This window comes from Plasmodium brasilianum (genome assembly GCF_023973825.1).
Source record: "Plasmodium brasilianum strain Bolivian I chromosome Unknown PB_00_14, whole genome shotgun sequence".
Taxonomy (NCBI): Eukaryota; Apicomplexa; class Aconoidasida; order Haemosporida; family Plasmodiidae; genus Plasmodium; species Plasmodium brasilianum.
This window is the reverse complement of record NW_027122931.1, coordinates 1-54,391: the sequence shown is the minus strand read 5'-3', so window position 1 is coordinate 54,391 and position 54,391 is coordinate 1. Positions and strand designations below refer to the sequence as shown.

Below are 54,391 nucleotides of genomic sequence, written 5' to 3'. Positions count from 1 at the left end.
TTTTATTTTATAAAAGTAAAATATTTAAACCAATAGATTAATAATATATAACTTATTTTTTGCTATTTATTCTATTAATATTTCTCCTTAAGATATAATTTATTAAAAAAAAAAATGAATTTATGCATACATAAAAATTTTCATTTAGAAATAAAAGCATAAATTATATATATTTTAAAATTATCAATTTCAAAGCATATATTATAAAAATAAAAAATCAATATTTATTTACTATTAAAATATATATTTTTTTATTAATATGTTGAAAATTTTATTTTTTTAATGTAATATAAACTATGAAAAAATTAATAGGATTGCATAGAAAATAATTCAATGAATTAAATGATATAGCACAAAAATTAGTACTTATATATTATTTTTTTTTTGTTAGTATTTTCACTATTACTATATTGTAGTAATTAGTATTTTATTAGCAATAAGCAATTTTTGCATAATATTATGTTTATAAAATTATAATTATTATATGCGAAATATTAGTAAGATATTTTATTATTATCTTTATAAATAAGGTGAAAAGTTTTATATATTGTGTATGTTCTATATTCTATATAAACTTAATATTTAGAAATATTCATATGCCATTTTTTTTTTTTTTTTTTTTAAAGGAATAAAAAATAAAATTATTTACATGTACTAATATATAGAATAATTAATTTATATATATTGGATAATTATTAATTAGTCCATAATACATTATGTTAATGAAAGTTATTGTTTTTATAAATTACATTAAGATAATTATTTTATAATAAAGTTTTTGGGGTATATTCCATTTTTTATATAGTAAAATGAATTATAGTTAAGTACATATTATTAAGTATCTATGAAAAGATATTAAAAGAGCTTATTATAATGTCTTTTGCAACTAGCAAAATACAGTTTTATTATTAATTTTTTTTTTAACTGAATATATTACACTATTAGTATTTTGTATCATGGAAGAAAACTTTAAGTTACTCATATTTACTAAAACTTTTATGTTTATGCTTTTAACTTGGATATTTCATTTTAACGATGATTTGGTATGATAATAATATAGATGCACGTATTATTAATATTATTTACATTTTATTTTTATTAAAAATTTCGTTAGTAATAAATTATTTATTCTTTTAATTTATGCATATAATATTCTTTTTTTTGTAGGGTAACTTTTATACATATTTTTATAAGAATTATTCCTTTGACGGAAAATTATGTACAATAACTTATCGTTTACTAGCAAAACATAAACAAGGGAAGTGTTCAAATACTAAATGGATAAATGAAGTTATACCAAATAATGGAAAGTACAAACAAAAAGATACATATAATAGTGAAAAAATAACTAAAAGAAAAAGTATACGAATAGATAAATGTTCACCAAAGTGTGGAGAAAACTATGAAGTACCTAAAAGAAATGAATATAATATGTATACCCGTCGAAATTCATATTTTAAAAAAAGAGCATTTGACAAAATATATTATAAAAATATAGTTAGGAATGAAGCTATTGAAGATTTTAAGTTTTTAAAAAAAAGTATTCAAGTAAAATTATTTGGGATTTTTATTTTAGGTAGCTTCCATATACTAGTTGGTATTGCATTACTTGTCTTAAGAAAATTGAAATATTTGGATGTAATTGATAGTGTTTTTCCTATATCTGGTCATAGTGTTTTATCAGCTATGCTATTCTTGATATTAACATTTGTAGTTGAAGCAGCAATTTTGTATCTGAATAAAAAAGTTCTAAAATATATAAAGACTTTAGAAAAAAAAAGTGACATTCATAATACGGCATATCCTTTATTACATAAGGTAGTTTTATATAAAAAATAAGATTTATAATTTTCATATGCATATATATAAATAACAAATATATCTATAATTGTTGAAAATAAATAAAACTTCCTGTATGTAAATCGTCTTATTAATGAGTTATGGTGTTAATATACACTTATTTTTATTTTATTTTTTTTGTTAATTTGAAAGTAATAGATTTTTCATTTATTATATTAATATATTTTCTTAACTAAACAGAGTATTATGGCTCATATATATATTTCTGTAACTAAAAAGATTTTTTAGAAAAATATATGTGAATTTTATTAAATTAATATATAAAAGTGCAATTTGTTTAATTTCTCGATGTTATGTACCAAATTATATTTGTAGTATAAAAAATAGTGCCAATTATTTTTGTTTGTGTTTTCTTATTCTTAAATAATTATCTATAGAAATGAAAAAAGTCATTATTCGTTTAAAATTAGAAATAAATATGTTTTTTTTAGTACGTTATCGAATTGAATGTATTCTGTTGTATATATTTATATCTCTCTATATATATATTTAATATAAAAGCGAATTTGCAGTTTATATTACGAAATAAGCATTATTATATATACAATATGGTATATATTTATTTTAAAAAATATTTTTGATAGACATAATATATTTTTAAATAGTATAATTGTGAAGTTAAAAATATATAGTAAAGAAATTATCCTTTTATGAAGAATGCATAATTTAGGAAATATGGTTAATATTTTAAATACACCAATGCTACTTTATTTTATAATATTGGCTACATAATTAAATATACTATTCGTTTTTAAAATGAAAAATAGAAACTTAAAAATTTTAAGAAATTGAAATATTTTTTTATGTATACACGTAAAAAAAAAGGAAAATTTAAAGGAAAAACAATATGAGTTTAAAAAATAATTTAATATTTAAAATGTTTTCTTTTTCTTTTAATATTATGCTTTAAAATATAAATAAAAGCAATTTTTTTATTGCTGAAATAATTTATTTAAAAAAAAATAAACTATTAAACATATATTTAATTTGTATTTGACTTAAAAAAATAATTACTATAGATTAATTATGATAGAAATGTTTCAAGTTAATATTATATAAATATATCTGTGACGAAATTTTTTTTAAATATTTTTATAATTTTCTTTGTCATATAACTTATTATACAGTTAGGAATGCATATACATATATATATACAATATATTACGCTTTACGTATTATTAAACAAAAAACAAATATATTTATTTATTTAATAACGTATTAGATTAAAAATAAGTTTATTAAACTTTATATTATATTATACATATTAGAAAGTGATATTCACCATATCGTGTAACTTTGTAGCATAATGTAAAAGAAAAATAGATTAAGAATATAATTATTGTTCTTTTTGAAGGTGCAATAAAAATGTTCTTATTAAAAATCATAGTAAAAATAAATTCCTCTTAATGAAAAACATTATGTTATTATGGTTATAATATTTCAGTGAGTGATAACATGAATGAAGTATAAACAAATTAAATATTTAAGAAAAACATAAAAACAATTGACAAGTAATATGTATATAATTAAACGAATTCTTTTGTAGGTTACTAATCTTCTCTATAATATTATTATTTTGGGAGACTGTTTTTCAATATTTTGTATTAATCTAATATATATATATTATAAACTAATGTGTATTTAAAATAAGATATATATTTAACATATCTTAGAATTTTACGAATAAAATTAGTTATTAATAATTCAGCCAAAAAACATTACTTGAAACTTCGTGAATTAATATTTTAATAATTAGTACAAAACAATTAATTTTTTTTTTTACATGCACTTTAAAAAATTCCCATTTTTATTAATTTAAAGATTAATATAAATTTTTTCTAGATGTTCATACAGAAATAAAAAGAAATATATATGTTATGTATATCTCCTAATATGCATATTTATTTTTATATATGACTTTTGCTTATTTTATTTATATTATTCATTACATTGCTCTTTTTTGTTCCCTTATGATATCAGAGTATTTAAGAATTATCTTTCATAGACAACGGATGTTTTATCTGAAATATCATCAGAATATATTTTGGATGCATACCTATGAATTTATAAGATGTGAGTTCCTGATATTTCAACGGTTTTGTTTAATTTCTCATCATTAACTGTGAAATTTACATTTGTATTATCTTCACTTATCCAATCATCTATCTCCTTTCTAAAATTTTCTCCCCCTATATGACCTATATTTTTTTTATTTTCCGAAACATCTCCTTTAAAATTAATTAGGTTTTTTCTATTTCTGAATTTTTCCATAAATTTGGTCCTGTTCTCATTCATTTATGAAAATATCCTAGTATTTCCCCTTATATTTTGTATTTTCCTTTTTTTTTAATTCTTGTAATACCATCACATGTAAGAGTATATATATTTTTGGTAGTAATATATACATATACGTATATATCTATATAAATATCTGTGTTATGAAATTCTTCTGTATTTATTAGAGATAATTCCCTTTTATTTTCTTCATATTCACATGAAATATCCTGTTATTTTTCTGTCAATTCCATAAAGAATCCTGTTCTAAATATTGTTCTATAAATGGTACCTTTTTTTGATATGCATTGAATCCAAGCACCTTTTTGTATTTCTATAAATGGAATATACTGATATTCGCTAGAATATTTCTTATTTAATACTTGAACTTTTTTTATGTATGCCTTTCCTTTTTTTCATTAATGCTTTAAAATGTTGAAGCGGTCTATTATAATAAATTTCTCAGGAAGTTTTATGTTTTTATATCACATAATTTCATAAAAGTTTTTGTTTTTCAATATCATTTATCCATTTAATATTTTCCATTAACTCATCATTTGTCAAATTAGGATAGATCGTATACTCCTCTTCTGTGAACATTTGTAATAATGTTGATAAAAATTCTTCTTTGTTGATTTAGCGTTCTTTACTTCTGCGTTCATTGTGTGCTTTCATATGTATTTCTACAATAGTTTTAGATCTTACATTTTTGCTATTTGACAAATTTAGATTTTTCACAATATGGGTTTCATTTATTTTTATATATTCTATAATTTTATCATGGTATAATGGATGTTATAAGTGATAGTGTTTTAAAATATCATTTTTACTCTCAGAATGTGAAGGTAATAATATTTCCAATTATTTAACTAACCTTCTTAATGTCTTTTTTGTTCCTTTTTAAGAGTTATATTAAAATGTACTTCAATATAACATAAATATATTTATGAAATAAATTACTAGAATTATCAATTCTTATTACATATTTTATTAGCTAAATTAATGAATCTTTTCCTTTTCTACTATATTTAGTGATAAAATTTATTCTTATTTATTTTTATAATTGTTTTTATATATATATATGTATATATTTTATAAATATATTTTTTGGAATAAATACTATATATACTATATATGTTAATTTTTAGTACTAACGTTAGTATTGGTTGTCTAATTAATATTAATATTTTTTTATTTTTTTACACTTTATTAAATATATACATTTTCCTAAAATACATATACTTTACTTTTTTATATTTTGTTCATTATATACTTGGGCTCAATTAAAGGCTCCTTTTTGCATGAGACTTTTGTAGTTTTCCATAGAACATACATTTATAATATTACGTTGAAATATTATAATTAAAAGAATTATTGACATTTTTTTTTGTGCATTTTTAAAATAAATTTCATTTAACTCTTTTAATATTTTATTTTATATGAACGAATATATTTATTGTTGAATATTTATAAATTATAATTTTTTACAGTATGATATATAATATAATATATACTGTTACAAGAATAGTTTTATCATCTTTAGTACTATTTATTAGTATATGATCCTTGCATTCATCAAGATATTTCAAAATATTTACTTTTTTTGTATTATATAAAGTGAAAATATACAGACAAACTAAAACATTTAAAAGAAAATTACATGTTCGTAAATGCAGTACTATAACAATGGTAAATTAGTGGCGTAAAATAGTGAATCTAGTAGATTATTAATATACTTAATTGGAATAATTTTTATTGTTAGAAAAAAAAGTAAAAATAAATATTAGAATAAATGTTAATGTAATTAATGGAAATAAGGAATCAAATTCATATGCAGTATTATTAGTAGGTATCATTTCTTAATATTATAAATTCCTAAGTGACAGTTTTACGAGATTTGGGATTAATTGAAATTGATTATATTCCTGTAGGATATTGAAAAATAGGAATGATGTTGCACGTTTGGACTAGGTAATATGATTTTTATCAGCATAATATTCATAACTATGGTTTTTTAATTGAACATGTATATAAGTTCCATTTTGTGCAAAAATTATATTTATGAAATTATTATGTAATTAGTAATATTTGTTCGCTATACATGGAAAAATTATATGTGTTTATTCAAATATGCAAAATTTTTAGAAATAGTAAAATATTAAATTTATGAGTAAATTTATAAAAAAGGAAATATTAAAAAGTATTATGTTTTTTTTAAAAAGTCGATATTCAGGTATCTGTGTAAATTATATTTAAACCATATAAATAAGATATAAGACTCCATAAAAATTGAACGTTTTAATGAATATTTTTTTTGTGGATATGGTAATATATTGATAGTGTATATATGAAAATAATATTTTTAAAATTGAAATTTATAAATATTTTACATTTCTTGTTTATTTGTAAATTTTAAACATAATTATCTTATTTTATTTTATATAAAAAAGGCATAGCATGTGAACATACAAACTTTAATAGGATATGTATATAAAAAAAAAAAAATAATAATTGGCATATTATATATATACGTAATAATAAGAAAATTGTGCATTTTCCGAAGAAATTAAACTGTGGGTTTAGGATTTATTAATTTTAGAATATCATAAATCATTTATACAATTTTTATTTATTTCTTAGAATAATATCTCATAAAATGTTTTAAAAACAGTGAATCTAACTAAATTGAAAAGGTTCAATTACAAATAAATGTTAAATAGGATTTTATTTATGCAGAGTTTATTTGCCTTAATTTATTAACTAAGTTTTATGTACAGCATAATTACACATATATTATATTGGATAAGGTATATCTCATATTGATATATTATCGGTGAGTAAAAGTTTAGATGGACAGTTTACGAAAATGCTAAAAGAAAATAAATTAGTTTTTTCATAAATGTTACTACAGTAATATATATACATTAAATCAATAAAAATTTAATAATGTAATTTTTAGATATTAAAAATTAGATATATTTTTCTTTTTTATATTCATTTACATGTAATTTTGTACTCTTTAATAAAAATAATATAAAGTTTTATTTCACATAATTACTATAATTTGTATATATATAATATTTTTTAAATTATACGCTTATTGGAAATAATATAAAATGGCCATAAAATTCTTCAAATAATATTTTATAGATATTAGAATTATATTCGTTAAAATATCTATTATTTAAATATTTAAGGAGTTCTACTACAGTCCACCTACAAAATATCTTTTCAGCTGTAGATATTTACAGCAAGATATATTAAAAATAATATACTTGTTCTAAAATAATAATTAAATAAGTTAATAAATCATATATATTAGTAGATTATGTTCTTATTCTTTCTCATTTATTATGTAAATATTATATATTGCATATAAGGAGTACATTCATTACTTTTGATATATTTTAAAAAAATGGAAATTTAATCAATATTTATATCCATTTTATCCTTAACCCCTTTTTTTTTCCCTCTTTTTTACTCTATTAATATTTCATCTAAATATATATAATTAATTAAAAAAAAATAAAAAAATTTATAAGTTGAGTTCAAATATTTGTTATTTACAAATAATGGTATAAATTAAATATTAATAAAAATGATAACAGTAAATAAATATGAAAAAAAAAAATAAAAAATCATCCCTTTTTTACTTTTAAAATAAATATTTCTCTATAGATTTTGTAATATCGTATAATGTGTACTTTCTAAGGAAAATAATACAACATAAAAAATTATATGTGTTTGTTGAGGAATTAATTCACGTTATATAAATGACACAATATAAGTTTTTGTATTCTTTTAATAATACCAAAATTATAATAATTAATTTATTATTTTGGTATTATTAAAAGAATACAAAAACTTACATTGTGTCATTTATATAACGTGAATTAATTCCTCCACAAACACATATAATTTTTTATGTTGTATTATTTTCCTTAGAAAGTACACATTATAAGATATTACAAAATCTATAAAGAAATATTTATTTTAAAAGTAAATAAGGGATGATTTATTATTTTTTTTTTTCATATTTATTTACTATTATCATTTTTATTAATATTTAATTTATACAACTATTTGTAAATAACGAATATTTGAACTCATCTTCTAAATTTGTTTATTTTTTTATAATTAATTATATATATTTAGATGAAATATTAATAGAGTAAAAAAGAGGGAAAAAAAAAGGGGTTAAGGATAAAATGGATATAAATATTGATTAAATTTCCATTTTTTTAAAATATATCAAAAGTAATGAATGTACTCCTTATATGCAATATATAATATTTACATAATAAATGAGAAAGAATAAGAACATAATCTACTAATATATATGATTTATTAACTTATTTAATTATTATTTTAGAACAAGTATATTATTTTTAATATATCTTGCTGTAAATATCTACAGCTGAAAAGATATTTTGTAGGTGGACTGTAGTAGAACTCCTTAAATATTTAAATAATAGATATTTTAACGAATATAATTCTAATATCTATAAAATATTATTTGAAGAATTTTATGGCCATTTTATATTATTTCCAATAAGCGTATAATTTAAAAAATATTATATATATACAAATTATAGTAATTATGTGAAATAAAACTTTATATTATTTTTATTAAAGAGTACAAAATTACATGTAAATGAATATAAAAAAGAAAAATATATCTAATTTTTAATATCTAAAAATTACATTATTAAATTTTTATTGATTTAATGTATATATATTACTGTAGTAACATTTATGAAAAAACTAATTTATTTTCTTTTAGCATTTTCGTAAACTGTCCATCTAAACTTTTACTCACCGATAATATATCAATATGAGATATACCTTATCCAATATAATATATGTGTAATTATGCTGTACATAAAACAACTTAGTTAATAAATTAAGGCAAATAAACTCTGCATAAATAAAATCCTATTTAACATTTATTTGTAATTGAACCTTTTCAATTTAGTTAGATTCACTGTTTTTAAAACATTTTATGAGATATTATTCTAAGAAATAAATAAAAATTGTATAAATGATTTATGATATTCTAAAATTAATAAATCCTAAACCCACAGTTTAATTTCTTCGGAAAATGCACAATTTTCTTATTATTACGTATATATATAATATGCCAATTATTATTTTTTTTTTTTTATATACATATCCTATTAAAGTTTGTATGTTCACATGCTATGCCTTTTTTATATAAAATAAAATAAGATAATTATGTTTAAAATTTACAAATAAACAAGAAATGTAAAATATTTATAAATTTCAATTTTAAAAATATTATTTTCATATATACACTATCAATATATTACCATATCCACAAAAAAAATATTCATTAAAACGTTCAATTTTTATGGAGTCTTATATCTTATTTATATGGTTTAAATATAATTTACACAGATACCTGAATATCGACTTTTTAAAAAAAACATAATACTTTTTAATATTTCCTTTTTTATAAATTTACTCATAAATTTAATATTTTACTATTTCTAAAAATTTTGCATATTTGAATAAACACATATAATTTTTCCATGTATAGCGAACAAATATTACTAATTACATAATAATTTCATAAATATAATTTTTGCACAAAATGGAACTTATATACATGTTCAATTAAAAAACCATAGTTATGAATATTATGCTGATAAAAATCATATTACCTAGTCCAAACGTGCAACATCATTCCTATTTTTCAATATCCTACAGGAATATAATCAATTTCAATTAATCCCAAATCTCGTAAAACTGTCACTTAGGAATTTATAATATTAAGAAATGATACCTACTAATAATACTGCATATGAATTTGATTCCTTATTTCCATTAATTACATTAACATTTATTCTAATATTTATTTTTACTTTTTTTTCTAACAATAAAAATTATTCCAATTAAGTATATTAATAATCTACTAGATTCACTATTTTACGCCACTAATTTACCATTGTTATAGTACTGCATTTACGAACATGTAATTTTCTTTTAAATGTTTTAGTTTGTCTGTATATTTTCACTTTATATAATACAAAAAAAGTAAATATTTTGAAATATCTTGATGAATGCAAGGATCATATACTAATAAATAGTACTAAAGATGATAAAACTATTCTTGTAACAGTATATATTATATTATATATCATACTGTAAAAAATTATAATTTATAAATATTCAACAATAAATATATTCGTTCATATAAAATAAAATATTAAAAGAGTTAAATGAAATTTATTTTAAAAATGCACAAAAAAAAATGTCAATAATTCTTTTAATTATAATATTTCAACGTAATATTATAAATGTATGTTCTATGGAAAACTACAAAAGTCTCATGCAAAAAGGAGCCTTTAATTGAGCCCAAGTATATAATGAACAAAATATAAAAAAGTAAAGTATATGTATTTTAGGAAAATGTATATATTTAATAAAGTGTAAAAAAATAAAAAAATATTAATATTAATTAGACAACCAATACTAACGTTAGTACTAAAAATTAACATATATAGTATATATAGTATTTATTCCAAAAAATATATTTATAAAATATATACATATATATATATAAAAACAATTATAAAAATAAATAAGAATAAATTTTATCACTAAATATAGTAGAAAAGGAAAAGATTCATTAATTTAGCTAATAAAATATGTAATAAGAATTGATAATTCTAGTAATTTATTTCATAAATATATTTATGTTATATTGAAGTACATTTTAATATAACTCTTAAAAAGGAACAAAAAAGACATTAAGAAGGTTAGTTAAATAATTGGAAATATTATTACCTTCACATTCTGAGAGTAAAAATGATATTTTAAAACACTATCACTTATAACATCCATTATACCATGATAAAATTATAGAATATATAAAAATAAATGAAACCCATATTGTGAAAAATCTAAATTTGTCAAATAGCAAAAATGTAAGATCTAAAACTATTGTAGAAATACATATGAAAGCACACAATGAACGCAGAAGTAAAGAACGCTAAATCAACAAAGAAGAATTTTTATCAACATTATTACAAATGTTCACAGAAGAGGAGTATACGATCTATCCTAATTTGACAAATGATGAGTTAATGGAAAATATTAAATGGATAAATGATATTGAAAAACAAAAACTTTTATGAAATTATGTGATATAAAAACATAAAACTTCCTGAGAAATTTATTATAATAGACCGCTTCAACATTTTAAAGCATTAATGAAAAAAAGGAAAGGCATACATAAAAAAAGTTCAAGTATTAAATAAGAAATATTCTAGCGAATATCAGTATATTCCATTTATAGAAATACAAAAAGGTGCTTGGATTCAATGCATATCAAAAAAAGGTACCATTTATAGAACAATATTTAGAACAGGATTCTTTATGGAATTGACAGAAAAATAACAGGATATTTCATGTGAATATGAAGAAAATAAAAGGGAATTATCTCTAATAAATACAGAAGAATTTCATAACACAGATATTTATATAGATATATACGTATATGTATATATTACTACCAAAAATATATATACTCTTACATGTGATGGTATTACAAGAATTAAAAAAAAAGGAAAATACAAAATATAAGGGGAAATACTAGGATATTTTCATAAATGAATGAGAACAGGACCAAATTTATGGAAAAATTCAGAAATAGAAAAAACCTAATTAATTTTAAAGGAGATGTTTCGGAAAATAAAAAAAATATAGGTCATATAGGGGGAGAAAATTTTAGAAAGGAGATAGATGATTGGATAAGTGAAGATAATACAAATGTAAATTTCACAGTTAATGATGAGAAATTAAACAAAACCGTTGAAATATCAGGAACTCACATCTTATAAATTCATAGGTATGCATCCAAAATATATTCTGATGATATTTCAGATAAAACATCCGTTGTCTATGAAAGATAATTCTTAAATACTCTGATATCATAAGGGAACAAAAAAGAGCAATGTAATGAATAATATAAATAAAATAAGCAAAAGTCATATATAAAAATAAATATGCATATTAGGAGATATACATAACATATATATTTCTTTTTATTTCTGTATGAACATCTAGAAAAAATTTATATTAATCTTTAAATTAATAAAAATGGGAATTTTTTAAAGTGCATGTAAAAAAAAAAATTAATTGTTTTGTACTAATTATTAAAATATTAATTCACGAAGTTTCAAGTAATGTTTTTTGGCTGAATTATTAATAACTAATTTTATTCGTAAAATTCTAAGATATGTTAAATATATATCTTATTTTAAATACACATTAGTTTATAATATATATATATTAGATTAATACAAAATATTGAAAAACAGTCTCCCAAAATAATAATATTATAGAGAAGATTAGTAACCTACAAAAGAATTCGTTTAATTATATACATATTACTTGTCAATTGTTTTTATGTTTTTCTTAAATATTTAATTTGTTTATACTTCATTCATGTTATCACTCACTGAAATATTATAACCATAATAACATAATGTTTTTCATTAAGAGGAATTTATTTTTACTATGATTTTTAATAAGAACATTTTTATTGCACCTTCAAAAAGAACAATAATTATATTCTTAATCTATTTTTCTTTTACATTATGCTACAAAGTTACACGATATGGTGAATATCACTTTCTAATATGTATAATATAATATAAAGTTTAATAAACTTATTTTTAATCTAATACGTTATTAAATAAATAAATATATTTGTTTTTTGTTTAATAATACGTAAAGCGTAATATATTGTATATATATATGTATATGCATTCCTAACTGTATAATAAGTTATATGACAAAGAAAATTATAAAAATATTTAAAAAAAATTTCGTCACAGATATATTTATATAATATTAACTTGAAACATTTCTATCATAATTAATCTATAGTAATTATTTTTTTAAGTCAAATACAAATTAAATATATGTTTAATAGTTTATTTTTTTTTAAATAAATTATTTCAGCAATAAAAAAATTGCTTTTATTTATATTTTAAAGCATAATATTAAAAGAAAAAGAAAACATTTTAAATATTAAATTATTTTTTAAACTCATATTGTTTTTCCTTTAAATTTTCCTTTTTTTTTACGTGTATACATAAAAAAATATTTCAATTTCTTAAAATTTTTAAGTTTCTATTTTTCATTTTAAAAACGAATAGTATATTTAATTATGTAGCCAATATTATAAAATAAAGTAGCATTGGTGTATTTAAAATATTAACCATATTTCCTAAATTATGCATTCTTCATAAAAGGATAATTTCTTTACTATATATTTTTAACTTCACAATTATACTATTTAAAAATATATTATGTCTATCAAAAATATTTTTTAAAATAAATATATACCATATTGTATATATAATAATGCTTATTTCGTAATATAAACTGCAAATTCGCTTTTATATTAAATATATATATAGAGAGATATAAATATATACAACAGAATACATTCAATTCGATAACGTACTAAAAAAAACATATTTATTTCTAATTTTAAACGAATAATGACTTTTTTCATTTCTATAGATAATTATTTAAGAATAAGAAAACACAAACAAAAATAATTGGCACTATTTTTTATACTACAAATATAATTTGGTACATAACATCGAGAAATTAAACAAATTGCACTTTTATATATTAATTTAATAAAATTCACATATATTTTTCTAAAAAATCTTTTTAGTTACAGAAATATATATATGAGCCATAATACTCTGTTTAGTTAAGAAAATATATTAATATAATAAATGAAAAATCTATTACTTTCAAATTAACAAAAAAAATAAAATAAAAATAAGTGTATATTAACACCATAACTCATTAATAAGACGATTTACATACAGGAAGTTTTATTTATTTTCAACAATTATAGATATATTTGTTATTTATATATATGCATATGAAAATTATAAATCTTATTTTTTATATATAACTACCTTATGTAAAGAAGGATATGCCGTATTATGAATATCACTTTTTTTTTCTAAAGTCTTTATATATTTTAGAACTTTTTTATTCAGATACAAAATTGCTGCTTCAACTACAAATGTTAATATCAAGAATAGCATAGCTGATAAAACACTATGACCAGATATAGGAAAAACACTATCAATTACATCCAAATATTTCAATTTTCTTAAGACAAGTAATGCAATACCAACTAGTATATGGAAGCTACCTAAAATAAAAATCCCAAATAATTTTACTTTTATACTTTCTTTTAAAAACTTAAAATCTTCAATCGCTTCATTCCTAACTATATTTTTATAATATATTTTGTCAAATATTCTTTTTTTACAATATAAATTTCCTCGAATGTACATAGATGATTCATTTCTTTTAGGTAGCTTATAGTTTTCTCCACACTTTGGTGAACATTTATCTATTCGTATACTTTTTCTTTTAGTTATTTTTTCACTATTATATGTATCTTTTTGTTTGTACTTTCCATTATTTGGTATAACTTCATTTATCCATTTAGTATTTGAACACTTCCCTTGTTTATGTTTTGCTAGTAAACGATAAGTTATTGTACATAATTTTCCGTCAAAGGAATAATTCTTATAAAAATATGTATAAAAGTTACCCTACAAAAAAAAGAATATTATATGCATAAATTAAAAGAATAAATAATTTATTACTAACGAAATTTTTAATAAAAATAAAATGTAAATAATATTAATAATACGTGCATCTATATTATTATCATACCAAATCATCGTTAAAATGAAATATCCAAGTTAAAAGCATAAACATAAAAGTTTTAGTAAATATGAGTAACTTAAAGTTTTCTTCCATGATACAAAATACTAATAGTGTAATATATTCAGTTAAAAAAAAAATTAATAATAAAACTGTATTTTGCTAGTTGCAAAAGACATTATAATAAGCTCTTTTAATATCTTTTCATAGATACTTAATAATATGTACTTAACTATAATTCATTTTACTATATAAAAAATGGAATATACCCCAAAAACTTTATTATAAAATAATTATCTTAATGTAATTTATAAAAACAATAACTTTCATTAACATAATGTATTATGGACTAATTAATAATTATCCAATATATATAAATTAATTATTCTATATATTAGTACATGTAAATAATTTTATTTTTTATTCCTTTAAAAAAAAAAAAAAAAAAAATGGCATATGAATATTTCTAAATATTAAGTTTATATAGAATATAGAACATACACAATATATAAAACTTTTCACCTTATTTATAAAGATAATAATAAAATATCTTACTAATATTTCGCATATAATAATTATAATTTTATAAACATAATATTATGCAAAAATTGCTTATTGCTAATAAAATACTAATTACTACAATATAGTAATAGTGAAAATACTAACAAAAAAAAAATAATATATAAGTACTAATTTTTGTGCTATATCATTTAATTCATTGAATTATTTTCTATGCAATCCTATTAATTTTTTCATAGTTTATATTACATTAAAAAAATAAAATTTTCAACATATTAATAAAAAAATATATATTTTAATAGTAAATAAATATTGATTTTTTATTTTTATAATATATGCTTTGAAATTGATAATTTTAAAATATATATAATTTATGCTTTTATTTCTAAATGAAAATTTTTATGTATGCATAAATTCATTTTTTTTTTTAATAAATTATATCTTAAGGAGAAATATTAATAGAATAAATAGCAAAAAATAAGTTATATATTATTAATCTATTGGTTTAAATATTTTACTCTTATAAAATAAAAATAAAAATTTTCTATTTTTTTTTTTTCATAACGTATTAAATATTATTCTGTATGTTGTAATTTAATTCCTATTATATAGAAAATAAATAAACTACATTTTTATTCAATTTTAACAATAAAATAAATTTATATTTATAAAGTCTTATGAATATTTAAAATTAAAAAATATTTAATTAAATTATTCTTTTTTTAAGTAGTATTTGAATTTTTTATTAGGAAAATTGTGTCAGTAATTTTTTAATTAAAATAAATTCACAAAAATAAAAATTTTACAAACAGATAAAAATCGGATGATGTAAAATATACATAAATATTTTTAAATAATTTAATAGCATATACTTATGCAAAAAGCAAAAATGATTAATCTTTATATAATTTATATATATTCTATAATGATATCAATAAGATTTCTTTTTTAAATATTGAATGTTTGAATAATAATAATGTTGTTATGTAAACACTAGCGGAACTTCAACTAAAATTTTATTTATAATTATGTCAACTAATAATAGCGATATAAAATTTTGAAATGAATCATAATTTAATTTTCGTGCATAAAACGTATTACTATATACTGTTTTTTTTTTTTTTTTTTGATGTAAATAATTGTATTAACATTTTTATTAATGACGTTTATTATTAGTTTTAGTCATCTATACTTATAATATATTCTTCTTATAATTAATATATATTATATTAATAAAACCTTTTATTAATATCTTTAATATTCAAATTTAATTATGTATATTTTAAATACAATTCTTGTCTAGTATAAAGTACAAAATATTCATTAACTACAACTTATATAGATAAAAGCTCAGTGCGTCAGATTCCATATTAGGTTACACAAAAAAATAAGATACAATAAGAATATATAAATATTATTAGGAATGTAAAGAGTTTGTACATGGATAATAATATAATATATAATCTTAATTTTCTATTTATCCTTTATTATAAAAAACAAATAATCTAAAAAATATTTTATTCTGGTTTAAAGCAAGATTACATGAGGGGGAATTCATAGGGATACTATATTATCTGCTAATTTATGTCTTCTCAATTCATTCATTATAGCTATAAATAAAAATTTATTTTTATATTATATATAACTATAACATATTTGTTATATATAAAGCTTTAATAAATCATAAAATCTATTTATTAGACCATTTTTTAGTATAAATAAAAATATTTTACAAATATTCACTCTAAATTCGTACTTTATTAGAATCCTAATTTCGTACTAATCATCAAAGTTGAATATATTATTTCACATGTAAAAAATAATAATATCATTCGCTAAAATTATAATTATTTAGAAAAAAACAAATTTAATAAAAAACAAAGTGTTATAAAAGAATTCAATTAATAATATTACTACAAAATATAAAAAAAAGTACATACAAACAAATATAAAAAGTGGAAAACAAGAATATATATATTTTAATTATGCCATTTTTTTTCTTGTTCTTTTTAATTACGGATAGTTAATAGAAATGTATATTTATTTGAATTTTGTATGCTTTTTAATATCTGTAAACTAGATCATTTGATAGTCTATATAACACTATTGATACGATGTTCATCGTTCTACATTTACTACACTGAATCTTCTCCTGTTAGAATTCCTATAAGTACGTTTTATGAATCTCTTTTGTAATCTTTCCGTATTTAATACAGTGAAGTTAGTCCTATATTTTTTTTTCCTTTTTTTGATTTTACCTAAGCATGATCCAAATGGAGTAAACTAATAAACACATCAAAATGTAAAACGTATAAAATTTAATTATTTCAAAATAATAAAATTTTAACAAAAGTGTATTATAAATGGTGACTTATAATGTATTAATGGTAATCATTTTTTTTTTTTGTCTTTACCTTAAAATAAAGAAAAAAAACAAAAATTATTCCCATTACTAAAGCAACTACAATAGAAATACGGACAAAAGTATTCCGTAATATATTAGATCCTGAATCTGCTCCGGAAAGTGTTTTGACAAGTGAACCCTTCATATCAGAATCCTGTGTCTGTTTAGTCTTTAAAACGTGTATATTTCTTAATTGTTCTAATGCTAATCTCATAACAATTTTTGATTTCCATTTTTGTTTTATTTCCGTTAATTTTCTTAATTCTTCTGAGGTCCAAGAGTTCGTCTTCTTAAATATGTGTCCATCAGAATCCTTTGTTTTTATAAAAATACCATTTTTAACCAATTCATCCATATATTCGCACAATCCGTATTTATCATCTTCTGATATGTTAGGCAAACAACGTAATCCTCCCTTTTTATATTTCCACCGAAATCCATTATCTATATTTCCATCTAATAACATTTTATTTTTTTCTTCTGACTTATGAGCAAATTCCTTACTAGTTTTTTCACCTAGAACTTCTGATAAATCTGCATTGGCTTTTCTCATACGCGTTCCTGAATATGAACTCCATGAATTTGTTTGTTGTCCATTGTGTTCAACTGCATTTTCATTTCTAGATCTCAAAGAGGATACTCGAATGAAACCACACCGTAAACGTGGACTATTATCTTTAATAGGACAATCTGTAAGAAGAATTGAGTCCAGAAAACCTTTTCCAAAATCGTCAGTATCTAATTTTTTATCAACGATTTTAGTTTCCGTAAAAAGTTCTAGTCCATTACAGCTATGACCATTTTGAGATATTAATAGAGATAATATTTTCTCTGGATTAAATTCATCACCACAGTTGAAAAAATAATGTGGACAAGCTAATATTCCTGACTTACAACATTTCTCCTTCTTTTTTTCATATAGTTTATTAATATAACTGATGTATTTTTGGTATTTAATAATCTGTATATTATTACAAATATCTTTACTTTTAATTCTTTTATAATTTGCAAAATAATCATGCAAATATTTCTCTTCTTTTTTTTCATTCAATTCATTTAAGTTTTTGTCAACAAAATGATATTTGCAATTATATATTCCGTAAGTTGTAGTAAGTAAGGATTGTAAATTTAGAAATGCCTTGATAACAGTTTTAACATCTTCATTGGGAGGATTACTTTCAAATAATTTCCCTATTTCTTCATATATCCAGTATTTATAATGTTCACAAATGTCAGTGTAGTTTTCTAATTTGCTCTTTTCATATAATTATTTAAAATTTTTTACAACATTTTTACAAAGTTTAACACAATTATCTTTGTATTCCCCTTTTACTGAATTAAATATATCACAATTAATTTTGTTATCTTCTTTATTTATTTCAGATTTAAATTCTTTATATATCTCATTTGAAGGTAGTTTTTTTAAAATTTCCTCCTGAAAATTGAATAAATAAAATGAAGTATATAAATAATTATACATTTCTTATAAAGAATAAATTTACTTATATTTTTCTATATGAAAAATGGTATGTAAATGAGAGAAAATAAATTATATATTCTATGAAAAATAAAAACATACATAATCTTTTTCTTCCATTTCTAAAATTTCCTTTAAACTTTAATATGTATCTACAAGCTGATATAATTAAAACTATACATATAAAAGTTTTTCTATATAAAAAATGACATAATATTTCCATATAGTAAATTTTGTGCTTTTTCTATATGAATATTTATATCCATTAATATATTTCTTATAGGACAATAATTACTAATTTCTTTCTTACTATAAATTGAAATTGTATGATTTTTATTACGTTTACATTTTTAATAAAACGCAAGTTTAACATTCAAAAAATATAACAGTAAATAATAACAAATGGAGATACAGTATGAAGAAGCTTTACTATATATATACAGCCAATAATTATTATCATATTTACATTATTAGAAAATATCATGGTAATTATACAAAGATAAAATTGTAATGCATAATGACATATATCTTTTAAGCACTTTTGTACTTTTATATATATATATAAGGCTTATTATGGATACACAATAAAATTATGAAATTTTATTATTATTGAGATGATTATTCAAACAATATGACTAAAGTAATTCATCTACAGAAATAACCTTTTCCATATTGTTAAATATATAATAATAAATATAAGTATTAGCATACTTAAAAAATTCATATTACAAAGGTCAAAAATAGATAAATGATAGATAATTTTAACAAAAAATACTAATATGTCATGGCAAATACATCATTTTAAATGTTCCCACAAATATTCCTAATGATCTATTTATATTAGTTATAATACTAATACTATTTATGAATATTATATAATAGTATTAAAAATGATTGGTTTCATCTGACGCCACATAAATTATATAAGTCAAAATTTAATTTTTTTTTTTTTGCATGACACAATTTCCATATTATAATTTTCTCTATACATCCATGCAATTACATATAAATAAACAAAGAAATTAATTATTTTTAATAAAATATTTTTTTATGAAAGGCTCAAAAATGTTAACTTCTTAAAAAGATAAATAAAATTATATTCTTATACCTACTATAATGAACATATTTCTAATTTCAATGAAAAGGAATTTATATAACTCAATATTATATATTAAATTTGGAAAATAAATTCATAATATTTATTTAATTTTTCATATATAAGAAAATATTGTTAAAAAATAATATTATTATGTTGCTTGCTTTATAGTTCTTCTTTAATATATACTAGGCTTTTTCTTATTACTAATAGTAAATTAATTACAATATAAGTTAATGCATAAATAATTTAATAAAATATTATAGAATATTATCTCATCTTTCTTGATATATGTGTTTGATATAATAAATTTTAAAAATATTGATGTACCAAATATTTTAGTTTAAGCAAAAATCGGTTATCATGCTATTACAAACATATTACATATCAAAAATAATTAAAAATCATAAATATATATATATGTATAAGATTTTTCTTTTAATTCTGTATTATAAATAACAGAAAAAAAATATTTTGTATCTTCTTTTTATTACTGTATTTTTTATTTATTCTCATTCGTTTTGTTTTTTCTCAATAATATAATGTTTTATTTTGTTCATATTTTTATCATTTATCCGTAACAAATTATAAATACGTATAAATTCATATTTTCTTAATAAAAATACTTTGAATAAATAAATAAATATTTAATATATAATTATTACGTGATTAAAAAAATATAATATATACTTATTTAAAGGATTTTATGATATAATTTTCATTTATATTATGTATTATATTTAAACGGAGGCGTTAGCCATTGTATCAAGTAAGAGTATTATTTTTTTTATTTATGATAATGTTCAGAAATAACTAATAACATTACAGTGAAAAACACGTAATGTTAATAATATATTTTGATTATTTTGTGAGTTACTTATTTTCATTAAACAAATATTTATTATTTTTTTCATATTATATAAGATTATCTATTTTTTCTCACAGGAATACTCGTAATTTGAATTTTACAAATTATACTTTTAATAATTTATAATTTATATATTTTTTTCTTGAATAAATAATATTCAACAAATTAATATATAAGTTAATAAATTTTCTTCATTTCATCTAGTATCTTTTATATGGAAGTTCCAGTGAAATATTATAAGTATATTTTCTTTTTTTGCATAATTATTTTTATATTGCTGAAATACGTTTAAAACCATTTGTGAACTATTGAAGATAAAATTATATATATAATTATTAAAGTATAATAAGATATATTAATAAGGCAACACATTCAGTAAATAAACAAATTTAATGTATCTACCAAAATCTATGTATCTCTTGATCATATATGATATAATATTTATAGTGACCCTTTTAGTTGAAAAATAAGATATGGTAAGAAAGAATAATCCATTTTTAATATGTAACGTTTTTGTTTATATTTAATTTAAGTACACATATTTAGATATACTTAGCATGAAAAATGTTACATTATGTTTTTAGATAACAGAAAAAAAAAGAATTATATTCAGAGATGCATAAATATAATATTATATATAAGATGTGTAATGGATTATTGTTGGAACATAATTTTAACAAATATAAAAGAAATATATATATTTTTAGGTGGAATTAAATACTTTAAATGATAAGTAAATTATACGTTAACGATACTTTAATGTAGTCTTTATCTTTATAAATTATTAAAATATAAACTAAATTCTTTTCTTATGTAACTAATATTTTCAATTTCTAGGAAGCATTATAGGCGATAATTCTTACAATTATGGTTTTATATATTACTTACACAAAATTTCATGGTCATATTAGCACTTCACGATTTACAAATCACAGGTATAAAAGAATAAATAAATATGCAACAGAAGTACTTTAATGAATTAAGCGTTTTTATTAGAAAAATAAATAAATAGTAAATAATGAAAAGAGAGTATTTCTTTAATACGAAAAAGTGTTACATTTATTAATTATATTAATAAAATGAGGCCAATATATTAAGGGAACTCATTTATGTAGTAAATAAGTTCTTTTCCCATTTTTAAATATATTACAGTTTTGTATAACCTACTTTTGCTTATATATAGCTATGTAGATAATAATGAAATACAATATTTACGATTAAATTTCTATTAAATAATTCAATAAAAGTGTACGTAAAATTATGATCATATTCTTTTTATCAGTCGAAGAGATAAAATAATAAAATGACACTGCAACTTAAGGATATAATACCTTTTTATAAATTTATAATATTCACATATTTATTCTAATCCTATATCAAAATATATATTTCCTACCATATTTTGTTATATATTGGATAATATTGAGTTCCTCATTGGATATTTAAATACACTTTTCCACAATTAATCAGTATAATAAAGCTTCCAAATTGTAATTATTAGCTATATGCAAATAAAACAAATTGTAACAATATATTATATATAAGAATTAAACATAAACAATATCGTTAACGTATAAAATTTTTTAATTTTCCGGTTTTTCTAATATGCGTAATATAATACATTTACATTCTTAATAGCATAATTGAAATATAAAGTGCGTAATGTTCATGCACAAATATCTTATAAAATATTTATGCAAATATTAGTAATGATTTAAAAAAATTATTTATATTCCATTATAAGAAATTAATTATTCAGTAAGATATTAAACAAACACATTTAAAGGTAAACTAAAGAAAATATATAAGCATAGCTATACAAATAAGCTAATTTATTTATATATATATTAGGAAAAATATAATTCCATATATTTATAAAAAATAATAATAATTTAGAACATTCTAAAACTTCTTATACACCTAATAGAACTTAAATAATTCTTGTAATTGGTATTAGCAAATAATGTTGTTTACTATATAATAATAAGCGTACACAACCCTCATTATGAACAAATACTAAAATAATGTAATCAAAAAACTCGTTAAAAAAAAATAAAAATTTTATAAAAAAATTATAAAATTAACGTATATTATTAAAAAAACTGAGGCTCTATTATTGTTTATTAGACAAATATGTCTAACCCCATTAATTAAATTATTCAGGATATATTATTTAATTATTATAGGAATATGAAAATAATGCCACAAAGCCTATTATAAAATGAAAATATAGATTTGCTTTATTTAAAAAATAATAAATAATATTTAGAACAAAAGAAAAAAATAGTATTTCAACAAAAAACCTATTAGTATCTCCTTAAATATTGTCCAATAATTTAATCTTTTAATGATATAAAAAATAAATAAGATATATAGTTTATTTAAATATAAATATTTAATAACATAAATATTAAATTAATTAATAACACATTCGGTTTTCACTATAATTAGGTACAATAATATTATTAAAGATCGTTATAACGCTTTACTTAATTATAATTATTTAATATCCCCAATTTAATAATCAATTATAATTAATCCATTATTTAAGAGTATATAATATCATTATATATTTGTCGATTAAAATTTATGCGATCTAATAAAAAATAATATTCTTATGAAATGTACATTACAATTAAAATAATTTTCAACATATTTCATGTAAAACGTAACTTATATAAAAAATATTAAGTCTTTCTCTGAGTAAAAAAACTATACATGTACATATCAAAAAAGCGAAATATTTTCACTTTCTTTCATTAAATTCAATTAAGATACATTTATTATTAACTTTAAATAATACATTTTCTTGAAAACCTGCAAAGATAATAAATTTATATAACAACATATAATATATAACCCTGAATATTTTATTACAATTATAAATTATCACATTTCTATACAATTATGTAAATAGTACTACTATATATTGAACGTAAAGCCTAGCAATATATTATTCATAGATATGTATTTTAATATAAAAATATATATTCCTCAGTAATTTTTTATTAAGATATAATAATAATTTAAAATAAAAATCTACATTATTAAAACATTCAAATTCACAAAAAATAAAGATAGTACATATTTTTTGTTGTGAATTAAAGAGAGCAGGTATATACATATGTACTTATAATATTTTAGCAATTATCTATATGCTTAGTAAGTACATATCAAAAACTATTACAGATATTCTTTCATATTAAAGACTTATTATAAAAAGATATACAATATATATTATTCATTTTACTCATTAATCAACCACATCTTTGTATATTCCTCATTATTCCTTAAGATCTTATAAATCACTATTATAACTGCGACTGATAATATAACCATAAGTACCATATATAATATTATATAAAGATTATTGTTTACATATTTTTGCACAAACTCAATAGCCGTTTTAACAGATTGAAAATATGATGCTTTTTCTATCGTCTTCCATATAACTTGCAGAAACGGTAATTTTGGTAGTACGGCTAATCCTATTCCCAAAAATAAAAAAATAAAAATTATAGTAACACCAAAACCGTAACTTCTAAGTTTTATTTTTTTTAAGGCTATATCACTAATTTTCCTTTTTTTCTCAACAAATTCGTCATAATCTCTTTTTTTTATCCATTTTTTTTCGAAATGGAAATGTTTTCCATCAAACATTCCATTATTATAATCTATAATTTCCACACAGTATTGCGCCTTATTTAATAAACTTCTGTTCGATGATTTGTTTTTTCCTTCTCTGCATTTTACATTATTAGATATATCTCTTTGATTATTTACTCCATTATTTTCAAGCATTTCTTTTAAGCATACGTTATTCGAATTATTATTCTGTTTACATTTTGCCAGTGTTCGATAACTTTTTGTATAAAATTTTTTACAATGTTTATAATTTTTATCGATAGATTTGTTATACGTACACTAAAATAAATAAAATATAAATATTTTCTGTTTTAAAGATCAATAATTCACGTAGGAAATATTACTAATAAAAATAAAACATTAGAAATATAAATAATATAAATTTCTTTAAATTATATAATCGTACCAGCTCACTGTCAAAATGGTATATCCATGTTAAAAGTATAAATGTATAAATTTTTATAAAAAGTAGCAACTTAATTTTTTTGTCCATTATATAGATTTTAATATTTTAATTTATTCAAAAAAAAAAAAAAAAAATTAATAACAATACAGTATGCATCTATTAATAAAAGATGTAATATATATTTAAAAATTTATATTTATTATTCCTTCATAAATACATAACAGTATATAACTATAATTAATTTTATCATATATACAAATTAAAATAACTTTTAAAACATATTGTATAAATATTGTCATAATGCTATTCTAAAAGTAATAACTTTTTTGAAAATAAATTAATTAGAATTGATCCATAAATATTTACAATATATAAATTTTTTAATGTAGAGAACTAATTAAATAATTCTTTTAATAATCAATTTAAAAATATATACAATATAAATAAGGCATTTCATATTATATTTATATATTGGTTTTATCTACTATAGATAATATATAGAATATATATATAAGAGATCCCTCTATATATTATTATAATAATTACTATTTTTAAGGATACTGTCCTATTAGTAATTCTAATCTTGTAAACATTGTATTTTGGAGAAACTAATTATTTTTAATAAAAAATTAGTTATAATAATAATATTCCATCAATAACTAATAATACAAACAATATTTTGTGATATGCTAACTATGATACATGCACTACTTCCTTCTTAAGGGCGATGTTTTAATGTTTACAGTTTTACTAAAATGCTTATTTTATACGATACTACCTTATCTATTAAAAAATATGCGTTATAAAAGCTAATGATAACCGATTCTGCATATTTCTGCCGTTACATTTAAAAATTACAATATTGAATTAAGTTTAATCTATTCCATTATTTGTAAATGAAAAACGTTTATATGGAACTATTTAATCTTTTAATTTACATTTTTAATGAGTAACATACATTTATAAGGAAAATTAATATTGTAAATAAGAAAAAAGAAAAAAAATATATTAAAATAAAATTGTTGTACAAATGTTACATTCAATTAGATTAATTTAAGTATAATTCAAGTGAAATAAATATACATATAAGAATAATAAATATAGTATATAATATATATATAACAAATACGAGGTAATAACAATAAAATATACTTAAATATATGATTTAATAATATTACTAATGTTATATATATATGAATAAGTTATATTTTATTTATTCCTTTATATATACATAATGTCAGAAACAAAATTTAAATGGAAATCTTAATATGTATACATAAATATATAAACAAATATTATATTATTAAAACAAATTATTAACAACAAAACATATTATATTCAAGAATTTATGTTTTTTATTCGTAACTATAAAAATGATAATTATCAAATTGTTATATTCACAAAAAGTTATTGTTATAAACTAAAATATATTTTTATATTATTTTTTTCTTTAAGAAATAATATTTCTACAATGTAGAATTATGAAAACGTCAAAATTTTACAAGAATTAACATCATTGCATTCTTATAGTTTTAGATAATTTACACATTTATCTTAACATATATAAAGGCATCTTTTTATATACACGTAGCTGTCACAATTATTTGAACATTTAACATTATAAATTACAGATAAGGTTTCCATATAAAATTTAATCCAAAAAATTTTAAAAACCTACAATAATATTTATATTGTGAAATTAATTATGAATATGGACCTCACCATATGTATTATAATCTTTCTAAACTATAAATTATAAATATATTTTTTCTGTTTTAGAAATATTTTTGACTGCTAAATATTTTTTTATCCTTTTCATTTAAAAATAATCCATATTTTTCTAAAGTATTTGTGATTTTACTCAGTTAAGTAGTAATATACAAATATGCTAATTTCTTTGTAATATATATTTTTATATTTTACTAAATATTTATAGCACAACTGAAATATAGTCCTATATATTTATATTTGTATGAATTTTTCATTGCATTTCCATTCACCTGTATGTCCAATAACATTTTTTTCAATTTAGCATATTAATTTTATTATTTATATTAATTGATGCATTTTTAGTTGATAGCATATTCACAAATATATGCATATATATCAGTTCATTTCTCCCAACTCAATATAACTGCCTAAAAGGTAATAAACATGTTTTTACATATACTATGGACATTTTAGTACCTTTTCTTTTTTCCTTTTTGAACAGTTAATGATTCCTTAATATTTTCAATACAAAATTATTATACCTATTATATTGAAACTTATACAAAAAAATATAGATATTTTTTTTAATGAATCAAATTAAAAACTCACCATTCAAAACAAAGTATTATATTTATAAATTTTTTCTAAAAAAAATAATACATTTTTTTAATTTTATTTTAATTAGAAAATAAGCGTTGTTAATATAAATTGATTAGGAATTGTATATATAATTTACATATATCTTTACGTATCTTTAAAATAATAATAATATATACATAATATATTCATAAACATAAAAAAATGGATAAATATTTATAAATAATATTATTGCATCATTATATTAATGTAAGGAAATTATATATTTTTTATTTCCTCTAATAATAACTTATTGTATATATAGATATGAATGTATTTAAAATTTTACTATTTTGAAAAAAGGAACAACTATATATCTATATTATTAATTAATATCTGATTAGTATTATTTCATTAATTTAATAATTTAAAAAAATATGTGACATATTTATTTATAAATTTTCTATATAATATATATTTAATTTATATTTGGTAAGTAGAGTTGACACTAGAATTTACCATAATAATAAAATAATAAATCAAGATAAATTTACATTTAATAGTGAATATTTAGAACTATTAAGTTAATGAACTATTATTAATATCCTAAATTTATTAAAAATATTTTATTATATATTTATATATTATTTTATCATTCAAATATAAAATAAATGTCCTTTAAAACGATATTTACAATGGAATTATTCCATAACATATTTCTCATAAAACTAATATTATGTAATAAATATTAAATTTTCTTTTATGTAATATATGCATTTACATCAATATAAGGTAATATATTTGTTTCATGTCAATGAAAACAAAACAAAACACATGTTTTTTTAATTTAAATATTATCAAACGTTTTTCAAAATAAGTCAGCAAATATATATTTTAGAATAAAATGAAATAAAAATAAATAAAGAAGTATTGTTTATTGGTAAAATATAAATTAGCACAAGATATCAATAAAATTATATAAATTGAACTACTCTATATTTATTATAACTTATAATCACATACTTTTTATAGGAATATATGGAAATATACAAATATATCCATTAGTCCAAAATATTCATTTAAGCTTAAATGATACCTTATAATATAAATTGAAAAATACTGAAACATTCGAATTAACAAAAAAATGAGAACATATCTTTTTTCTTGTGTTCATCAATACAAGCAGTTACATGTACTTACATTTTTTAAATTTAATCAGTTATCAGTATAAATACTTCTAATTCCTCACTGGGTATTTCAGATATTTGATGATATCGAATATTTCATTACAAAAAGAACAATATATCTTATTATACATTTTATTTTTTCCTGAACTTAATGTTTTCATATTTTTTAACTTTTTTGTGATAATAAAAAACTGCTGATATAAGTATGGTGCCTAATATGAATAATGGTACAAAATATATTAGAAATCCTAAAAAACCCTTTACACAATAGTTTTCCAATTTACCATCTTTTCCTCGTCTTAAAACTTTTGTGAACCATTTTAAAGGTGGTTTATTCAACAAATCATAAAAAGAATTTATGGCCGAAGAAAGCTGAGTTTCACGAATATTAGGACCAGGAGATGAACCAGGTGAAATAAGAATTATTATATTAAACAAACCATATGTAAGCCCACATCTACAAAAATTATCTAATATGAATGATATCGATAGTACCAAAAACAATAATAAAGGTAAAGCAAGTCGTAATCCGCATTTTTTACGCATTATTTTTCTATAAATCCTATCACTAATTGTTCTATTCTTTTTAAGAAAATCTTCATAATCAAGTTCCTTAAATATTTTTTTTTCTAAATGGGAATATTTTTTGGTTTCAAATACACAAGCTTTATTTTTCATATACATTTTCTGGCCTCTTGCGTTCCTTTGTAAGCATCCATTCGACTGATTCTTTTTTACTGAGGCACACTTTACATTATTACATATATCTTTTTCATAGTTCGCACTATTTGTTTTCTCTTCTTTTAAACATACAACGCTAGAGTTTTTATCCTGATTGTATTTTGCCATTAAACGGCAATTTCTTGTATATAATTTTCTGCGATGATTGTTGCATTCGTCCAAAAATTTGTTATATGTTCTCTGAATAAGCAAAAAAAGAATTTATGATTTAAACAAATAAACAATGTACACTAAAAAAAGTACAAATTAAAATAAATTACGAAAAACATAAATATCACAAATGTACTTAAATAATATTATCACACCGTATATATATAAATATGACATATCCAACTTAAAAGGATAAACGTAGAAATTTTTTTAAATAACATAGACGTAATTTTTTGTTCCATTATATATATCTTTAATAAGGTAATATATTGAGAACGGATATAATTTATAATAATGAAATAATTTTTTAATGACAAAAAACACTGTTATTTTTTATTTAATATATTTTTTATTGTTTCTTCGTAAAAACATAATAAAAATTTCATAAAAACAATTTGTTTTTAACAATAGAAACAAAGCACAATAACTTCTGAATTAAACTATAAAATTTTTACTTTAATGTAATTTATAAAAAAAATAACTTCTCTTGAAATAATGTAAATTGAAATCATTATTATATATTTAAAATATATAAATTATTCATTTATTATAATAAATCAATAAAAAATATTTTATATTAATACATTTCAAAATAAAACAAAATATATACGATTACTTAATATGCGAGATATTAATTATATGTAGAATATAGAATGTAGAGAATATAGATAATGCGGCCTTTTATACATTAAGCGATGTATTACTGATTTTAACTATGTTTTCCTATTAATTATCCCGATTTTATAAACATTATACAAATAAAAACACTGATTATTCCGAAAAAACAACTAATATTTGTAACAGTATAATAGGAGAAGTAATAAATAAAAAAAGGTTTTTCATAATTTTTTGTTTTATATTAATTGATTTATTGAAATCAGATATTACATAAACATATTCGTTCTTTTATTTTCTATAACATATACAAAACATCAAGTTTATAATAAACAGTCTAATGTACAAAAAAGATATATATTTAAAAGATAAATAATGACTCATCTTTTATTTTTGTAAAATAATTTTCAAGGGTTATACTGTATAACCATGTGTAATATATGCCATTATTTCTAAATGAAACGTTTATAAGTTTATAGACTTATTTTTTTTTTTTCTTTTAACTTATTATATATTTAGAAGAAATAATATAAAAAAATAATACATAATCAAATAAAAGATAGAATAAATGATCTACAAACGTAATAATAATCTTGGAATGAAAATATAATTGTATAATTCTACTAGGAGTAATAAAGAATATAATTTTTTATAAATATAGTTTTACATAGATATATAAGTAATTATTATAAAAATTTTTTAACTATTACAATTATCTAAAGTAAAAAGCAAAATAAGAAATGTTCTTTAATTCCTTCATTTAAATATAAAGTTTTATTAATCTAAAAATTGATAAAGTTCTATTAATAATTAAATTATTAAAGAAAAACAGTATTCATAATTATTCATAATTTCATAATTGATCTATGAAAAAAATATAGAAATTTATTGAAGTGTTCTTAAAAAAAATAAGTTATTAAACATATATTTCTCACAATACATTTTTTATAAAGATTAACTCTTAGATTTACCTTTAAACAAGAAATACATATAACCACAAAAAAATGCATAGTTTTGGTTTTAGTTAACGAAGAACCACGTAATATATTAAAATTAAGAATAATGTATAATGAATTATTAAAATTAATCATTGAAATGATTGTTCAAAATCATAAACAAAAAATATATAATTTTTAAAAATATATATTACTGAAATAGATAAGAGAATCCATATAAAATGTGAAATTGGATATTAAATTAACGACATGCATTAATTATAATAAAAATATACATGAAGCATTTAGTACATATAATTATTGTATATAAAATACATATGTTTACGTTAAGTACACAGAAATAACAATTTCACATTTTTATATATCCGAAAAATATATAACATATATATGTTATGGCACAAAATTAAATTAACCCCCAAAACAAATTATAATACTAAAACAAATATAGAAGATAGGCACTACTATAAATATTTAATGCAGAATTTTTTACTTTTCTGTATCAAAATATATTTGTATATTATCTGTGTTACATAAAAACAAATTGTATATATGCAGTTAATATTTTTTAAGCACAATTTTATTAATATTAAAGAAAAATTTTCATAGATCATTAAAAAAAATATTTCTTATAACGGTATACTAATTATAAGTATCCTTTAATTTCATTTCTTTCTGCTTATAAGGATTATTCTAAAAAAATTACTGATACATATATAAGCAGTAAAAAATATGACAAAGTAACTTACAATAATACAGTTATATATTTCTTCTCCGAATTAAGTAATCGCGTTCGTAGTTCTTAATCTAGTATATATAGGTAATTACATAATGGAATAAGAAATAAAAAAAGTAATAAAAACTATAAAAAAACCCTTATCGAGTAATTGTTAAAGAGAATTCATACATGCTAAATGTTTGCAACCTTTCTACTCTATATGATTTCTACGTTCCTGAGTATATGTATAGGATTATATCCTATATATAATATTTTTTCAAAAAATATATATGTATCTCTTCCAATGAATTATATATAACATACATCAATATTTTTTCTAATTTATTGTATGCAAATCCAGAATTAACAATAATTTTAACCAACCTTTTCCATGATAATATGATTCAGCATTGTCATACTCATTGTCATAATCATAATAACAATTTCCAAATAATATATTATTATTCCCATATTATAAATTCCCCCCTATTTTCTAATAATAATATATAATTTGTTGAGTCTAACGTTTCATCTGTACCGCTCTAATTATCTGAAGATTTATCAGAGGTACACTACAAGGAAAAAATTATATTTTTATTATTTATAATGCCAAAAATTTACTCCCACATAAGGGAAAATTTCTTATAAGTATATATTTGTATATACAACATGAAGAAGATAAAAATATATAGAAAACCTTTTCCTATGTTATATTCATATAGCATTATTAAAATAAGAATTTATCCAAATAAAAAGAATAAATGTATATGTTTTAAATAAAATATAAGTTTTTTCCCTTCACTATGGTAATAATTAATTTTAAAACGTACATATGTAGGTACAAATCTTGATGTATATATACAAGGTATTGATAAAAGGGTATAGTTAAATGCTTTGATATTTTATTTAGTTAAAATTGTAGTAAATTCACCAATAAAATGCATACATAAAGGATAAAAAAGAAAAGATAATATTATAAATATTATTTTAAATATTTCCAATAAAGCTCGTTATAAAAAAAGCAACATTATATATAATAATTTCTAGTAGAACTAATTTTATCAGTAAATTCTCAAAAAAAATATATATATCATAATAGTTTAAAAGAACAATTCTAAATTTTTGTTATCAATACTTTTCAAAAAAAAAATGAAATAAAATAGTTTTGAGCATACGTTAGTAATTTTTTTTACAATTAGGATAAATAAAATATATGCTAAAAGAAGTGGTGCATTAGCATATATTAAGATTATAGTTATTACTTTTTGTCTAAGGTTCCTACTAATAATATCTGTTATTTGTACAAGTAATGCACTTTATAAATTATTTTATAATTGAAAAATACAAGAATATTTTATAATGTATAATAGTATTCTAGGAAAAAAAAAATAAAGAAATAAGACAAGTTTTTTCTTACAGCATAAATTATAATTTAACATGTGCGATATACCTTGGACATATAAAATATTTATACAAGAAAAATTTCGAAATGATATTATAGGATTTAGTTTGCATACACAATATTAATTTTTTAAAATGTACTGTCTAATCTAACTTTTTTATATACTCGTATCATATTGTTTATACGGAATACTAAAATTTATATTTAATTAAAAAAAATATATTTTTTTATAATAGCTAAAATAAAATATATTAAATTTAACAAATACTAAATTTATATTTTCTTTTTTCATTTTTTTTTGAAAAAAAAAATAAATTTATAATATTTATAGAAATGATAATTTTGAAAGAAAGAATAAAAAAGTAATTGCACACAAAAAAATATATTTAGTAAATGTTATAATTTAAATAAAAAAAATTACCATAAAAAAGTACTTTAAAATAATTTAGAATATAAAATTATATAGATAAAAAATGCTAAAAAAATATATAAAAAATAACATATAATACAATAAAGGAAAATTCATAATTCATTATTTTCCTTTTTAATAGCATTATGCAGGAATTAATAGTGAATGTATTTTTTATTAATTTATAAATAAATATTACCACAAATCATATATTAAACTATAGCTTTTATGTAATTGAAAAGAAATATGTAAAATCTTGAAATTTATCATATGCCATATAATTTTTATCATATTACAGTATTTCACAAAAATAAAAAAATTATTTTTTTATTTAGTGTTTTCATAATCATAGAGTATATATATATTGGTATATATATAATTAAAATTTTTTTTTTTCAATTCCTTCGAACAATACTTTCATATGGGTATCCATTACATCGTCAAAATTTACAATTTTGTGATCATATAAAATAATACTATAGTGCTTTTTAATAAATAATAAAAATATATATAACGTGTAAAAATAAATATTATATAAACATATAAACGTCTATATATTTTCTATTTTCTAATATTCCATGTAATTAATGGAATTAGTAATTTTTATAGCATTATATTTTTCCTACATTATTTTATCCATATTGTACTCATAAAAAAAACCAATGTAAATTTAAAACAGTTAATCATACATATTCAGTAAAATGACAGTATTAACTATAAACAATTTTTATTTTTCTTGAAATATTTAGTCATGTTATAAGTGAAGTCATATAACACAGGTGATTAGTGTTATTAAATATATACATTTAATTCTTATAGTTATATCTATTAATTCATTGATATTTACATTAATGTATTAATATTTTTTTAGAATATTGTAGATATAATATCATTTGTAATAATCATTTCCCATATATATAACTTTTGTTTTCATAGATTAGGTTTGTTCTAATTTAGCATGTTCTTAATGATATAATAATAGGGTATATGCCTTTTTTTATTTTAATATTTTTTTAAAAATTAATTAATTTGCTCTATACATAGGTTCAGCGAAATTATTGTTTTTCTATTGTTTCATTAAATTATATTTTTACAGTCATCCTTATTATACAACTACTAAATCTTTTTACAAAACTATTGTAACCATGAAGTCTATTGGAATATGTCCACACAAACTTATATATGTTAATATATTCCCTAAAACTAGGATCATTACGAGTTTTATATATATGTATTTCATTCTACCCTAGAACTTTACAGATATTTATTTTTTCTAATTAATTTTTTTTCTTCAAAACATATTTAACACTTTCTTACTACAGATAAGATAACATATGTATATCTAAGTGAATTTAAAAAAAAACAAAAATTCTAATTATAATTTTTTTCTTTTTCGATGTTCCAAATAAATTCATTCATTAAAAGTAAACTTGCACATGTAATTTCCTTGTGCATATTATTTATTATTACATGTGTATATTTCTTTTGATACTATCTTAACAATGGTGCAAATTGTGAACATATGAATAAACATATAATTAAAGTTCATGTATACTTACACTTATTTACTTATGCTAAATTTTTCCTGTCATACCATGAAGAACTATTTAATTTCGTGTATTCGCTTTTATCTTTACTTCTAATAATTTTGTATTTTTTGTATTCTTTTTTTTTTTTTTTGCTTCCTCTATGCTTACGATGAATGCATTCATTAATTCCCATATAAATATCGTTAATAGAGCTAACCAAAAGTACGTTAACAATTTTGACGTAATGTAAATTGGACTACAGTTAAATGAATTTCCTTTCTAAATAATTAATTTTAAAAGTTTACTGTTCAGGTGGCATATAATATATATCTATTTTTCCTTTTTCCTTATTAACATCCGTAAGAGAAGTACATGTTTCAACGAACTTCATGCATTGCTCTTACTTTCTATTGTCATTTATCTGAATTTTATCATCCTTTTCATACTCTCTTATGCACTTGACGTTATTCTAAATTGTTCGTATCTATAACGGATGAACATAAGTTAGTAATATCAGTAATGACATGTAAATAAATTTCCAATAGGCAAAAGTTTGTATGCATATATATATATGTACACATGTTTTAACCTTTATGACTTTTGAGCATAAATAATAAAAAATATACCAATAAAAATAGTATAAAAAATGATATATATATTCGCGCTTGTCCTATACATGAATAAATATATAATCGTGGGTAATACTATCCTATTAACTTCATAGATATGAACTCAATTGTATACTTAAATTGTTTCAGTTATTCACATAAAATTGTATTCCTATGATAAATACCTTATTTTATTTATCTTTTTTTAAACGGATTATATTAGCATTAGTGTCTTTATAAAAGTATTTTTCCCATGAATTTCCTTTTCCGTGTCACATAAAATAAGTAAAACAACATAAAAAGAAATTTACATATATATGTATTAAGCTCAACCGTAATAAGAAATTTTTGTAATGATTTTATGAGATTAAATGGATAAATTAATCTGTCAAAGATATATCATATATGTTTTATTTGTTATTATTTTTATGTGCCCTCTGTTTATATTAGACAACAAGCTAACATCGCCTCTTTTAATAATATAGTCAAATAATTTAACATGTTTTTACAAGTTTAAAAGTAACGATAGGTATTTTGAAATATAAGAAAGTACATATATTAAAATATGTAAATGGATATAGTACACTATGTAAGTATACATACGTGCACATACACTTGCACCTACACATAAGTACATACATACCTGTACATATGCTCATATTTATACGCACACGTATATGTACACGATACAGTAGCATGATTGATTATTATAAATTCTTTTAAAACAATTTTTTTCAGCTCTAATACGTCGATGTCTCGAGAATATACAATTACTTCCTTATTTCGTGGATTTTATGTTTTATATACCAATTAAGGCAAGCAGGAATAAATAAAAAAAAATTTGAAAACAGTTACATTTCCCTTTTTTTCAGTCTCTTTTGCATAAGACTTGCAAATGCAAATATATCTTCGTTTTTGCAAAAGCATTTTTGTAATTGTTTTCTTAATATAGAAAAAAAAGGGGGGAAAAAATTAATTTCAAAAGTTTACAATTATACATATATTTTGTATCATTATAAATAACATTTCATTTTATTTTACATTTTTATATATTTCTTATTTTCATTTTCTACGAGTTACGCATCGTTTCGTAAGATAGGAATTTGCTTACTCTCCATTTTCTACACCATCGGAGTAACATTCTTTCTACGTGAATAAGTTGTCTTGATAGAGATTCTTGTATCCTAAAAAAATAAATATAAATGCTTAGGATTATCATATAGATAATTCATACCCATACATATTGCTAATGTATGCATTTCTCACTTTTTACAATTATTAAAATTTTTTCATGCATACTCCATTAATATCTAAGCCTATGGTAAAAAATAGTATACAAAACGCAGAAAATAAAGTAAAATTTACAATTATAGTTACATTTATCATTCCAATTATTACAACAGGTCAGGGTAATACTCGCATTTCAGTGTCTCTTCACAACTGCAAAATGCAATTTATGCTTTACCTTAATTTAGAAAAGTATACACAAGAAATAATTCCATTAATATTTAATAATATGTTATTATTTTATTTTAATTTTTCGAAAACTAAATGCAAAAAAAAAAAAGAAAAAAGCGGGGTAAAAAGGAGAAATATAAAAATGAAACGAAAGAGTCAATTTAAGTTGTTAAGAACCTTGTATGGATATATAGATATGTAATTTATATTTTTTAATCATATATGTTTGTATATATTAGAATATAATTCAAACTTATATAAAAAATAAATATACATACAATTAGAAGAATAATAGCTACAGGGAAAATTAAAAACCTAATAAGCAAAAGATTAAAAAAAAGTCTTTTTCTATTTTTTTTTGTTCATAAAAAATTATACTTAATTATCAATGGCAAAGAGAAACCTGTTCAAAATACTCTACTAATATTCCTTCTTGGAATTACATTAAAACAGAATATTTCGTTATATAAAATTCATGTACGGTATAAAAGTACATATAAATGAAAAACTAATAATTTGAGGGAATAAAAATAAATAATTTACAAATATCTTCTTCTAATTGTAAGATAATTTCTTATTATTATAATTTTTTTTTTAATTTTGCAATTCAAATAAAAATAGTTTTTATATCTTATATTAAAGAATATTTTTGTAATATATACCTCATTTTTATGTATTAGGCATATTCTTTCTTTTATTTAATATCATTTTCCAATTTTTCCCATATAATCTGTATATTTTTAAATAGTTTTTAATTATTATTATTATTAACTATTAATATATTATTAAAAAATAAAAGATGATAAATTTTAGTAAATTCTTTTTTACAAAAATATAATATAATAAATTTTTTTAATGCTTAATAAAAAATAAAAATGGTTAAATAAGTTTACATTTTTAATATTGAAAACACGTACAGATACATATATGCGAATATAAATATAATAATATATATACTAATATATAATGTATTACAAATTAATATTTATTTATATTATTATTCTTATACACTTAAATATGTAACAGTTTTAAATAATGCAACTTCAAATTTTTCGATTTTTTTAGAACTTCCCATTTTATGTCTTATAAATATTACTAAAACAAAATATCGTATTATTTAAAAAAAAAAAAAATAATATCGTAATATAATTATTTTATATAGATATATTGCAATAACAGAAGAAAAAATTATAATAATATACAGATATAATTCATATTATATAAATAAAATACATATAAATATTTTATATTAATATTTTTATTATAAATTTCTTCCCTTTCACTATACACACTAATTCGCATATATAACACTACTATTATCTATCACTTTATTATATTTTTACAAAGAAAAAAACATGCATGTATTATTTTAATAATTAAAAAATACTTTTTAAGAGCAAGTAAATGTGATATCTAAAATGCGTATTAAAATTATATTGTAATTTTCATATGATTCCATTAAAAAATATTTATTATGTAAAATTCAGTCACGAAAATTATTAATAAAACATTCATTTATGAAATAATATACCTTACACTTATATAATTTAGCGTTGTACAAAAAATATAGGGCTCATAAATTCAACAAAATAAAACTTATGTGACCAAAAAAAAAAAAGTTATATACCTATGCATTATTTACAAATACATAATAAATAGTTTTTTAAATTTCATTTTATTTAGATATTAGCGTTATAAATATAAATGCATTATTAATTTTGAATAAAAAAATATATTCATAATTATATATATTTTTAAAATTATAGTAGCTCCTTCTTCCTATCGTTATATGCATGAAAAATAGAAAATATGTTCAAAAAAAAAATTAAATATATATTATTATATTTTAATAATAAACATATATATTTTTTGATTACCAATAATGATAACATAGATTCATACAGACATATATAAAATTTTATTACTATAAAACAAAATATGTATACATATCAACAAAACAAAATATATTAACTTTCTTTCATTATATAGCAAAGAGCATACATTTATTGATAATTTAAAACTAATAATATATTTTCTTAATAACCTGAAAAAATAATAATTTTGTACTAGAACAAGATATACTATAGAAATCACTTTTTAGTTAGAATAAAAAATATCAAAAAAATTCTATAAAATCATTTGAAATTTTCTATTATATATTAATTTTTATGTACAAGTATAGGGTTTTTATAAAAATGAATCTAAATAGGAAAAAAATATATTTATTATGACATATATATTTAACATAAAAAATACATTATGATAAGAATTCAAATACATTAAAACGTTAAAATTCACTAAAAAGATATGAATGTATTTTATTTTTGTGTGTAAAATATGGCGTGTATATGTAGGAGTAATTGCAAAATTTAGTTAATTATAGTTATTTTTAATAAATATATAAATAACGATATTGCGGATATTACTTCATATAAATTATTTCCTTATAAAAATAAATATATAATCTTATTTACTTATCTTTTCCTGAACTTAATTTTTTCAAATTTTTTAACTTTTTTATGGTAGTATATAATCGCTAATACAAGTGTGGAACCTAATATAATGAAAGGTAAGACATAAATTAGATAAATCATAAAACTGCTTACATAAGATTCAGTTATGATCTTCACAGTCTTACTTTTACCACCATTAGTAGTTACCGTTTTTGTTACTGCTTTTCCCATAGACTTTAAGAAATTACCTAAATAAGAAGTTCTCAGAAATTTATGTAAGTTCTTGAACCAATCAGGTGATAAGAGTTTCAATGCCTTAAACAACCATCTTTTAATTCCGTAAGAACAAGAATAATCCAATATAAGTGATATTAATAACAATACGAATATTAATAGAGGTAAAGCATGTCGTAATCCGTATTTTTTAAGTATTATTTTTTTGTAAACCTTATCACTAATTGTCCTGTTCCTTTTAAGAAAATCAATATAATCCAGCTCTTTGAATATTTTTTTTTCTAAATGGGAATATTTTTTTGTTTCAAATATACAAGTTTTATTTTTCATAGACTGTTTATTATCTTCTTCATCTTTTGATAAAGCTCTATTTGATAGATTCATTTGTCTTGCGACGCCCATTTCGTAATAAGATGTATCATTTTTCTCTCGTATTCCATTATTTGGTAACTGTTGCATTAATCTAACACTTCTTGAAAGTTTATTCTGCGAATTCTTTTCCAATAATCGATAATTTCTTCCATCCATTTTTATACCAAAATTGTGCATTTCTTCCAAATATTTGTTAAACGTATTCTAAAAAATTAAAGCACATATTCGTAATTTAAAAGAAAATTTAATTTCATTCTAACAAAAAGTATTAACAAAAAAAAGCATACAAAATTCATGAATGACACAAATTTATTTTTAAAATATTTTCTTACGAAATCATCATAAAATTGGCAAATAAAAGTTAAAAGGAAAAACGCGACAATTATAATAAATAGAATTAAATTCATTATTGTTTTTTTAAGTCTAATTATTTATATTTTAATATATCCATAAAAGAATAAATTGACATTATTATAATATTAATTTAATGACAATGGAGAATTTTTTATTTATTTTTTTATTATTTTTCATTTATTTCTAAATACATAACACAACATATATAAATATAATTTTTTTTTTTTTTTTGACAATACCAAAAAATAAAAATAGCTTTAAATATATATTATACAATTTCTATCTTAATTTTATTTTTTAAAAGATAATTTTGTTTAAAACAAAAGTATTTTAATGTATTCATAATAATTCAGAATATATTATTAAATTATTTAATAGAATAATTAAATAGTTCTTTCTATTAGATCTTTTAAAAATAAAAAAACATATAAAAGTTCTTTATATTTCTAAATATTGAGATGATGTAGAATATGACGTGTAAATAATATAGAATATGTAGAATATATAACGTATATAATATACGTAATACGCCATTCTCTACATTGAAATGATGACTAATTTTTACAATGTTTTGTTATTATTATTATTCTATAAATATTATATATCAGAAAAGACTATTATTATTGTGTCATTTTATTAATAAAGTTATAATAAGGATAAATATAAAAATCAAAAATTTTGCATAGCATTATATGATATATTAATTATAAAAATATCGTTCTTAAATAGTCCGTAATATATTTAAAATATTGAATCTATAAAATACAACAAAATGTAAAAAACTATTTATATCTTAATGGTATATAAATTATAATTTTTTATTTTTTTAATAATTTTTTAAATTTCTTGTTTTAAATAATATATAGTTTATACTATTTAGCGTAAACAAAATATTTTAAAGCTATATTCTTAATTTATTATTTTATTTTTTATAAAATATATATATATATAAAAGAAATATTAATGTAATCTGATGAACAATATAATAAACTTCAAAAAATAAAGTAATTTTTAAATATATATAATATTATTATTATTATTTTTTCAAAACATAATTAAAAGTACCTTTCCCCCAAATAATTCAGTTCTTAGGCATACGTTTTTACATATGTTAGTCGTAATTTTTTTTTTTTTTATTTTGTCTTCATCAGGAACCATATATAGACAATTTATACTATAATTTCCTTATGTTCTTTCCGTTCGAATATTTTCTTATACATACACCTTACTATACTTTTCTCGATTACCTTATAGTTTTTTCAATAGTAACTTTCCTTTTAATTTATATAAATTCACTTTTTTAAACTAAATTAACTCTTCATTACAATTATCACACTTCAAAAATATATTCACCTTGACAAAGGGTTCTTCAATTATATATATATAAAATTATTTCTGTTCATTATGTTTAGAATAATTCCTTTATGTCTTCCAAAGCATCTGAAAGATTTTAATTTTTATCAATATATTCTATTCTCTTCATATGTTTGATGGGTAAATATAAAAAAATTTTATTTGTTCAACGTATATGCTTTATTAATGCATTCTTTTAATATTATTATATATATCATTACAAATATTTCCGTTGGTATTTTTATTTTACAATTATGTAATTCTTTAAAAACTCATTTATCTTCGAAACTTCCTATAATTGTCGTTAACATACTTTATTGAACTCCGTTACCACTTATATGTATTTGTCTCTTATATATCTTAATCAATTAGTTAAATCATTCATTTAGGATATTATTCCATCATGAGTACTTCCTGAATTATCCATTTTTTTCATGTATATTTTTACATTACTTTTATAAAATGTAAAGGAGTTGTATTTACAGATATTAACGTTCTTTTACGCACATTTATATCTATATGTTTTCTTATTTAATCTTTCTGTGTATTCTTTAAAGTATGTAATTTCCCTTATTTTTTCATGATCATTTTTTTCCATAGTTCGTTTAATATTTGAACAATATATTAATATTCCATAACTAATTTTTTAAATTCAAATTAAACTCACTAAAATATTCATAGTTGTTTTTTTCTTACATTTTGCAAGGAATACTACATATATTTCGAAGAAATGTCTCTTGCTCATCACTAATTTATCATTTTTGTATTTATCTAGTACTTTCATATGTACATCCATATTACGTTATTTGTGCGTTTTTTTTTCCTATATATATTTTTATATTTATATATGGCCATATCTCGATTTCAGCTACTTCTCTAATATCAACAACATGATAAACGTTTGGATATTTTCAAGCTTTTTCAAAAGAACATTATGCACTTATTATTAATAAATTATGATATTTTTATCTTTTTTTAAAATTCTTTATTAATTATAAGAGTAAATAATGAACTTAATAATTTCTGGTTAGATTTTTATTTAGAAGAGGTTTTTTATATAAAGTATTCTATAAGGAGCAAAATTATACAAAAGCTCTTATATTATGTTAAAAGCACTGGAGAATTTTATTTTTATACTTAATAGTATGTAAAAATATACATTTTTTTATTCTTTAACATTTTATATTTAAATAAAAGATACTAATATAGAATAAATAATATACATTTTTATTTTTATAATGTAACCATACCTTAGGGAATAACATATGTACTAAAAAAGTAAATTAGCATTTGTTCTGAAACAATGTGTTAATATAAATTAATTAATTTACAATAAAAGTTTAATTTATATTTTTTAAATAGAAATGTATTAATCATATTTTATGCACTTTCATATAACATATGTCAATCTTTATATAAGTATAATTATCTACATTGTAAATGAAAAAGAAATATTAATACATGAAAAAATATATCAGACAAACCATAAATAATATTATATTAATAATTATTTCATGAGAAAGTATATGATAGGTGATATTTTATACATACGTACATTTAAAAGGAGAAAAATAATGATTATTATGTATCTTTATAAATAATTAGTAAACTTATAAAAAATTTTCAAAGAATCATATGTAAATAATAAAAAATACTAAAATAAAAGAATGAAAATATAAAATTAAAGATTACTAGAGCTTTTAATAAAATGAAAATAATTACTAAAAATGAGCAGCATGAACTATTATAATTTATAGTATACAATTACAAGGACAATTTCTTTTTTTAATTACCATCAATAATTATGCATAATAAAGGGTTTATTGAATTAAGATAAAAACAAAAAATATAATTATTGATATGATTAAAATGCATATTATTAATGAGTTAAGGTAATTCTTAATTTATCCTTATAATCAAAAAGTTATATATTGTAGTTATATAATTACTTAACCAATGTAATTGTAGAAGAGGCATTTTCAACATACCTTTTTTGCTAAAAATAAAAATTCTGTCTTATACGAGAACAAAATACCTATAATTTTTTTTTATTGGTAATATATTTATTCATTAGTTATAAAATTGTTTCTAAGAAATAATAAATGGTAATTGTAGTTAATTCAAAATTTGTATTAATTAAATAAAAAAAATTTTAATTATATCAATGAGATGTTATACGACGGATAAATAAATAATATTAAAAAAAAAAAGAAAAGTATTTCATAAAATGATCTACAAATATCTGAATACAATTAATTCATTAATTTAATATATTAATGATACAAAAAGATAAATTAAAGAGATAGCTCGTTTATATATTAATTTTCAGTATAATATATATTTAAGCTATTTTAACAAAACTGAATTAATTGCAATATTAATAACAATAATAAAATTATAAATTGTTTTATGTCTTGATTTAATTTAAATATTTAAGATCCTCAAGTTATTAAGCATTTATAAATAATTTATTATTAAATGACTGTGTTGATATACATTTATAGCGTGAGTTATACAAAATGCTAAAAAAACTGGCACTTTGAATGATTTTTAAAATAAATATGTTTTGCTGAATATTTCTCAAAAACTGAATTTTGTATAATAAATATTAAGTCTTTTTCTATTAATATATATATATATTTTTTTTTTTTTTTTCCAGTGTACCAATAAACACTCATTTCCTTATGTAGAATATAAGCGAATACACATCTATTTTTAATTAAAAATAGTTAATAAATTTTTTTAAAAACCTGAATAAATAATAAAATTAGACCAAAATAATATATGAAATAATAAGAACAAAAGTTTATTACAAATATATATCATAATACATCCACAAAATTGTTTGAATTGTACAATTATAATTCATTTTGAAGCATAAAACTATATATCCAAAGAAATATAATTTAATATACAAATATATATATTATAACGTAATATTTATCTATGATGCAACATATAATTAAAATACAAGTTCCAAAACAATAAGACATTCAAATAAACAAATAAAAGTAAAACATATATTTCAATTATCATATATTAAAAAGTTCACGTGTACAAGTTCGGTTATAGTACAATAAAAATTATTAAAATTATTTCGTCACATTGAGGAATTCTTTACAGAAAAATATATATTTCTAATTATACCTTTTACTCCGTCATTAATTTAATTTTATTATATTTTTCATTATTTCTTAAGATCTTGTATATTCCAATAATAAGCATAACAGATAATGTAATCATAATTACGCTAAGTAATGCTAAATAAATATAAAATTGTTCATAATTCTTCAACTTATCTAAAGCATTATACAAAGTACCTAATAATGGATTATCTTTAATCTTCTCCCCCACACTACTCCAAAACTCAAAAGTTGGCAATACTGCTAATCCTACTCCAAACAACAAAAAAATAAAAAATTGAGTAACTCCGAAACCGTAACTTCTAAATTTTATTTTTTTTAAAGCTATGTCACAAATTCTTCTATTTCGTTCAACTAAATTATTATAATTTTTCTTTTTTATCCATTTTTTTTCGAAATGGAAATGTTTTCCATCGAACATTCCAGTATCATAATCCACAACTTCTGTATAATATTGCGCCTTATTTAATAAATTTCTATTAAATTTTTTGTTCTTTTCGTTCGCCCATTTTTCACTACTAGATACATAATTTTTTTTGCACCTTTCATTAATTATTGAATCCCCTTTTAAATGCGCCATATTTGAATCCTTATCTAGTTTATATTTTGCTAATAATCGATATTTTCTTATACCTAATTTTCTATCATTATTGTAGTTGTCATAGAAATATTTGTTAAACTTTCCCTAAAAAATTAATGTATTTTTAATTTAAATAATAAATAATTTATGTTATAGAACAGTATTAATAAAAATAATATAGTAAGAATATTTAAAATAAATATTTCCTTATATATTATTTTTTTATTACGTTATTTCTAAGACCACATATCCAAGCTAAACCTATGAAAGCATATATTTTAATAAATAAGAATAACTTAATTGTTTGTTCCATAATAAAGGCCTTTAATATTCTAATATAAAAAATAAGTAAAGAATAACAATACTAATATAATATATTTTTAATAATAAAATGCATTATTACTTTTTATAAATTAAATTTATTAGTCCTTTGTAAATACCTAATAAAATATATTAAGTGTAATTCATTTTATTACAACGACAAAAAAAGTTTTTAGAATATATCATAAATTATTTACCTAATCTTATTTTAATGTAAATGATTTATTCATTAATAAAATAATTTTAGTTCATTGAAAAATATTCAGAAATAAAAAATAAAATAATTATGTAATATAGTGTAGTAATTAAATAATTTTATTATTAAAACCTTTTAAAATAAAAAACGATTTCTAAATATTTATATATAGAGAGTTTATATAGATTATAGATAATATATAACATAGATAATTAATTCATCCTTATAGTAATACAATAATTACTATTTCATAAATGTTACAAATTAATAATTTTTATTTTATATAAGTTATGTTTTTGAAATTTTTTTATTATTTCATGAAATGTATTAATTATTATAATAATAGTAATAATAGATGAATATAACAATATATGACATATTGCTTTGTGTAATTAATATTACCGCCCTCGGTTACTAGGCGAAAATATGTATTAATGTTTGTTTTATAACATATTTTAAAATAATAAATATAATGAATAATATATGATAAAATATATATTTTAAGACTAATTATAGATTCATGTTTTATTATTACGGTATAAATTTTAATTATATATATTTTCATATTACAATTATTAAATTAAAGATTTTTAATTTTACAAACATAATTTTTTTTATTTTATTTATATATATATATATATATTTATGTGTATTTAGATGAAATTTGATTAAAGAAAAGAAAAGTGACGATATACATAAATTATTTTATAAAATTTAATAGCATCAAAATGTTCTTAAGCTAAATATGTATTAGTTTAATTCAATCAAGAATAAAAATACATATTTTTTGATTATTGAATTATTTTATACTAAATTGTTAAGTGATTCGTACGTAGTACAATTAAGCCATTGTAACAAGAATGTAATATATGTATTTAATCTTTCTTTCATTAGTAAAACTCTGTAATAAACAAATTAATAATATTCTACTAACATATCTCCTTGAATTTAAAATTGTACTAACGAAATTTTATAATATCCTTCCTTTGATCATAATCCTAGTACAAAATCCTTATGTATATATATATATCAAATGCATAAAAAATATTATTTCGTAAAATATCATAACTTTATATATTTATAAAGAAAAAAACAATTAATGTTCTTACTACAATTTTCATTAACAAAAAGACCAATATTTCTTTTGTATTTATTTACAAATATTAAATTCAAGATGCTGAGTTTTAGCTGTATTTATGCTAATAAATGTAATTCTTAATATTTTTCTTGGATATGTAATACATTTTCAATAGTATGTACCTCAAGTTTAACAAATTAAATAGTAATATTAATCTTAATTTTATTTTTAAAATTACAATAGAGCAGTTTTAAAAAATTAGAGGTATTTACTGTAAAAAGCTCATAAATAAAATTCACAAAAAATCATATAACCTATCCTTATATAAGTAATCCTTATATACATAATAGAGAGTAATATTTTAATTATAACATTAAATAGCTTATAAAATTAGTAAAATAACTATTAAACATGTATGAACTATATATATATATATATATATCAAATGACTATTGCAATACATTTATATTTTTAAAAGGAAGTGTAGTGTTTGAAAAAATTCTTAGACATTAATATAAATTAATTATATTTTTCCATATATTTAAGTTTCCATTAATTTTCTAGTAAAAGCATAAAGAAAAAATTCATTAAATAACAAATGTATAAATAATCATCTATATATAATGATGTCATAAGTACAAATAAAATTTATCCTTAAAATTTACTTAAATATTATATTATGAATAACTTAATTTCATTATATATATTTTACTCATTTTAACTATATACATGTAGTTTCAGAAAGAAGAAAATAAGTAATTTCTGTATTATGCATTTCAATAATAGACTAACTTTGGTTCAAATATATATTAGCTACATAGTGTCGATAACAAATATTTATATTAATCGTCTATTATAGATATATAAGTAATATTTATTGAAAATAATTAACGTCATATATAATATAACATAAATAATAAGATATAAATCTGAATATAAGTCACTCATTTAATTCAATTATTTTATAAATTATTATATTCTTAAGGAGCTATTAATATTTCATTCTAATAAGTAGAATTATATTAGTACATATGAATATATCCTAAATAAAATATCGAAAAAAAAAAAAAAAAATATATATATATATATATATAATAAAAATATTTTGGCATTTAGTTTTGTAATATGAATTTATCATTATAATTTTTATTTCAAAATAGTGCTTGTTAAAAATATATTAATATAAAAAATAAATATGTAACCAAAAAAAAAAAAAAAAAATTAACAAAAATAATAGTAAAATTTTCTCTATTCTGCTCTATCTTGTAAATGAATTAATTATTTATATACATAATTACATGCCAGAGTTTTTTATATGCAGTCTGCATTAATACATATATACATTTCCTAATGTGCTTATTTTTTGGTGTAGAACATTATAAACATGGGTATCTACGAGTAATTTCACGTCAGAATATTTATACATATATTCATATATAAAGGGTGCTACTTCGATTTAGACTAAATTAAATTTTACATTTGTCTTTATACGTTTGCATTTTTTACATTCTTGTTTCATATTTCCCAGTTCTTACAATAAATGTACAATATAAAAAACCCTCTAAAAAAATTATCTATAAATGTATTCAAAAGTTTACAATTTGGACGCGATATAGAATAGGGATACACTTGAATTATTAATTTTTACAAATTAATTTAAACAACTTCCTGTATAGGTCGATTAATGTATATTTTTGTTCTTAATCGTTTTAATTATTAACAATATTAAGAAAGCATCTCTTTCAATAAACTTCATGCATTGCTGATATTCTCCTTTCGTTCATAAGAATTTTATCATATGTTTTATACTTTCCTATTCATATAAACATACAATTACATGCAAATAACTAAAACGGGAGAACATCAGAAGGTAGTCAGAGACATAACGAGTGAATAAATTTTCAAAACACAACATTTGTATATATATATTTATTTATTTACGTGCTTCCTGTTATGACTTTTCAATATAAACAATCTAACACGCGCAAGAAAAGCTAGTACATGAAAAAAAAAAAAAATATATATAAACATGCTATATGCATACGTAAGCATAGATCTATGAATAATGATATTCGATGAGAATACACAACATGAACGAAATTGGTAACCCATATTTTTTCATTTATTTATATACTTAAAATTACTTAATGACGATAAATACCCTATTCGATATATTTTATTTTAAATGATTTTAATATACTTTGGTGTCTTTATAAATGTATTCTTCTTATGAGATCTTTCGTTCGTTTCACATATGTACGGTACAACATAAAAAAAAATCTACATATATATATATATATATGAAGCTCATCCATCAAAAGGAACTGCAATAATGATTTCATAAAACGAAATAGATAAATGAAGTTGTAAAAAATATATTTTATTTGTTTTATTAGTTATTATTATTTTTATGTACCGTCTGTTTACGCAGGAAAACACGCCTCTATCAACCGTATTATAAATATAGATAAATAATTCAATATATTTTTCAAGTTTAAAAAAAAAAATACGTCTTTTAAAATGTATAAATATACATGTATTAAAATATATAAATGGATACATTACATTATGTAAGTATACATATTTATATATAGGCACGCGCCCATGCGCATTAACATACATGTATGTTCATCGCCAATGTATATATACATGGTATATCATAATAGATGACATATATAAATTTTTTGAAAACAATAGTTATCAACTTTTGTATCTTTAATTCCCAACAAATTATATAATTAATTGCTCAATTTTTCTATTTTTCACCCTTTCATTCATGCTAAGGAAAGAAAAAATAATTTAGGAAAATGTTGTAAAGAGATACACAACCATTTTATTTCTGTCTCCTTTTCATAAAACACTTGTGTGTATATCCATTTTCCTTTTTAGAAAAACATCTTTGTAATTCCTGTTTAAACTTAAAAAAAAACGGAAAAAAAAAATTATCTTAAAATGTCCAACTATACATATACATTGTGTATCAGTATTAATCATATTTTATTATATTTTACCTTTTTTTATTTTACTGGAGCCACTTTTCCATGGCCTTATCAGATAATGTTTATCTCCTTTTTTATTCCTCTTTTTTTAACATAACCTTCTTTCAGGATGATTAATTTATCTTGATAAAGATACAGTTAACCTATAAAAAGAAAGCGTATTATTCATGTACACAGCGATAATTCCCTCAATTCTCATATTTTATATTTATTAGAATTTATGCATTTATATTTCTTTAATATTTAAGACTACAACGAAAAGCAATATATCAAATGCAAAAAATAAAATAAGTATAACAATTAGTATTACGTACTTTAATACAATTATTATAACAGTTCTATCTTATACTTACCATACATTGACTTTTTTACAATTGTAAAGCTAAATTTATAATTTATCATATTTTTAAAAATTTATACACAAGGAAATATTATTACAATTTATTAATATATTATTTTTTTATTTTAATTTTTTACATACTAACTTCAAAAAAAAAGGAAGACAAAAAGTTAGGTTAAAATGAGATAAATGGGAGAAATGAAAATTTGAAATAAAGAAAATTTTAGGGATATATATACATGTACATTTTATATTATATCCTCATTCATACATGTATATACATAAAAAAAGTTCAAAAAAAATGAAATAAAAAAAGATAAAACTCTATATATAAATTGAAGAGACTCCAAAATGAAACAATATGTATATAGTAAAATCAAACAGAAATTAAAATATACACATCGAAGTATATAATAGATATGAGAAAAAATCTAAAAGAACAAGAAAAAATCAATCGTTACTAAATTTTTATTGTAAAATACATAAAAGAAAAAAAGTGAAATTTTTTTTATGTTTATACCTTGTATTATTTGCATATTCTTCAATTTATCGTTATATTTAAAAAAAAAAAAAAACTTATTATAACATTAGAACAATGCTATATATTGACATACAATGTTATTTTATATATAAAACTTTCATTAAAAGAGTGTATTATATGTTGTTTTTTTCATATGGTTATATATGACAGTTCAGTAACTTATATGTCTGTCTATATTAAAATGTAAAAATAAAAAGAAAGAATATTTTTAAAAATTCATAATATATGAATTGAATTCTTATATAATACTCTAATAATACATATGTAATTTGTTCACAGATTTATATTTTATTTATTTATTTATTTATTTATTTATTTATTTATATATTTGTTCTCCTATACTAATTTTTGTATATTGCAATTCTCCATAATTAACAATTAAAAAAGTTCCTTTTAAATATCGTTTACAGCTGTTTTTTAAATAATATACTTTATACGCTTTGCTTAAATTAATGTATTACTTTATTTCGAAATGTCACATTTTTTTAAATTATAATATTATCTAAATTTGAAAAACATCATAGACGAATATAAAATGATTGTGCGTTACTATAGTAATCCTGTTTAAAAGTCAGTGCAACTAGAAATAATAAATATATGTAACTTTGTTTTCATATGATATAAAAATATAATTTTTATATATCAATATCTGTTGACACAAAAGTAACCATAAAAATCATAATCAAAAATAATATTAGACCACATCATTTATAATTACAATAAATAATAATATTTTAATTATAGTATTCTTTGAAATATATATTCTATGAATTAGGTGGAAACGTACAAATAATTACAACAAATATGACTTCTTATGTGTAATGTTCCTTTTCTATAATTTTCATCCTATATTCAATTAAAATAATTATATAAAAATATAGAAATATTCAAATTGTTCTTTGATTTATCCACAGTATCTTATATTTACATGGTTGTCTGTAATAACCTTCGAAGTCTAGTATATAATTATAATTCTGATAATATTATTTTATAGAATATTTGTGTAAAACTCGTAAAATATTTTAAACAGTTTTTATAAATCCATAAATCATTTTTATTATAACATATAATCTAAAAGAATTTTAAATTCATGTATACATCAAATTATTATGAACAATATAACAATAAATATATAGGTTATTTTATGACATAAAAAAAATGAAACAATTGTAATAAATTTCATTTCGATATTTCTTCTCAAATTTTTAAGTAAATAAGTATCGATATTCTCAGTTTTTACATTGCTTTTAATTAAACAATAACCATATAAAATAGAATCGATTCTAATTTAATTATTTATTTTTTTTTAATATAGTTGTAAATGTAAAAGTAAAAAAATACATTATCACAATAATTTATGCCATATATATGCTTATATTATATTCATAGAAAAAGATATTCTATTCAAATAAAAAAACATTTAATGTTAATAATATATATATAAATATATATGTTTTTCATTTAAACAATAATTAGAAATATTTTCTCTCTCACACAGAATTTTCTATATATGATGTTATTATGATCTTTAATATATAAGTATGCATTTATATAAAATGGTAAATTTATGCGTTATTTAAGAGATTCCACGATATATTTTTAAATTTATTCTATTATTGTAACTAAAATATAATTAAAGGTATATTATGAGTTTGATTAGAAAATATGAAAAATCAAATTTAATATGTGAATTGTATTTATTAATTTTACTCAAAAACGGTTGATAGCAGAAACTTATGCTTTAAATTTTTTAACTAAACGGTAAAAAAAAAAATATATTAAATTTTAAATTATACCTTATTTAAAAATATATAAGAAATATAAAAAATATTACACATTCATAAGTTATATATTAAAACAAAATATTCTTTAACATTTATTTTGTTGAAAAATTGTCATTATTTTTTGAAGAAATTATTAATTAATATAAACTTTATTATTATATACATTTTAAATTATTTTAAACAATTTACATCATATATATATGGAAGGAGTGTAAAGAGCACGAATATGTAATTTTTTATTTACAAATAATTACATGTTTTTACAACTGTATATATTTTTTTTCATTATGCTTAATTAAAATTTATATTTTACCCTCATATAATGTATTTTTCTAAATTTACTATTACGAAATAAACATAAAAATAAAACTAAATTTCGACATACTAATTAATAATATCTGATTAAATTCAAATCTTTATTTTAATGATTCAATGACATAGGATATGTGTAAAATTCGTAATATATTTATATAAAAATTTTCAATATAATATATATAAAAATAGTTTTTAAATATTAATTAATAATTCATTTAATCATTATAATAATGCGATATATGCTTTTAACTCTTTAATTGCAAATAATTAATTTTATAAAGATAGTAATCTATTATAGATCATTCATATTATAATATGATATTATTTTTTTTTAAAAGTAAATAACAAAACATGCGTATATACACATGTATCGGAACAAAACACTTTCAGTATATTTCATTAAAAATAAAAAAAATCACGTTAATTTTTACCCAAAAAATAACAAAAAATATTTATAATTTAGTCAATATATAATAGTTTTACTGTGAAATATTGAAAATTAGAATGTACAATATTTTATAATTCAAACATTAACACCCTATTTAAAGACAATTATATAAATTGTCTTATTATATATGAATTATAATATAAAAATATATATTTTTCATAAGAATCCATTGACATAATCACATATATTTACTAGTTCATAATGTATATTTAATAATTCTATAATAATTGCAGAATATACATGTTTAGAAAAAAGAAAAATTTTAAATTCACAAAAAAACAAAGAACATATATTTTAACTGTTGTATCCTAAAAATACCATATGTATATGGATGCAATTATAAAATATAAGAAATTATGGGAATGTTTATTAGGCATATTAATAGGGATGATACATATATCAGTTCATATTGAAGATTACACAAACTAACATATTACTTATTATAGATTTTACCTTTTCCTGAACTTAATTTCTTGATATTTTTTTACTTTTTTATGGTAGTAAAAAATTCCTAATATAATGGTGATACCCAGTATTA

General features: G+C 19.1%; 6 protein-coding genes and 1 pseudogene across 7 annotated transcripts; 1 reads left to right on the top strand and 6 right to left on the bottom strand.

The window, feature by feature from the left end:
* Positions 1-956: 956 nt before the first annotated feature.
* On the top strand, positions 957-1,839 carry MKS88_000288 (uncharacterized protein; the record flags this gene model as incomplete). The annotated part of the gene is made up of 2 exons (XM_067219271.1): positions 957-1,043; positions 1,168-1,839. The coding sequence occupies 2 exons, from the start codon at positions 957-959 to the stop codon at positions 1,837-1,839; spliced, it is 759 nt and encodes a 252-aa protein (XP_067070391.1).
* Positions 1,840-14,084: 12,245 nt separating this feature from the next.
* On the bottom strand, positions 14,085-14,967 carry MKS88_000287 (uncharacterized protein; the record flags this gene model as incomplete). The annotated part of the gene is made up of 2 exons (XM_067219270.1): positions 14,085-14,756; positions 14,881-14,967. The coding sequence occupies 2 exons, from the start codon at positions 14,965-14,967 to the stop codon at positions 14,085-14,087; spliced, it is 759 nt and encodes a 252-aa protein (XP_067070390.1).
* A 2,541-nt stretch (positions 14,968-17,508) lies between these two features.
* MKS88_000286 lies at positions 17,509-19,391 on the bottom strand (annotated as a pseudogene). The gene is made up of 4 exons: positions 19,374-19,391; positions 19,091-19,229; positions 17,844-19,039; positions 17,512-17,673 (listed from the first exon to the last, which is right to left on the bottom strand). Coding segments are annotated over exons 1-4 (1,515 nt in total).
* A 5,090-nt stretch (positions 19,392-24,481) lies between these two features.
* Positions 24,482-25,373, bottom strand: MKS88_000285 (fam-m protein; the record flags this gene model as incomplete). Its single annotated transcript, XM_067219269.1, has 2 exons — positions 24,482-25,159; positions 25,287-25,373. 2 exons carry the CDS (start codon positions 25,371-25,373, stop codon positions 24,482-24,484), a joined length of 765 nt encoding a protein of 254 aa, XP_067070389.1.
* A 3,518-nt stretch (positions 25,374-28,891) lies between these two features.
* On the bottom strand, positions 28,892-29,892 carry MKS88_000284 (fam-l protein; the record flags this gene model as incomplete). The annotated part of the gene is made up of 2 exons (XM_067219267.1): positions 28,892-29,680; positions 29,806-29,892. The coding sequence occupies 2 exons, from the start codon at positions 29,890-29,892 to the stop codon at positions 28,892-28,894; spliced, it is 876 nt and encodes a 291-aa protein (XP_067070388.1).
* Positions 29,893-39,816: 9,924 nt separating this feature from the next.
* Positions 39,817-41,913, bottom strand: MKS88_000283 (fam-l protein; the record flags this gene model as incomplete). Its single annotated transcript, XM_067219266.1, has 2 exons — positions 39,817-40,605; positions 41,821-41,913. 2 exons carry the CDS (start codon positions 41,911-41,913, stop codon positions 39,817-39,819), a joined length of 882 nt encoding a protein of 293 aa, XP_067070387.1.
* Positions 41,914-45,258: 3,345 nt separating this feature from the next.
* MKS88_000282 (fam-m protein) lies at positions 45,259-46,144 on the bottom strand (the record flags this gene model as incomplete). Its single annotated transcript, XM_067219265.1, has 2 exons — positions 45,259-45,936; positions 46,061-46,144. 2 exons carry the CDS (start codon positions 46,142-46,144, stop codon positions 45,259-45,261), a joined length of 762 nt encoding a protein of 253 aa, XP_067070386.1.
* Positions 46,145-54,391: the final 8,247 nt, after the last annotated feature.